General features: G+C 34.8%; 4 protein-coding genes across 4 annotated transcripts; 2 read left to right on the forward strand and 2 right to left on the reverse strand.

The window, feature by feature from the left end:
- The first annotated feature begins 3,630 nt into the window (after positions 1 to 3,630).
- On the forward strand, positions 3,631 to 5,292 carry LOC110632277 (expansin-A15-like). The gene is made up of 6 exons (XM_058137134.1): positions 3,631 to 3,684; positions 4,263 to 4,379; positions 4,491 to 4,570; positions 4,696 to 4,710; positions 4,777 to 4,864; positions 5,230 to 5,292. Exons 1-6 carry the CDS (start codon positions 3,631 to 3,633, stop codon positions 5,290 to 5,292), a joined length of 417 nt encoding a protein of 138 aa, XP_057993117.1.
- Positions 5,293 to 7,484: 2,192 nt separating this feature from the next.
- LOC110632276 (60S ribosomal protein L9) lies at positions 7,485 to 9,161 on the reverse strand. Its single transcript, XM_021780437.2, has 3 exons — positions 8,712 to 9,161; positions 7,937 to 8,059; positions 7,485 to 7,784 (listed from the first exon to the last, which is right to left on the reverse strand). Exons 1-3 carry the CDS (start codon positions 9,084 to 9,086, stop codon positions 7,698 to 7,700), a joined length of 585 nt encoding a protein of 194 aa, XP_021636129.1. The 5' UTR covers positions 9,087 to 9,161; the 3' UTR covers positions 7,485 to 7,697.
- Positions 9,162 to 9,382: 221 nt separating this feature from the next.
- Positions 9,383 to 25,394, forward strand: LOC110632275 (nuclear pore complex protein NUP214). The gene is made up of 17 exons (XM_021780434.2): positions 9,383 to 9,791; positions 9,866 to 10,074; positions 10,149 to 10,320; positions 10,659 to 10,805; positions 11,623 to 11,747; positions 12,717 to 12,829; positions 14,562 to 14,695; positions 15,277 to 15,439; positions 15,610 to 16,660; positions 16,794 to 16,946; positions 18,654 to 18,711; positions 20,912 to 21,045; positions 21,134 to 21,258; positions 21,510 to 21,855; positions 22,732 to 22,927; positions 23,016 to 24,902; positions 24,987 to 25,394. The coding sequence occupies exons 1-17, from the start codon at positions 9,578 to 9,580 to the stop codon at positions 25,151 to 25,153; spliced, it is 5,394 nt and encodes a 1,797-aa protein (XP_021636126.2). The 5' UTR covers positions 9,383 to 9,577; the 3' UTR covers positions 25,154 to 25,394.
- Positions 25,395 to 26,563: 1,169 nt separating this feature from the next.
- Positions 26,564 to 30,021, reverse strand: LOC110632247 (RGS1-HXK1-interacting protein 1). Its single transcript, XM_021780396.2, has 8 exons — positions 29,788 to 30,021; positions 29,537 to 29,603; positions 29,346 to 29,423; positions 28,564 to 28,616; positions 28,230 to 28,366; positions 28,084 to 28,148; positions 26,969 to 27,027; positions 26,564 to 26,867 (listed from the first exon to the last, which is right to left on the reverse strand). Exons 1-8 carry the CDS (start codon positions 29,929 to 29,931, stop codon positions 26,778 to 26,780), a joined length of 693 nt encoding a protein of 230 aa, XP_021636088.2. The 5' UTR covers positions 29,932 to 30,021; the 3' UTR covers positions 26,564 to 26,777.
- Positions 30,022 to 70,380: the final 40,359 nt, after the last annotated feature.

Here is a 70,380-nt window from a genome sequence, read left to right on the forward strand (position 1 = left end):
TAAGAGTTTGAAGTACATCTTCCAACAGAGGGATTTAAACTTGAGACAGAGGAGATGGATGAAGCTTCTGGAAGACTATGATTGCCCCATCAAGAACAACACAGGGAAGGCCAATGTAGTAGCAGATGCTTTAAGCGTAAAATCTTCCGCGGTTTGGCGCACATTTCACAGAGAAGAGATCTGATTCAGGAGGTACATGAGTTGATGGATCAAGGTTTAATCCTAGATCTTTCAGATGAGGGGGTATTGTTGGCTCATTTTTCAGTGAGGACAGATTTGCGGGACAGAGTTAGAGTTTCCCAGCACAGAGACCAACAATTGATGAAGATCATAGAAAGAGTACAGCAAGGTGAAGGTGGTGAGTTCGGATTTGCCAATGATGGCGCCCTAGTGCAAGGTTCTAGGATATGTGTGCCCGATGTGGACAACCTCAGGAATGAAATCATGCGAGAGGCACACTACACATGCTGTCCACCTGTGTTCCACCAAGATGTACCATGATGTGAAAGATAGCTCTTGGTGGAATGGCATGAAGAGAGACATTGCGACTTTGTGTCCAAGTGCTTGACTTGTCGAAGGTGAAGTTTGAACACCAGAGACCGTCGTGAAGCTGCAAGAGCTCCCTATCCCAATGGAAGTGGGAAATGATCACAATGGATTTTGTGGGTTGCCTCGTACCACGCGAGGATATGATTCGATATGGGTAATTGTAGACCGCTTGACCAAATCACCACTTCTTACCAGAAGACTACATACTGTGGCACAAGATGCCCGCTCTACATTCGAGAAATAGTCGATTGCATGGAGTTCCGCCCATAATATCCGACAGAGGGTCCCATTCACTTCTCGTTTTGGAGAAAGTTGCAGGAGGCACTTGGCACACCGTTGAACTTTAGTGACTTTCCACCCTCGCATGACAGACAAATTGAAGGACAATCCAAACATCGAAAGACATGCTTCGCATGAGTGTTTTGGATTTTGGAGGTCAATGGGATGATCACTAGCTTTGGTGGAGTTTGCCTACAACAACGATTATCACTCCAAAGATAGGAATGGCACCCTATGAGGCACTATATGGAAGAAAGTGTAGGTCTCCTCTGTGTTGGACAGAAATGGGGAAGCGAAGGTGCATGATGTAAACCTAGTGCAAGACACTTGAGAGATAGTTCCTTAAATCGTGAACGATCAAAACTTTCAGAGGCGTAAGAGTTATGCACCCAGACGGAGGGATGTGGAGTTTGCAAAGGCGACTATGTATTCTGAAGGTTTTTCCAATGAAGGGAGTCATGAGATTTGGAAAGAAGGGCAAGTTGGCACCTCGGTATATTGGACCTTTTGAGGTTCTTGATAGAGTTGGAGCGATTGCCTCTGGTTGGAGCTACCACCCAACCTCTCTCACGTTCATCCCGTGTTTCACATCTCCATGCTCAGAAATACATTCCCGATCCTTCTCATGTCTTTGCGGGATGTGATAGAGCTAAAAGAGAACTTGACATTTGAGGAGCAGCCTGTAGCCATAGTGGACTACCAAGTGAGACAGCCGAGATCAAAACAGATCCCTATGGTTAAGGTTTTGTGGAGGAGTCGGGAAGAGTGCACTGGAGTTAGAACGGGACATGCGTAGCAAGTACCTTTATCCTGCTCAATGTATAATCATGTGCTATATTCTGCCTTGTGTAAAATACGAGGACGAATTTTAAGAAAGTGGGGAATAATGTAACACCCATTATTATTTAAATATAATAATTGGGCTACGTGTAGGTATCCTCAATTCTCAGAAATTCTACAGTTGTCCGGATCTGTGAATTTCCTACTGCATGCACTCACACTAAAAGTCTCGAATTGGATCGAGGTTTTGGCTACCCCACCATTGTCGACGCCCCAGCGTTTCAAGTCGGAATCGGCAAAGGTAAACCCAACCTTGCTTTTTAGTAATTTTCTAGTACTTATATATGATTTAAAATCCATAAAATATTCGTGGTAGCTTAGAAAATTTCGATTCTTTTTGCAATAGCTTTGTAATATTGCTAAGGACCGTGGGGCAAAGTTTTATAATTTTTAGAGCTAGTTGGCTCATATGTTGCAAAATAGATCAATAATAAGGACTAAAGTGAAATTTTTCGTATTGTGATGGATGATTGATTTGATGGGCCCGGAGGGTGTGATATGATTGAACGTTGATATATGGATTGTGAATATAGAAGTGCGTTTTAGCCCTTTTTCAAAGTTGGGTAGGTCCTAGGTATAGGGAGACTCTGCGGATTTTCTATCGACTTAGGACGACTTGATCTTTTCTTTGTTTGTATTGAGTCGATCAGATTAAATAATTGTAATATAATTGTCGTGAGTTCTTCCTTCGCCCGCCACGGTGATTGCCACAAGTCCGTGAGTAAAATATTAATTTTAATCGTAATTTCGATATTATTATATGTTCAAGATGCCCATGCATCACTTATATGCATATATTTATGTAGTTAAACTCTAGGCACGAATTATGTTGCATTGATAATCATAATGTGCCATGAGTGTTGTTGTGGTAATTTGGAGCGCAGCGCGTGCGTTGGCGTCGTGTGATGTGGTGTGGACTATGGATAGGACGGGTAGACACGCTTGAGTTCTTCGGGACCCGGTCCTTCGGGTAGACACGCTTGAGTTCTTCGACCCCGATTTGGTATTTAAGTGGAAGTCCGAAATGAGTTCTTCACTGCACCGATTGATTTAAGAGAGTCAGATAGGATCACCCCATATACTATGAATGATGTTACAGGGTGTGTGAGTGCTCCAAATTACCTTTTTGATGCTAAGATGTGAATATGGTGTTGATGTTGCATTTCACTCTACAGGTTGCATTAGTTTCAGATAGTTATAGAGATTATAGTTAAGATTGATATTTTACTCTCTGAGTCGAACGCCACTCCTGTTCAAAAATTTTTACAGCCACAGGAGGATATTTTATTCAGGTTAACTCGCTTTTCTACTGCAGTTGTTTATCAATATTTGTGTAATTTTATTTACTCCTAGAATTTCCGCATGTGTTAGAAGTATTTATTGATTATGGTCTGTAATATTATTATCATGTTGGACCTGTAAACGTATAATGATATGCATGTTTGATGGATTGGATGAGGGAGCTGAGCTCCCATTTATTATTATGAGGATATGAGTATGTGGAGGGTGAGCTGAGCTCCCCAATTGAGTATTTATTGTGTTTACAGGTCGGGTGAGTCGAAAACTCCCCGTTGAAAAGTCTATTTTATGGTCGGACTCTGTCCGTTTGTTTTCTTGATACTGGGCCCAAATGGGCCTTAGAGTTGGGTTAATGAACAGTTAGGCTTACTACGGGCCTCGGGGGCTTTAGGCTGGCCCAGGTCCTAGTGCCGGTCCGGCCCATAGGTTGGGTCGTGACATCTGTTTTTATTGTTTTCAGTTAAAATCACTCGTAACTATATAAACTGTCGCACTTTAAACAAGAGGCTTGCAATAATACATGTATCAATTGCTTTCACTTCTGTCTTGCACTCCCTTTATTCTTCTTGTAAATATTAATTATTTTCCACAGAAAATTGTTTCTTTTTTGTCTAAATGTAATAATTCTATTTGATAGTTTTCAGCAGAGTAGACCAGTCTTTTATGGCGGAGCACTCCCAAGATACCTCTCTTGGTTCTGAAAAGGTCGAGTCAAAAGTTACTTTTGAGTTGACTGAGCACTACTAAACTTACAATTACTTATTCGGTTTCAGTTAGTTGTTAAGATTCTGCTCATAAGTTTCTATTTTCCATGATTTTGGCCATATTCCTTCTGCATTTCCATCTATATAAACAACCCACTTCCTTCACTTTCCTTGTCATATTCCCTTCTCTGCATTCCTTCAATTATTTACTTCCTAGACTATATAGCTCTCTTCCCTTAACCAACTGTAAGCCAAAACTCTTATTTTCTTTGAGCTATCTATACATTTATCAAGTTAAATATGCACCCTAAAGAGCTTCTTCCATTGGTTTAATTCATGGCTTCTCTTTTCTACTTCTTTGTAAGAAATGGAATTTCTTGGATACACCACAGTAGCCCTTCTCACAACTTTGAGGACAGTTAAGGGCTATGGAACTGGGTGGACTAATGCCCATGCCACTTTCTATATAATTTCTATATAAAATTAATAATTTTGAGGGGGTGACGCATCTGGGACAATAGGTAAGAACAAGAGAAAGTCTATATAGATCCTTTTGGTTAATTTTCTTACCATTAATTGGGTCCTTTGCAGGTGGGCCTGGTGGGTATGGAAATCTGTATAGTCGGGTATGGAATAAATACTGCTGCATTGAGTACTGCTCTTTTCAACAGTGGCTTGAGCTGTGGAGCCTGTTCTGAGATTAAATGCGTAAATGACAAGTGGTGCCTTCCAGGGTAAATCATAATCACTGCTACTAATTTTTGCCCACCAAACTATGCTTTGCCTAATAATGCTGGAGGGTGGTGTAACCTTCCACAGCAACACTTTGATCTTTCTCAGCCTGTCTTCCAACGCATTGCTCAGTACAAAGCTGGAATAGTCCCAGTTCAATATAGAAGGTCCTAATTTATTTATTTATTTATTTTTTATTGGTCTCAGTATAAACTTGAGATATTGCAGCTCTCGAAATGACTTAGCAACACTCAATCAAAATTCTTTAGTTAATTGTTTTTATATTCTTCAGTTATTACAAGGATTGGTAATTAAATTTAACATTGTTTGCTTATGTTTGGTGGTGAATTATATTATGCAAGGTTGCTTGCAGGAAGACAGGTGGAATTAGATTCACAATAAATGGGCACTCATACGTTAATCTAGTGCTCATAACCAATGTGGGTGGAGCTGGTGATGTGGTTGGTGTTTCCATAAATAGCCCCCTCTTTCAAGGTCACAACAAGTGACGGACGCACTCTTATCTCCAGCAATGTTAGCTAAACCCTCAAAAGCTAACTAAAAATCACTCTTATTCCTGATTAAGCCTAACAAATACTTTTCTTCCTAGTCCTATCATATTTATAGTTATATACAAGTGCATGTAGGGTACATGGTGCTGCGATGGTGGTGTTGTGTTTTTTTTTTTCCTCAAATGACCCCATACACATATCAGTCTGTGTGTAACTGTAGCTGCAGGTTAAGTATACAAGGCATCTGCTAAATGCTAAGTGCTAATGTTCTAGTGCTGTTTTTGTCATCCCCTTGAAGTTTTAATGTATTTCAGTGCATGAATGTGAGTAATGGATACGATTTTGGCAGTGATGCAAGGAAGCTTTGCACCTGCTAAATATAATTGGTACTTTTTAATAGACTTGCGAGGTTTCTAAGCGTGAATCCTAATTAGAGTTGAATCAATAACAAAAAGTTGGCCAATTTTGTTGTATATTTTGTAATAAAGTAAAAGAGATGTCAAAGAGCAGGTGTTTCCTTTTGCATTGGCATTGGTAGAGGTATAACATGTTATTGATTTTGTTCTATGATATATAAAGAAAATAACTACTTTGGGGTTGTGGTTAATCAGATTTTGTGTAGTCTCTTGCTATTACATCCAAAAAGATTTATGAATTTTTTGTGTTATCTATAAAGTTTTGGGCCATGAAATCAGTGTATTCGGAAATGCAACTTTGAACAAGCAAAAGCTTCACAACTCCTCCAATAGCAAGTATATATAACAATGGCAATGCAATTTGACACGTAAAATTGAGTTTCCTTCTTCCAAAGCTTGCCTTTCTAACAGTATTTTAATATTAACAAAGGTATGAATCCGTGCAATACTCTACGAACAAATAAACCTATTCTTTATTATATATTTTAGTATTTTGAAAATGTTTTAACTGAAAAAATTATAAGATTTCAATCTCTTGCACTACAAGGCACTATGATTGAACTACAAACATTTACATTGCAAGACCTAGAGGGTAACATTACAACAAAGCCAGAACAAAGGACAAAGGCATTAGGCACATAAAACCAGGCCAATATAAAGAAAGCCCAACCTATAGTACAGTAGTCATAGCAGACTGAACCAACCCGGCGCTATTGACTCCTAGAGCTGACGTGGTAACTAGAAAGGAGAAACAGGAGTTTTCACAGCGACTAGAGAGCCTGCATGCTTTGAACCTTAAAAGCCAAACAAACATAGCCATCATATACGACCACCAAAGGGATGGTGGTGGGCATAACTAGCAACCTCTCAATTTCGTATAGCATAGAGGGTCAGCAACCACCACAGGTGCTGACTCAAAGACCCAAATACCCACCACTGTGAACAAGAATTCCTCCATGAAGAACTGACCGCCACCCCATTGACGACGGCGCAACTCAACAACGCCAAAATGAAACCAGCACACAAGTCTTCCAAGATGCCCTCACTATTTTAACACTACATTTGCAATTTCTATATTGTATACTTCAAATCTTTAACGGCCCCAAAGGATTAGGTATTTTGCTCTTTGTATGTATTGTTATAGGATGAATATTTGATTTTAACTTTTGAAGGAATTGAAATACATTTATCACTTGTTTATAACACTATTATGCAAAAATTTTTGCTCCTCTGTATCCATAAATAAATTAGTAAATAGATAGATAAATAAATAAATAAATAAATAAAGGGATAATTCTTCTCTACTAATGGGAGAAAGGCCCACGGGCCAAAGCGACAATACCCCGGTGGGGGTCGGGTCGTTGGTATTACAGAGCCGACTCTCTCCCAGTCCGAGCAGTGGTGTGACGCCCCCCTGGTGGTTGGTGGGTTGTAACGGATCGTGGGGACGGCGACATACGCCGCCGCCCACACCAAAGCGGACAATTGGACGGGGGTGGGGTGTCGTTAATTGGTATGTATCGACTCCACCTCCTCTCGATCGTGGGGAGCGCGACGCCAGCCTTGGTTGGTGGGTTGTAACGGACTGTGGGGACGGCGATACGCACACCGCAGCAGCCCCGCCCACCCAAAGGCCCACGGGCCAGCGGACAATTCATCGAGGGTGGGGGGTCGGTATGGTTATTATGAGCCGACTCCTCCCTCCGAGCAGTGGGCGGTGAGGGCAGGCCCGTTGCCATATATGTGGGGTCGGACCTAAAGTCAGTCGCTTTTGGGAGCGAAACCTCCCAAGGGACACTCCCTTTGTATTTAAATTATTATATTATATTATATACAACTAATTATTCAAAAATTTGAACTTTATCATAATTTTTAAACTAACCCGAACTTTTATTTTTTTTAATTACCGAAATAAATTTTTAAACCTATATCAATTAAACACACTGTTGATAGTATTAATTTCTAATCAATTAACTGCCATGAAATGACATTGAATTTGGAAAATAAAATATTACTAATAATAATGACAAGAAAATCAAAGTGAAATTAGGATATCAACTAATTCGCTCCAACAGAGGCATGCAGATAGCAATCAAAGCGATGCTAGTTGATAGGACACATGGGGGAAAAAAAACCAACAAAGAAACGACATATAAAAGAAAAACAATGGAATAAGATGCATAGAAATTTTCAAATGCCCAACAATTTTCTTTAAAACTCTCATGACACACCGAATGAAACACAAGGTGCATCAATTCCAAGTAATCTAAGCCAAAATCATAGATATCCAAAGTTAATGATAACACAGAACAGAAAGATAACATAGCCAGGGAAAATGATCATAAATATGACGTAGAATACTAAATCTAATCTTCCTCAACAACAGTCCCTTTCTCGCTGACATAGATACCATCAAGAAATTTCCTGATATCTTTATTCTTAACATGGCATTTCTGTTCAAACAAAAAATGTATAGCAATCAGACCATGAAAAAAAAATCCTGTATGAATGGGCATGCATCATTCATGTATAAACAGTTATACACTGAACAATCAAGATGCGTTTGTGTTTATGCTTGTGACACTGAGAGCGATGAGGAGGAAACCTGGTTTATCAAGGCAGCTGACCGTGACACCAGTTCAATGTCATTGCCATCCAATACAAGCTCATCTTTAACTTTGTCAGACCGAACAACAGTTACACCTTCAAGCATATCCACTTTCCTGACCTGAAGAACCCAAGCATAATAAAAAACTCAAGTCACTTGTGCAACTAAAAGATTATCTACCAACAACTACTAAGTCATCAATTTCGTTTTATGCTTTGAACAACACTCCCAATGCATCAAAGTAATACTCAATCTTGAGTGTTAATCACATCAAAATAGGCATATTTCTATTTTCTATTATTTAGTAGGTTTCATCAATAATTGCTGACTGACTTGCATGCTAAACATTACATAATTAAAGATATAAATGAGATTTGCAATGCAATTCACTATAAACATACACAGCATATAAATAACAAGAATAGTCTATAAAATTTCTCTAAACCCTGAGCTGAAGGAAATAGCATATCTCAAATCATAAGTATATAGAAACAACTGCAAATTAATTATATAATCAATTTTAATGGCGACTCCTTGTACATAATCAACAGGAAGACACAACAAAACAAATCTATCCCAACATAAACAGACAACATTTCCGTGCAGATTTCTAAGCATATAAAATTTATTCCATCCTGAATACACACAACATTTACAGGAATATTTTTAAGCATATCAAATTTATCTCATCCTAAATACAGAATCTTTCCAGGCACATTGAGATTGTAATAGCAAGTAATAGAATAAGGGAAAGAGACAGAAAAAAAATTACCCTCTTCTCCCCAAGGAAGTTACGAATCTCAATGGCAGTATTAGAGTTGGTGATGGAGGCGTTGATAGGAAAGTGAGCATAGACAAACCGCATCTTGTAGCGGTAGCCCTTGGTGACACCGGTGATGAGATTCTCAACGTGGCTGAGGGCGGTGCGGATGGCAGCGCTTGTTTTCCTGGAACCGAACCAGGCTTCGATCTTGAGTTTGCGTTTTCCGGTAGCCTCGTCCTTGATGAGATGGAAATCGAGGTTCAAATGCTTGAAATTGCGTGTGAGCTTGCCTCGAGGACCCTCCACCTCTATGACCTTGGCGTTAATCTTGATCTTAACCCCATCGGGGATGTCCATAGTCTCAGATGAGAGTATTGTCTTCATTTTTCCGTCGTCCCCTCAACCCTTAACAGCTGTCCCTGTGTATACCGTCCGGCTGCACTTCGTAAAACCCTAGCTTCCCACTCTTATATACCCAAATTAGTTGGGCTAGCACGTGCGAGCCATGTGCTTATCAATTCTTTTTTTTTTTTTTCTGAATATTTATAAAAAAAGGAAGTAAATTTTTAATTTAATCATTAGAAAATCTTGAGAGAGTAAATTATTTTATAAAATAATATTTTGGGAACAAAATTTTATAGATTAAATTTAGAATATTAAAACGAGGATGATGCTTTAAAACGACTTCGTTAGCAGGTGCCGACCAAGAAGACCGATCATTGAGGCGCTTTTAGGGCTCTGCCATTCTGCCCGCCCAAGGACACACACTCACACACTAGCCTAGCTGCAATTTGTGTAGCTGGTAGTGCACCCCTTCTGGAACTGCTACTGCTAATCCTAATTGCTTCAATTTTTTTTTTTTGAAAAATCAAAGCATGGGAGCCGAAGGTGACGATAAAAGCATAAAAAAACTAGAAATAGAAGAAGACATTGAAGGTGGCCGTGAGGATTCGGAGGATTACTTCTTCGACAAGATCGGCAAACCCATTCCTATCGTCAAAGGCGATGCCTACCAATTGCAATCTCCTCCCTCTCGTCCTTTCGCCGTCTCCGAGCACCGCCGCCTCATCTTCGTTGCCCATTCTTCAGGTACTTCTTTGCCTTTATTTTTGGATTACTTCGTCTATGGACACTTGAATTAGATTCTGTGTTGTTTTTTTTAGGGTTTTGTGTTGCTAGGACCAAGGATGTTATGGATGCCGCCGAGGAGATTAAGGCCAAGGGTACTTCTTCTTCTATAGAAGAGCTGAGTGTTGTGCATGTGCCTTTTGAGAAAGTGAACATTCTTTCTCTCTCTACTGATTCTTCTACGCTTGCGGTTTGTGCTGCCGGTGATGTTCATTTATTTTCTGTTGATTCTCTTCTTAAAAAGGTAGTGGACGTTGCTTCCTTTGTTCTTATTAGCTTTATCATTTTTTCCAGTAAAATGATTCGAGTATCCTGCAGGACTTGAACCCATCTTTCTCTTGTTCACTGAGTGAATCAAGTGCTTTTGTCAAGGATATGATATGGAGAAGGAGATTAGAAATGTCTTTTCTCGTTCTTTCACATCATGGAAAGCTATATCATGGTGCTCTTGGTGCTCCTCCTAAAGATGTAATGGAGAACGTCGATGCTGGTATGCTCTTTGTCTCTTTTTTTGGCACCCTTGGACTTGTCGTTCACCAGAATGCAGAACTAGTTATATCTGTATCTAATTTCAAAGCATATAGCGTGTAGGCTCTATACTCAACGGTGGTGCATGTATTTTCTAATTTTGTGTTGATTATTAGTTATTTCAGTGGCATGATGTAGTTTTTTAGCCTTCCCTGATAGCTATCATATAGAGATGGCCGCCTCTCTTCTAATGACTTAATATGGGTATGGTCTTTTTCTGTTATGAAATGGGTGATAAAGATTCTAGATTTGCTAGATACATCTCTTGCTTACTTGGGTTTTTTTTTTTTTTTTTGATAGTTGACTGGAGTTTAAAGGGAAACTATATTGTTGTGGCAAGAGAGAATATTCTCCACATTTTGTCATCTAAATTCAGGGAAAGGTTACACATTTCCTTACCGTTCAAGTCGTGGATTGGTGATTCCGAAGATAGTTGTAGTGTTAAAGGTATTTGTATTGGTTTTACTTCCATTGTGGAAAAAATATTCTTCCTTATTATTTATTTTATGAATAATATATGTACACACACACACACACACATAACGCGAGAGAGAGAGAGAGAGAGAGAGAGAGAGAGAGAGAGAGAGAGATGGATGGATGGAAAGAACTTCCCTTCTTAGTTGTGAGACTTCATATCTATTTTTCTAATTGGTTTGAGTTCACTTTCTTGGTTATTAAAATCAAAATCCCGGATATGAATTTCCTGATGTTTTGTGTCTTCTTGAACCATATACATTACTTTTCCCTTATCATTCATGATTTCTTGTGCTTTGTCATGCTGGTAAAGCAATATGGTAAAACTAGTTCTTCAGAAATTAATTGCGCATCATAATCATGCAAAAACTTAGGGCCTCTTCACTTGTGGAAATCTGGAGTACTTTTCTGGGAAAAAAAATTATAAGAAAACTGTAAAATAGAGATTCATGTTCATATGGGCCAGTTTTCAATTGGAAAATTGGAAAATTTGTTTTATAGTTTTTAAAATTTAACTAAGATATGGAAAACAATTTTAACATTTAATGCCCAAAAAAGGTAGTATTAAATGACACCAAGGAGGTTCCAACTCCTGTACACTAGGGAATTATTTAGTGGTTGAAAATTTGACAAAAAGAAGCTGCTTAATTCCAGCTATGAATCAGCCTATTAGACTCTGTCTTTCTATTTACAGAAGGCAAACATGTCTATTTTCTTTCTCTAGCCCATTTGAATCATTCTTCTCTTGTTGATTTTTGAAACTAAAATATTTCTTGATTAACTGCACCAGTGGATTCTATCAGGTGGGTACGTCCTGATAGCATTGTTGTAGGATGCTTTCAGCAAACTGCAGATGGGAAGGAGAAAAATTACCTTATCCAAGTAATCAGAAGCAAAGATGGCAAGATTACTGATGTTAGTAAATAATTCCCTGCACTAGGCCTGAAGAATATGATTTTATCTTCATTATAAGCACATTTTCCATTTTACCGTTTGTGGTTACTGCTGTGGTAATTTACTCATGAAAGTGTACATACATTTGTATGTTTTGAGTTTCTAGTCAAAAAATATAGCTGTCACAACATTGGTATCAGTCCTTCCTTGCTTTTACTCACATCAATAACATGATTTGAATGGAGTAAGCTGTAAGAAATTTTTAGTGATAGATTGTATGATGCAACACCTTGTTGATAGTCTACTCAATTAAACTGGATATAAGCCATTGGGCATTGTAAATATAAAATGCATAAGGCTTTAGAATTTTGTTCAGGAGCAAAATTTTGCTAATGTTTTAAGTCAAGGTCGCACGTTCTAGGAGGCTGAATTGCATGTCTTATGAGACAGATATCTTATAGCCACGCTTCAGAATTTAAGATGTTTTAGATTGGTTCCTGGTACTCAGATTTGGCAAGTTGGCTTATATTTGGACAACAGTGAGGACTTAACTGGTTCATTGTGTTAAACTGTTAAACTATCACATAGTTTAGTGAAAACTTCCTACCATTAGTAGAAATAAAGGACTCTGAACTGTTTTGTTAAGCAGATTCACCCTTAAATTCATGTCGTAATGAACTTTTGAAAAAATTAATGCAACATTCTTTTCTATTACTCTACATGCACACAGGTATTTGATCTCAAAATGTACATGGTACACAATAGACTTAAAATTGCCGCCATATTGCTGTCTGGAACTGACAAAGTCTATTTCCTTGTTTCCTCTTTCTCCTCATCATTTTTTTTTTCTTTTAATGGGAATTTGTCTAAGACCCCATACCCTTAATGAAGTAAATGAATATGTAAGACCCCAAAATAAGTATTTATTGCCCTTTTATTTACTTGCGTGCTATTGGTTTGACTATTGATTTTGCAAAGTCTCTTTTGCAGGCTTCTTCCAAGCCATCTGTGTTATCATTCTATGATTTATTTTCTGGTCTCGTTGATGACATTGTGCCCTATGGAAATGGACCTTACTTGTTCTTGAGCTATTTAGAACAATGGTATGTGGTGATGATCTTATATCCTTGAAGATTTATACTGGATTTTTGAAACTTTTTTTTTTTTTTTTTGTGAAATTGGTCATCTCAACTTTGCCTTAGTTTTTTTCCAGCCATTGAAATTGCCATGAAATTTACCCCATCAATGCTGTTTGATATAAATAATGTTTCTAATCAACTTCATATGTTTGGAATGTATTTGAAAGGAATAGAATTCATTCTGTTGCTTGATTCTATTTAGTTTTTGATATGACCCTTCGCCCATATGATCAAGATTGTGCCCTCCTCCATCCAATAAGGTGAGAGGATACCCCTCTTGCCCTATGTGAATTGAATTGTACAAGCTAAATGGAATTTGATCACAAGAATTTTGTCAGATAGAATTCAATTGCATTGAATTTCTCATTTTGAGAGGTCTCTGATAGGTTGTACACATTCTTGGATTATTTTTACTGGTTCTCATTTGGACTTGCACTTGATCCCACACTGGGCTGAGATAAGTCAGCTGTTGCTACTGGAACTTTTATGTGGAAAAATAATAAAGTATTTATCCTTATACAGATTTACATTATGTTAACTTGATTTAGGCATTCTTCTTTTTTCTTTTTTCCTCTTGATTTGTTTTTCCTTTATTGTTAGAAGTTAGAACATTTAGCTCCATATTGTCTTATTTTCTTTCTTCTTGTTCTTTCTCTTCTTTTAATTATTATGACATGGAAGGAGATGTCCATTCATCGTTTAAAGGGTTAATACTCAAAGTTATCCAAACTTTTACTTAAATTTGCAATTATTACCACTCTTTTTAATTTTGTCAATTATATATACAACCTTTCAATTGGTGTCAATTATAGTCAAATTTGGAGGAGCACATGCCAATGACATAACTCTCAAATTGCTAACATGGTATATGTATTGTTGATGAAATTTCCATATAAGCATATGTAGAGGGAGGGAGAGAAGGGTAGAAAAAGAAAATTCAGTGAATTTTTTTTTTTTTTTAATTTTGAGGATAAACAATACTTTTTTTTTTAATATGATTATTAATTTTTATCAGGTGCTTACACTCGAGCTTACCATATCAGGTGCTAACATGAAATTTTTTGGTAAAAATATATAAGCAATTGGAGAGTTTTAGCATACATCCTTTCAAATTCAGCTACAATTGACCCTAGCTTGAAAGATCTGTATATAACCGATAAAATTTAAAGGATTGATCATAATTGCAAATTTGACCAAAGATTTGTTTTTTTTGGTCATAAACTCTTGTTTATAGCATAGGAGTGAAAATAGATTAAAATTGACCAAGCTAAAAATAGTAAAACATGCTTTTGATACTTTTGTACCAGGGGTTAGTTGATAGATTTTTATTAATAAGTTGTGTGATATTAATTAGAATTGAATTTTTATTGTGTGAACTCAAATTTGAATTTTTCATAAAACATAGCAATGCTATGTAGCCGTATGGTTAATTTTCTGAAAATTTTGAAGATTTTTCTACTGATTAGAAGTCTTAAAGCTTCATACAAGTATTTTTGTGGAATTGAAGAAACTACGACACATATGTTCCTAGTTTGTGTTTTTAGTCATCTATGTGGATTGGTAACTTGGAATTTGATAATCTGCTCATTGTCCTACGCTTCTTATGTTTTGACTATTTGTTTTTTGCCTCTCCCATTCTTTCAGTCAGCTTTAAGATTACCTTAGTTGACTTCTTTTTTAATGTATTTAATTGCAGGGCTGTTGCAATTACAGCAAACAGAAAGAATACCGATCAGCACATTCAATTACTTCGTTGGTCAGTAGAGGATGGTGAAACTTCAGTTATTGATATTGATCGAGATACTTGGGTCCCAAGGATTGAACTTCAAGGTACTTAAACTTGTATTCTATATGGACTTGGTGATTATTGCAGGTGGCTCAAGTGATTACCTTATTTTAAAGCTGTTCATGTTAATGAGACCGATAATCATAAAAAATTTTAATAAGATGTTGAGTGCAATTTTTGATTCTATACTCACAAAGATGCAACAAAGACAGCTATTTTGTCTGTGGATCTATGGTAACATCCAAACTGCCCTATAATACACTAGAAATCGTTGGTCAATCACACACCATGACAAAACAGCAGAGTTAACTTGGATATTCAATGTGCTTAAACTTGTATGCTGGACTTGGTGGTTGGCACAGGTTGATCGGGTACTTGGTTTGTTTTGTCATGGTACTATTGAAATGTGCTAGTGATCATTGAATGGGATATCATCTTTATGGTTGGCTGACTTACTAGCCAATATTATACTGTTTTAGCTACTAACAATTGAGTGTGTCGGCTTTGTTGGTCTTTGAACTACAGTTTTAGTTTCGTAACTATTATTAGCTATTTGTTGAATTTGAGTTGTTTGATGATTGTGCTTAGTTGTGGACCTGTTGTTTAAAATTGCTTCTTTTTTCAGGTGATGGTGATGATAACTTGATCATGGGGCTTTGTGTTGATAAGGTTTCCCTTTTTGGAAAAGTCAAAGCTGAAGTTGGGCTTGAACAGAAAGAACTTTCACCATATTGTGTTCTTTTCTGTGTTACTCTTGAGGGAAAGCTTGTTATGTTCTATGTTGCAAGGTAATTTTCTTTTCATCTTATTTTGGTTTTTGGTTAAACATCGTGTCATTTATATGCTGGTCAAGTGGGTATCTGAGTTAATATCTGCTGTGCTGTCATCCTGAGTATTGTTTTTATCATTTGTATGCTATATATAAATGTATTAGAGACTGAATTGATTTTTATTGTAGTGCCAAAGGACTTACCATTCCACCTGAGGATGATTTTGACCTTAATGATGAAGAAGAGGATTCTTTGTCAGATGTACCTGCAGGATGTGGTCAGGCTATACTTCCTTCTGGACTAGGGAAACAAACATTGGAACAGGTAGAAATAGGTCTTCAACTGCAGGATGGGAGCAAATGGGAGTCAAATGTTGGTAAAGTTAGTGAAATTCCTACAAAGACTGACCTTATGCCTTCTGGTAAGGGTGAGAGTTCAATGACTTTGCCTGTTACAGAACAAACAGCCTATAAAGATACTATTCCCAAAGGGCACCAAGGCGAATCTCTGGTGAACTTTAAGCCTTCTGTAGCGGATGGCCAAGAAAATGTTTCTGTCACAAAGCTGGACCAAGCTGTAGGTGGTCAACAAGCACAGGTTTTTGGTCAGCAAAGTGCTGAAGTTGGGCAGTCAACTTTGAGGAATTCACCCCTAGAGGGGCCTAGCTATTTTGACAAGCATCCTAGCAAAGCAGAAACTCAAAAAATTACTGAATTTAGATCTGGTCCTGCTTCTTTCTCAAAGAAAGTTCCTTCAGATGTCCCCAGCCAAAAAAGTGTTGACCTGCCTGTGGATTCACCAGTTGCAATTATTTCCACTGGTGCCCCATCTCAGTCATTGTCAAGTGAAAAGGTTATGTTTTCAGGGTGTTCTGAAAGCAGAGCTCCATTTTTACCTTCTCTAATTCAAGGAAATAAATCTGATAAAACTGGCATTAGTGTTGATGCTGGAAATATTCCCGTGGACCTTACTGGAAAACGTTTTAACTTTAAGGACATTATCTATGAATCTCCTTCAACAAATTTATCCATTAGACCCACCCAGATTGTGGGACAGAAGGCTTCAGTGATGACAGGGACAATTGAGCCATTGCCTTCTATTCGTAATTCACAGTTACCATCTCAAGAAAGCTTTGCTTTGGGAGGGTTTGCCAACCGTAGTCCTTTTTCTTCAAAGGATGCTCATAGAGCTCCATCCCTATCAAATTCTAAGTCATACTTATCAAGACAATTTGGCAATGTATGTGTATGCTGAGATAACCCTGTTTAACTTTGTCATACGCACTCGTTTTCTATATGCCATTTTATGGGACCATTGTTTCATAGTTTCTTGAGTACATTGCTGCGTGCTGAGCAAAATTTCTCTCCTCCAGATTAAAGAGATGGCCAAAGAATTGGATTCACTTTTGCAATCTATTGAAGAACCAGGTGGCTTCAGGGATGCCTGCACTGTTTCCCAAAGGGGTTCAATTGAAGTTTTGGAGGAGCACATGCAAACTCTTTCTGAAAAATGCAGAATGCGGACGGTAAATTTTGATATTAATGGCTTACCGGTGTCATCTCTTAGGTCCTCTTCCATTTCAAATTGTTTGACATACTCTTATTGGTTGTTTGATTTGTTGCCAAATTAACTATATTATCATCTCTGGTTAGATGGAATAAAATGAATTATAGAGGTAAGTCTACAACTATTAAACGAGATGGCTAGAAGATGCTTTTAATCTGCTTATCTTATGGGAATAGGGTCAATTGCCTAGCAGTGAATAGAGAAGTTGTTCTGCACCAGTGTTATCCTACTTTTCCAACAAATTAAGCGACTAGAGATGAACTCATAAACATGAGACTTTTGAGATTGAGAATATAATTATTGAAGGCACACTAGTCGCTAGGCCTGCCTTAGAGCAAAGTGTCAATGCTCAACTGGGGTTAGGTGAGGCAATATGATAGAGAAGCATACTTCATTACCTAATTGTGGTACTTTGTGAGGTGAAAGGCATGAGAAAATGTGCCTTACAGAACTCCACTTAAATCAAGCATTCTCACTGGTCAAGCTGTCACCAGCAGACTCACAATTTTCTGATATGTATTCAGTGTTGGTGCACTAAAAACATGCCATAGAATTGTTGCCACCTATTGGACTACCACTTCTGGATCTGTCTGCCATCCACATTACAGTTTCTGACATCCGCATGCCTTAAATTTCACATGCACAAATCCCTTTTCTCTCCATTTGATTATTTTGATCAAGGTTTGGATATCACCCATTAAATGGCATATTGCCTGTTACATAATGGGATTTTGCCTGCCAATTTGGTTCTTCCATGTCATTGATGTGATTTTGAAATCGCATTTAAATGTTGCCTGAAATGCTTGTCACTGCCATAACACTATTCAATGCTTTTGGCATCCTTTTTTTAACTCCAGCCTTTTCTCACCCAACCTGCTACCAAGACCTCATCCACACACTTTCCTTCCACTTATCTTTCTTTCGTAATTGTAAACAAATTAGTTTGGCACCAAAATTCATAATATTTAACCTCAATTTTCAATTACAATGATTGCAGGAAAAAAAAAGACTGGCAAATAAGTTTCTCTCTCTCTCTCTCTCTCTCTCTCTCTCTCTCTCTCTCTCTCTCTCGCTCTATTTTTATTTTAATGTTCTATGCTTTTCTTAGATATTGTTATCTACAAGATTGTTATGGTCTTTGATCACCAAGCTTTTCAAGCAAGTCATGTTTAATTATTCAATAAAATGTCCCTTAAGGTGTAGTGTATTGACATCCTGAATGTTTATTTAAACTATTGGTATCATTTGGTCCGAGTCATTTTGCTGGTTTTGTAAAAAAACTATGCAGTAGTGGTGGTCTATTTGGTCCATTAGTCTAATTCTATGACAGTGACTGAGTCCCATTTTGTGATATATTCTGTTATTTAAGACCTGATTGAAATGCATTTCATTTTTTTTTTCTCTTATCATTTCATTTATTTGAGCAAATAAAAGTGATAAAACTGGAAGGACAAGTGATAGATAACATTCTAGTGTTACTTGTGTATTTTCTGAGAAACATTGGCACAGTGCTTGTGTTTTGTTGTTTTACTAGTAAATAACATCTTGTTGAAGCACTAGTGTCTATGTTTCTTATCCTTTCTTGGAGACATTTCATATTGCATATGTGATTTCTGTTAGCGGATTGCATACAAGGTCCTATTGATGGTGTAATCTTGATTTGCAGAGCATGATGAATGAGCAGCTTGGAGAGATCAGACATCTTCTGGATAAAACTGTGCAAGGTATCATTCAATTTTATGGATGTTCATTGTTATATACTGTGCATTCCTTTTTGGCAATTTAAAAACTTGAAAGCACTGTAGTAAATAGATTTGTGATAACTGTCGCAGCTTAGCTTAGGTAAAGTCACACGTGAGAGAGAGAAAATTTGAGAGAAATCTTTGCTGTATTTTTATTAATAATAATCTGTTTTGAAATAAATAAAGAGCTGGGGTATTTATAGAGTTTTTAAACCCCTAAACATAATAGGAAATGAACTCTAAAAATTAGGAACCTACTTGAAGCAGAAAACCTAGATAAAATAGGATAAAAGCTAGTCCTAGAAAGATAGAAAAACATAATAAATTCCAAAATTAAGTTGAAGACTCCTAAGATAATTTAAAACATGCCCTGCAGCTGTTGGAAGAAAAAAACAAGCATTCCTATATGAGTTAGGGCTGTTGGGAGCTGAAATTAAATCAAAGAAACATGATGCTCTGTTTTCCCCTGTTTTCAGATCTGTATATTGCTGGAATGCTCTGTTTTTCCCATATTTCAGACCTGCGTTCTTCCTTAGCCTCTTTCTTGTTGTTTCTCCCACTGTTCCAAAAATTCTTCACTTGTTTCGTCCACATCAATAACTTAATAATCATTCAAATCTTTCATAATGTAAGAAGCTCAACAATTTTAATGAAACATTGTTTCAGAATTATGATGAAATCGGTGTGCATCTCATATATTCTTATAACCATGCTTCTATTAGATGCTCAAAAGTTATGTTAATTTGTTATGGAAACCTTGATACTTAGCAGGTTTTGGTGACCTCTCTGTTATGGGAAATTGACCATGACTTTAAATTATGATTGTGATGTTGCTGAAATGGTTTACTTATTGATAATTAGCAGGTTTTGGTGACCTCTCTGTTATGGGAAATTGACCATGACTTTAAATCATGATTGCGATGTTTCTGAAATGGTTTTCAGAAGCATTTTGTACTGTTCTGGTTGTCAGAGACATATATATCATTTTTTTGGGAAAGGTGAAAAAGAAAGGAAATCCCCCCCCCCCCCGGTGGTGGTGTGCAAATGCTCTTGGGAAGTGTGCCATAAAACCTGCTTTTCTGTTTATTTCTCAAGAAACCATGGGAGGAGAATGCATAATTTTTATTCAAAGATAGAGAAAAAAAATTTTAAGTCAAAAGAAATGCAAGGGCAAAATTCCTGCTTCACTGCTTGTTTCTTGAGAAACCGAACCAAAGGAGGGTGGGGAAGGGTGGGGGGGACCATTTCTCATAGAGCATTACTGCTTTCATAGAAAGTTACACACTGCCTTCTTCTAACTGGTCATTTGGTTAACAAAAAAAAGGCTAAAAACTGAATACTGAATAGGTCATTTTGATTCTTAGCTAGGCCTACCTACGATTGGGTTGGTTGGGCTAAGTGTATGCTCAAGCTCAGGCCTCAGAGAGTGCAGTGCAAACATACTTTGTAATACTAATGTCTGAGCTCAAGTGCTTAACCCGATTAAAATTTTAAACTTGAGGTAAGCTTAGCCCAAAGCTTTAATGAGTTAGCCTAACTATCTATTGAGAAACCAATTTATAAAATAACTTACAGTATGAATATTGTAAGTTATCCACATTAGCATAATTGCCAAAAACATTACATAAAAAAATTAAATCGAAATACATAGTTCTAGTAATACATATACAGTTGCAATCAAATGGTAATATGGGGTTAAATGAATACTACTATTTTCCCTTGAAGTAGAAGCTTATTTTACTTTAAGTTACTTGTTATTGACAAGAATCATATGCCTATTTATGTTTAGAATTGAGCAAACTTGCAAGATATATTTTTTATATTAATGATACTGTGAAATAGTGAGCTATCAAGAACTTACAAATGAGGCGGGCTGTTTATATTAATGATATTGACTCACAGGAACACCATACATGCATCAAAGCGTGTGAGCATTGTAGTTGATGGTGAATAGAGAAATTCTAAAAACCATGGAGGGTAAATTGATGCGTGTAATAAATTATTATGTGTGCAACATTGTATCTTGTTGGCTTGCTCTCATTCTGTGCAGTGGGGACACTTATTCTCACTGTTCATTTGAGTTCAGCATCTCACTTGTTGTATTGTAATTTAATGATTTGAAGTTTTGAACCATATAATCTAATTTTTAATTTGCCAAATTGATTGTTCGCGCGGCTGTCAGTTCTGGCAAGGAAAATATACATTGATGGTATTGTTAAGCAAGCCTCTGATAACCAATATTGGGAACTCTGGAATCGCCAAAAGTTGAGTTCTGAACTTGAGCTGAAGAGGCGCCATATATTAAAACTAAATCAGGTTGATCATTAGTTGATTTTAACCAGCAATATAAGCCCAATTTGAACTTTATGTTAATTTAATTGCTGTTTCTCAATTCTAATTTCAGGTTTTGACCAATCAGTTAATTGAATTGGAGAGGCACTTCAATACCCTTGAACTCCATAAGTTTGGTGATTCTGGAGTTCATGTGACAGGTCGGAGAGCTTTTCAAAATAGATATGGGCCTTCAAGGTATGATAAATATTAGATGTCTATTTCATATCTCTTGTCAATTTTTGGCTACAAATTGGTCTGAATTCAGCGAAAGGGGGAAGAAATTCCAATTCATAAGTTGGTAAAAGTTCTGAAAGATTACCATATTTTCTGGAATGTTAATGTAATTGTAGAGTTGCTCTGAACTTGCTATCAAATAGATGTGCAAGGTTATTTAATCTTATTGTGAATCCAAAATTTCTAACTTAAGAAAAATAATGTATTCGCAGAGAAGTTCAATCCTTGCATACTTTACATAACACAACATATTCACAATTAGCAGCTGCTGAACAACTTTCAGAACGCCTCTCAAAACAAATGGCTGTACTGAGCATAGAATCACCTGTAAAACAAAAGAATGTGAAGAAGGAACTCTTTGAAACAATTGGAATCCCCTATGACCCCGCTTTCAGCTCTCCAGATGCAACAAAAGTTGGCAATTCCTCTTCATTGAAGACACTTTTAATTTCTTCTGGTTCTGCTGCTAATAAATCTCAGTCAAGAAGGCTCCAATCAAGCGCTATGAACAGTTCTGATTCAGAAACTGTGAGGAGAAGGAGAGACTCGCTGGATCAGGTAAGTTCTTATTAAATTGCTTTCGAGTTCTGATATTAGTTCCTTTGTAGGTTTGCACGTTCTACATTTACTACTTCTTTCCTTGGTCCTTTGTTGATAATTGTTTCTGAAACTAATTTGCTTTATTGAATTGGATGGCTGATGTTTATGCTACAAGTATAGAATGATTCTGCTATGGACTAACAAAGTAATTTAATTATTTATTATTTTATTTCCACATAAGTGGTGCCTATTTGGATTACTCTACTTTGTTTATCATATTGCTAAATTCCACGTTTTCTCCTAACACTACACTGAGCAACATCTGTCTTGTACAAACACGTATTCACTGAGGTGAACCAGTCACAGGAATACAGAGAAAAGATGTGATGTACACAACAAGAAGGTCCAGAAAAAAAAAGGGGAAGAGTAAAGACCTGAGACATTTTGAATTATGGACCAGATTTAATATAGGAGTTATTTGGGTTGACATGATTTTCTACTTGCAAAATAAAAAAATTGCCTACAAGCTTAAGCTCTGAAGTTAAATAGTTATCTAATATAATACTAAAGTCTGATTGACCATGTCCAGTTGGTTTAGAGTTTGGGTTGCTGGCACCGCTATTCTTTTTGTTCAGATGTCAGGTTTAGTCCTTGTTTTATCCTAGTTGGCTTTGGTTTGATAAATCATGTTGAAGAGTAAAGCATACTGCACTGTGTCTGAATTCATGGAAGCATTATTTTTCACTTGAATTAAACCAACAGATTGCACATTACTAATTTTTCCCCCTAAATTCTAAGTTCAATTTTTTCAAGTAATTATTTAGAAGAAAATTTTCCTTAGTGTTTATAGATCTTGTGCTAATGCATGTTTTACTTCTTATGAATTTGCCGTAGAGCTGGGTGAGTTTTGAACCTGCAAAAACAACTGTAAAGAGGGTACTTTTGCAAGAAAGTCAAAAGACAAGTGTGAATAAATCATCCTTGATGGATAGGCAACAACTCGGCCCATCTTTGGTGGATAGCTCAGCAGTCAGTCACCCTAAGGACCTCACATCTCCTTCCACCTTCATGTACCCATCTGGAAACAAAGGTGAGCCATGACTAAATGCAGAAAAGTCTTGGTTTTACATTAATACAATACCTAATAAACACTTCTCTGTTTTGTTTATTTTCAACAGGTATTCAGTATATGCTTCCAAAACAGGCCTTCGATAACAAATCAACTCCATCTAAATGGGCTAATGACTCTCCTCCACCATCTCAACCCACATCTAAAGCTACAGGGTTGAGGCCTTCTATATCACACAGTAGCAATGCTGTGTTGCCAGCAATTTCACCATCCCAAGCATTGCCTGTAACAGCGCAAATCCTTGCCAGGGAAACTAGCAATATTACTGCAGATAAATTAAGTGGTATGGTTTCCTCTATTGGGAAGTCTGATTCTGTGTTGATCGATGACACCAAGTCTATTCAGCAATCTGAAGCTAACCCACATAAAAAATCATCAGTCTCAATTGAGTTTCCTGCACAGACACCACTGATGATGAAGTCAAGTGAAATGAGGGAGACTCTGCTTACAAATTCGACTATTGAAACTGTAAATCATGGACCAAGTAGTACAAAATGTTATGATTCGTCGATTCCTCTTCTCAACACTGCTGCTCCAGCAGGTCCCTCCCATCCTGGAAAAGTTCCCCAGTTCAACATTGCAGCTAGCGGAAGCCAACCTGGTGCAAAAACATCATTTTTTCAAGCATTCTCAATGCCACTTTCAGTTTCTTCATCTCCAATGGTTAGCTCATCATTAAACATTGCATCTTCTGCATCTACTCCATCTTCAACTGGACCATCCTCGTTGGCTGCAAAGCCATTTGGCACGTCTTTGATCACTTCTAAAGACAACATTGATGTTAATCAAACAGTCCCTTTAACATCCTTTTCATCTTCAGTTTCCCCTTCTTGTTCCTTCTCAGTTCAGGCTCCCAAGTCACTATCACCTTTGCACACTCAACCTTTAACGTCAGTCTCTCCTAAACCAGTTCCTCAACCCCCTGCAGGCAAAACTCCACCTTCTGATCCAACTTCTCATTTTACATCAGAGTCTATTAAAATACAGCTGCAACCTTCTGCAGACAAATTTAGCTCAAGAGCAGATGTTGATACTGCTATAACAGTTCCTCATACGCAGCTTGATCCTCCTGCATTTAATTTGAAGCCTTCCATCCTTACAAGTGAAATTTCAAGTCGGTTTGGGTCTGGAAATCAGTCCAGTTTGAGCGTGGCAAGTCCTGCATCTGGTGTAGAGCTGAATGTGCAACCTAAACAGCCAGCTGATGCACATGTTCCTTTTGGGGTACCACTAGCTTCTGATGACGCCGCTAGTGGAAAGAATGCAAATTTGGATGTTGCAATTACGGAAGAGGATGAAATGGAGGAGGAGGCTCCTGAGACTAGCCGCACAAATGAAATTAGTTTGGGCAACTTTGGAGCTTTCGGTCTTGGCTCAACCCCTAGCTCGGCTGCTCCTAGAACAAATCCATTTGGTGGCTCATTTGGAAATGTGGCAACAAATCAAGCAAGCTCTTCATTCAATATGACTCTGCCTAGTGGAGAACTCTTTCGGCCTGCTTCATCTAGCTTTCAATCGCCAGAGCCTTCCCAACCATCACTGCCAACAAATCTGGGTGCATTCTCTGTTGGTTTTGGTGCTGGAGCAGTTGGTCAAGGTCCTGCACCAGGTGGGTTTGGCCAGCCAGCACAGATTGGAGCAGGTCAAGCAGCACTGGGATCAGTTCTGGGTTCTTTTGGGCAGTCGAGACAATTTGGTGCTGGTTTACCTAGTGGCTTTGCTAGTACTAGTTCCATGGGTGGCTTTTCAAGTGCTGCAACTGGTGGTGGATTTGCAGGTGTTGGTTCTACTGGTGGTGGCTTTGCAGGTTTGGCCTCTGGTGGTGGAGGGTTTGCTGGTGTTGCTTCTGGTGCTGGTGGATTTGGTGGCATGGCTTCAGCCAGCAGTGGTTTTGCTGCTGCTGCTACTCCTGGAAGTGGTAGTTTTGCTGGAGCAGGTTTGCGTGATTTTGACTTCACTTTCTTTATTGGTTTAATTATTGTCAAGGTATTTGCTGATTTTTTTATTCAAATTTGTGAAGGTGGTGGATTTGGGGGTTTCAATAACCAGCAGGGAGTTGGTGGTTTCTCGGCTTTCAGCGGTAATGCAGGCGGCAACCAACAAGGAACCGGTGGTTTCTCAGCTTTTGGTGGCAGTGCAGGAGGAACTGGAAAACCTCCAGAACTCTTCACACAAATAAGAAAATAGGCTTGTTAGTTTTCTTTTCTTTAATAATTTAAAAAAATAAATTCAAAGTATTGAATTTTTAGCAAAAATCAAGTTGCAAGTCAAGCTCCCTACATGGGAATATTTCATTTTGTTTACTATGTTGTTCATAGCAACTATGCTGTAAAACTGCTTTTAGAACTTGCATGTTTGCAATTGTTGGAAACTGATTTGACTAACAATTAACAAGGGGTCTCATGGTATAAGGCAGCTATTTAATTGACATGAATGGGTAAACTGAGTTGTGTTAAATCGGTTTGAAAATGCAGAAAACCTACTAAGAGATATTTTTAACCTAGCCTTAATAATCAAATGTTATCCAAATGTTGTTGGGAAGCCGACACTAATGAAGATAGTTTACAGGCAAAAGATCTTAAGGCCCTTTATTTACCCCAGGCAACCTTCCATTGCTCTGGGGCAGCCTGTAAGCTTGCCTTTGTTTTAAAGCCTTTGCAATTTACATCTCTAAGGGTTTTAGCAAGATGGATGATTAGAGATTTTGTTGCGTTGATGATAAAAACTTCTTATTCCATCTTTAATTCGAAGCGGCCTCCATGACCAGATTAAGCAAATGTTAAAATCAAGGCAGTTTTCGGATGATATCATCCAAGTTTTCAAGCCTACACAGAATGATTTTTGGTTTGATTTTGATTGGCTATGGAATTAGGATCATTGCCTTCTCGGCAAGTGTTGGTTCCTAGAAGCCACCTGTCTCCTGAGTAGTTAGCCCTGGAATTATCCTTCATGAGGTTCATTCTCTTGATTTTAACGGTAGAGGATGCATGTTAATGATGAAGGAAGAATTTTTTTCTCGTAAAAGATGAATGAATGTTTAGAACCAAGACCCAACTGACCCAACTGAACTTTATAAAGAAGGATGCAAGTGCTGCTACTCTCCCAAATTTTTTTTTTTTTGGAGAAAATATGAACTGCCTTTAAGCGCTCCAAATATCAAAACTACAAGAAAATATTTTCTTGAAAAATATTTTCCATGAAACAAATATAATCTAAAAAAGAATACTTTGTTATATCAGAGGGATCAATGGACGTCCTTTGACTCCATTCTAATATTCCTGCTACTCAAGGCCTTCGAGGATTCACCTACGGGGCACAGACATCAGTAGTCATTGAGCAAAAAGTAGCCCACAATTTTGGAGATTTCCATTGCCGTGCAGTCCATGCAACTCTCGTCTTCACACTATCAGCAGAGAGACAGAGAGGCATAACTGTTTATATTGCATTGCCGCAGATTTTAGGACAGCTAGTGCTCAGGTCTCTAGTGTAAATATCTTGATCATTAACAAAAACTTTTAACCATTTATCAAAAAGAAAAGGTAATGCTTCTGCTTGCTAACTGTTCTTCAGTGCTACATTTAAAACGATAATGGAATATAAGATGACAATATTTGTTAATAAATTAGTTTAACCAATGAATTTCACAAAATGCACCATTTGAAGCTACAATCATTGTTTCCAGTGTTATTGCAACTTTGGAAAAGGAAAAATCTCATGTTCTCTCATCATGAGCATGCTTTGGTGTTGAATAATTAAAAGTAAGAAAATACAGATACCCCAAGTGGTGCCCTCAAGGATCACTTATATGCTATCAAACAGGAACCCCTAGTTCAGAAATCTTCATGATCTGTTTGTCCAGCACAGTCCTATGCTGCTTCAAAAGTGATGCCATAGAAGCAACCTAATCAATCAAGAGAGGGAAACAAAGCACCTTCAATAAGCTTATCAATTGCAAGGGCATTTAGAAATTGTCAAAAGAAGATAAAAAGATGTTTAACTTACCTCTGCTCGAAGTTTCAAAGCCTCCCTTCCAGGGATTTCTCGTAGCCCATCCATCAAATCTAACACAAGTAAGTCGAAATGGGATCATCAATTGCAGAGTTTCTTTTTAAAAATATGCTGGCATTTATTCCACATGCATAGCAACTTGATTAACAAGTGCAACACACTTAAACCCAAACCCAAGGTTATTTCCCATACCCTTATCAAGGGCTAATGCCTAATAGCTCACTAAAGAAAACATAACTCTCCCCTAACAGCTATAAAACCTTTTAGGTGGAAAATAACAGTGCCAAACTTTCCATCAATGACCATAAACAAAGCCTTTTTATAGCTTGGAACATGATATATTGTAATCCACAAAGTTCTTTAAGGCTACATTTGGATAGGGAATTTAAAATGAAGAAGATATTTCAATTTATTTTTTATATTACTTCAATCAAGTTCATGTATATGAACTTTGGCACTTTTTACTATTATATAACCAATTCTTTTCAATTTTATCAAATTCATAAAATTTAACTAGTATTACATTTTTTTCTCTTAACTTTGTGTTCAAAAATTGCTATTCACTTTTTAAGATACATAATTAGAATTATGTCTTACACTGTGCTAAGGAGTTGATGTGGCAAGAACTGCACCTTTCGAAGCATAACTTAAAAGCAGCAATCCTATTTGGCAATAGTCCATTCAATTTGGTAGCTATCAATGCTCTGGGAGGTGGATCCACGCCACATCAGCTCATTATCAGCAGTGAGACTCACAACTCATGGTTAGCCTCCGCATTGATAAATTACCAGAAAGCTAAACAAAAGACTAATGAAGTATACAATATTAATACGGATTAAAGTTTACAATTCAAATTGATAAGATTAAAAAAATTGGATATAATAGTAAAAAAATATTAAAGTTGTTTTTCTTTTTGTCATTAGACCATGTTTATATGATTTGAACTAAAAAATTCTTGGTTTTTAGATTCCCAATCCAGCCAATCTAAAGTTGAAGGTTTCACAATTGTAAAAAACCGTAAGGCAGCATGAGTTACAGCCAAAACAGAGGAATGCGCCAAGAACCCATCAGCAATAATAAGGGAAACAGTAAAAGTCTAGCATGCATACCTGCAACTTGGATTTCAACCTTGTAAACTGATTTAGCATGCCATTGAATTTGACTTCCAGCATCCCTACAGATATAAATCTGAGTAAATAAACTGAGACGGTCAATAAAGTATAGCTGAATGCAATAGAACTTAAAATCACTATACAAGAGCTCAGTATGGCCATGTTTCATATCCTTCTCAGCCAGAGATGCCCTTTCAAGTAATTTTCGGCTCTCCTTCTTCATTAAATCTACAGAAAGGTTCAACTCTTTTACATTCTTTTCAGCTTTAAGAAATTTTGACTGCAAGTGTATAAACAGACAACAACATATCAGATATGCAAGAACCATCCTTTCACAATGAACATCGAAACCCTAAAAACCAAAAATCAGAAAATTCAGTGGTAAACCAGTTAAATTGGCAGTTCATTTGTAAATGTCATCTCAGTCACATATGTGTAGGATAACGTAAGATTCTACAGAATGAAAAAAATGCTTGCCTCTTCACTTTGAAGTCGACCAAATGTATGATGAAACAGAAACCTTCGAGGGCCTGTAAACAGATGTAGTTTCCTTTTTCAGCAATTATGTAGATGTGGTTTCATTTTACTTATAAAGAGGAAAGAAAAAGAAAAAAGATATGAACCCAAATATTCTGCTAAACAAACATATGCATGGGAGATCAAATTGAAAATCAAGACCCAAAAATTAATGCATGCTCTTAATATTTGCAAGAGCATAAAGGTATAGGAAATATCTTATTTATATTGTCATCAATTACCTAATCAAGATTATGAAAGACAAAGCAAATCCAGATGGCTGATAATAGTCACCTACAACCCCATGTTTTTTGCTGGAATTGTGGCCAACTAAATTTCCCCCAAATGAAAGGTGGAAGAAGATTTCATTATTAATTGTTATGAACTTAATAATAAACCATTCAAGTGTAAGAACCTGCTTTTACGTTTCTAGTAGCCTTGTAAAAAGTCAAATGAATTAAATGAGATTTTTAAGGCCCTTTTGCAGTTGGAGCCTTAGTGAAAAAGACCAGTTCTAAACTATGCACCTAATTTGCAACCCTGCCTGAAATTTCCCCTTCCAAGATTAAGCCCAAGTTCCTGTTCAGTGTAATGCTAACTTTTCCGGACAGATCAAACTTCAATTAGTTATTGGAGATCCAATACTAGAATGCACTAACAATAAAAGTATCATGAGTTTGTCTGTAGACTATCTCCTAAAAAATCTTAGTTGTATCCTGACACATATAAGAGCTAGTTCATACCTCGCATAAGAAGGAGACCAGCTGTTACAGCAACCCCAACAGCCTCAACTGGGTGTTCCCTTGCACTCATCAACTCCTCTGAACAAATAAGTTAGCAAAATAATAATAAGTTTGGTTAGAGTTATCATTTTCAGTGAAAACAATTTCTCTGAATGAGAAAGGTAACCATACGTCATAGTATCATAAATTACCTTTAATTCTGTTGAAAAAGGTATCTTCATAAGTTTTGAACTGAGAAATTGCTTGTGGCAGATAATCCTGTGAAGTGGCGACTCTTATTTTAGAACAAAAACTATGCATAAAAAGTGATTGAATGCTTAAACAGTACAGACTTCATATCAAAATAAAAATACCCAGAAACTGAAATTGAAGAAAAAAGGCATTGGATAATCCCAGAGCCAAGATTAAGGAATTCACATAAAGAGGAAAAAGCGAAACGGACCTGTAAGGAGCGAAGATGGTAAGAAGAATTTTGTTGAAAGGAACGAGCAGAGCGAATGGCTGAGTCCTTCGATTGGACGACCGCACGCTGAAGATCCTCCACCCAATTCTCACTTCCCTTTCCATTGCCTCCTTCTTCCGCCATCCCTACTCTCCGATTCTTGAAATCCTCCCAGAAAATAATATGGTCTGCAGTCTTCTGCCACCACCGTCGACTATATTTTTTAATAAGTAAATTTTAGCCTTTACTTAGGGTAATATATTTAGCTTTTACTTAGGAGAATATATTCTAAAAAAATTAACGACATTTTTCTTTTACAAGGGGAATCGCATGATTCTCAATATCTCAAATTCAATATATAAATAATTATTATTAAATAATTTTAATTTTAATTATTTTTAAACTTTGATTTTTTTTTTTTAATTCTGTCATGAAATTACTTCCACTTCTTAAGTAATGAAACGTTCTCCTAAATTCAATACAATAATATGTTAAGAAGACTTACATTATAAAATATACAATAACATTAGTGGGCTAGTTTTGTGCTAATTCTTAATAATTTAATTAAAATTATTCATAAACAAAATCTTCATTTTATTCTTATAATTACTAAAGAGAATATTAAAGCTATTAATTGCTAATCGTAAACTACGTTCAAATATATGCAATCTTCAATTGAAAAACACAAAAAGAAATTAAAAAAGAAATTCAAAAGCTCACCCTTAGTGAATCTATTTAATTTAATTCAACATTAAAAACTATAAAATAAATAAAAATAAAAATATGTAATTATTTTATTAAATTAACTGCATCTAAGGTGTAGCAGTTGATCAACTAGTGTATGTATATATTAAGGATCATGGGCATTTGGAATTCAAATTCTTTAAATTGCTCGCTTAAACCAATATGTGCCATAAGAAGGCAGATATGAGTAAGAAACTCTCCCCATTTACTTAGTTGTTGAGCATGGTATCTCCATTCATAATGATTTGCTGCATGAAACACCATTTCTATCAATATTTCACTTATTCCATCCTATCTCTTCTTGAATTCTTTTCTCTGCAATTCCTTTGCAAGATGGCATGCAAGAATTAGTACCTTATGTTCCTCTTTCAACTTGGCTGCCAACACTTGCAAGCTTCCTTATGACTGTACAATGTCTTCTTGCATTTGTCTTCCAAAATCGTATCATTATATGCATTCTTTACAAGACGATTTCCCCTTGGCAACATTTTCGGATTCTTGATGAAGTTGTAACATGTAATCGGATAAGCTTTGGCTGATTTCATATTTTGCGTTATCAGGTGATCTTCCTGAATTGTCAAGATCACCATAATAACAAAGATCTGTAGCTATGTGCCAAATAAGGATGTTATGGAAAAATGATTCAGTTTCTTCCAACCCATAAGATTTTGGTGCTGATTTCCTTTCTTCAAGCAGACCATCTCGTTTACGAGACAGTAAAGACTCTCGTCATGCTGGAGCACTTTGTTTCTGAAAAACAGAAAATGAATGCAATAATTGAGCACATAACCCTTGTGCCTCTCCACCATCATCACTGATCACCGCTGGGACTTGTTCTTCATCATCACTTAACACTGGTATCTCTTCAACGTACTCTGGTGAACCGCCATCGACCCGATTTATAATTCGGTTGCCTTTGTTTAGAAGGTTCTTGAAGATTGATTCTTTAAGATCAGTAACATCATTCACTCGCTTCCTAGTTATGTCCATATCCTGGAATATTTTATCAATGAAGAAAAACTTCATCCATTTGGATTTGGTTTTGAAGCAACAACTTATGAGGTTGTGTTTAGCCATGGTTCCTGACCGCCTCTTGCCATTGTTGAAAGTATCATGAAGATTTAAAATAACATCACAGATGAAATTATGAGGTGGATTTCCACAATTCTTCACCAACCAAATAATTGTCCAATCAGAGAGAATGAGATGCACCAGCGCATAAACCTCCAAAACAAGACCTCCAACCAGTAATATGTATGTTATATCAATGTCAACTTCGGAGTGGTGACGGTCCTTGTGAATGATGGTTGAGAAGACAAAACACGCAGTAACCAATGATAAGAAGCTAACCAAGCGAAGAAAGGGACGCCGTCGATAATAAAAGAAGAATGCCTTGGTGTAGATCCTATCGTAGATCAACCCAAGCTCAACCTCTACCAGCTCGAAGGCTTCTTTCGGAGACTTGACAGAAGAAATGATTTTGTGGCTATCCTTCAACTCGGAAAATCCCAAAATAAGATCTGTGAAGAGATACAAGTATAGTCTGTACAAGTAATAAGCTCGATGAAGATAATGTGTAGAAGCATTAGGACAATCTTCTCTTGGAATGACGTTAGTAAGTTATATTTGCTCTCAAAATTCTAAGATCATTTATGATGTTAGTAAGTTATATTAATTCTAAGTCTATCCAAAAAAAAAAAAAATTCTAAGTCTATCTCAAAATTACAGACTAATTAAAGCATTCTCCTACATATCAACATTTAAGAAAGCACTTAAAATTAATTGTTTGTACAATATTGAATGTACAATAGATTAATTATAACTATTAATCATGATAGGTCTCATATAAATTTTATTATAATCAATACCATTATTAATTCATTATTCATTCAATAAATACGCTAAATAATTTCTTTACAAATATTTGGAAAATAATTCAGAATACATTAATATATCAAAATAATTTCTCCAGAAAGAGTGTCAAACAACCATTTGCATGAACACAAGTATGTAATTCTATTACTGAAATTTGCTTTAAAACATAATTTTTTTTTAATTGTTGTAAAAACTAATAATTTTAGTCCTAAACAACAATTAATGAAAAGCATAATTTTATTTTTTTTTTTAAAAATTATCTTATGATATACCAATATTTAAAAATTAAAGCACAAGTAAATTTGATTATAGTACTGCTCTCTAATTTAAAATGTTAACGTTTATAATTAAGGATTGAAGTGTAAAATCATTAATAAATTATAATGATTAAAATTGCTAAATTTTGAAAAAAAATAAAATTATAAATTAAGATATATTTCAATATTTTTCTTATAATTAAATTTATTTTTCATCCTTATATATTATTTAAAATTTGGCTAAACTCTGATAATTAATGTTGGAGATACGTTCAATTATAAGAGTTCCCTTTAGTAAAATAGGAAATTAATATTATTAAATCAACAAAAGCAAAACATACCTGTAAAAGTATGAAGATCACAAATCAACTTTATCTGCAGATAATATTTGCTTAATTATAAAACTGCATGAACAAGATCATTTGATTTTCAGATATACAAGAACCAAAATCAAAATTTACTTAATTTCATGAAAGGAAGATTTTCAGTAATTAACAAGCACAATATGCAGCCCTCATATAAAAGTGAAGCTAGTTAATATAATTAGGTTAAAAATTAAGAAGAATTAATTAATGAAACTTGTTCATATATATATATATATATAATTTATCTACACTTTTATGCTTTTTTTATTAAATATATTAAATTAATCAGTAATTTAATTCATGAGAAATAAATCATTAAGGACAATAAAAATTTGTGCATAAAATTTCACAATACATTATAAATGTATTTATAAAATAATTAACATGAAAAAAAATATCACATGCGAAATTCTTAACTATACATGAAAACAATTTATATTTCATCATAATCTAATTATTATTATCACTCATTTCATAATATTTAAACTTTTTATAATTAAAATAATATCTAAAATGCATAAAATTATTTTTGTCAATATTAATTATGTAAACCTGCGTAACACTCAGACATGCTACTAGTTTATAGAGTAAGCATGTCTATAATGTAATTAATTAAAATAATTAATTAATTAAAATAATATAATCTACAATGTAATTGAAAAATTTTATAACATTCTCAATATTATATGCTTAATCACTCGTAAAAATATGAGTCTTTCATAAAATAAATTTTACATAATTATAATTAATGATGTATGTATATTAAATATACTGAATAATCATTAAGGTTTTATTTGTTTCACGAAAAATATTTTTCGTATTTTCTGACGTTTGAGACACTCAAGAAAATTGATCAACAGAAAATATTTTTTTAGTTAAAGGAAAAACTAAGTTAGTTTTAAAGAAAATGACTTTCATTTTTTTAAAAAATAAGTTATTTATTTTTAACTTTGATAATCTTATTAAAATGTGAATACATTTATATATATATGAAATAAATATATATCATTAATTTAATATTATAACTAAATAACGAAAAATATTTTCATAAAAAATATTCATGAATAGTATTTTTTATATATAAATTATTTTTAGTGAAACAAACAAAAACTAAAATGTAATTATGTTCACATATAAAGAGAGTGAGAAAGATGGATAATATTAAAAGTGCTTATAATCTCACCATATGGAAGAAGCTGATATTAATTGATGCAAGCAGTACCCTTCAAATTCTTTGCGAGAAATATATATAAAGCAAAGAAGTATTTATAAAAAAATGACATATTATATTTTTTTTGAAAAGTTTGTCATATGTGATATCCCATAAATACTCTCATTTATATTAATTATTATTTAATTTTTTTATTTTTTTTAATTATCATTATTATTTACAATATTACCTTAACATTTATGATTTAAATTATTATTTTCTTTAAAATTTAATTTCTAAAAATTAAGACCTTTTATAATTAAATACAATATTTAAAAATTATTTATATTATTTTATAAATATTAATTATTATTTAATTTGTTTATTACACTTTTGATTATCATTATTATTTATAATACTATTTTAATATTTATTATTTAAATTATTATTTTCTTTAAATTTTGATTTTTAAAAAATTAAGACATTTTATGATTAAATGTAATATTTAAAAATTATTTATAATTTTTTTTATAAATTCATTTATATAAAAATATTATTTACCATATCTTACTCTTAATAATAATAATAATAATAATAAAAGGTCATTGATCGCCATTAGTTTAAAGAAAATTTACCATTAATTTGTTATCTCATAAGTAATCATAAATATTATCTTTTATACGAATTATTTGATTTTTTTATTTCTCTTTTAATTATTATTGTTATTTACAATATTAATGTCACGACCCAACCTATGGGCCGGACCGGCACTAGGACCTGGGCCAGCCTAAAGCCCCCGAGGCCAGTAGTAAGCCTAACTGTTCATTAACCCAACTCTAAGGCCCATTTGGGCCCAGTATCAAGAAAACAAACGGACAGAGTCCGGCCATAAAATGGACTTTCCAACGGGGAGTTTTTGACTCACCCGACCTGTAAACACAATAAATACTCAATTGGGGAGCTCAGCTCACCCTCCACATACTCATATCCTTATAATAATAAATGGGAGCTCAGCTCCCTCATCCAATCCATCAAACATGCATATCATTATACGTTTACAGGTCCAACATGATAATAATATTACAGACCATAATCAATAAATACTTCTAACACATGCGGAAATTCTAGGAGTAAATAAAATTACACAAATATTGATAAACAACCTGCGAAGTAGAAAAGCAGGTTAACCCAGAATAAAATATCCTCCTGTGGCCTGTAAAAATTTTTGAACAGGAGTGAGCGTTCGACTCAGAGAGTAAAATATCAATTTTAACCATAATCTCTATAACTATCTAAAACTAATGCACCCTGTAGAGTGAAATGCAACATCAACAACATTTTCACATCATAACATCAAAAAGGTAATTTGGAGCACTCACACACCCTGTAGTATCAATCATAACATATGGGAGCTGATCCCCTATACAGCTCTCTTAAATCCAACCCGTGCCGAATTACTCAAGCTCGGACTTCCACTTAATAACCAAATCGAGGGTCCCAGTAATTACTCAAGCCGTGACTACCCCTCGAAGGAACGGGTCCCAATTACTCAAGCCGTGACTACCCCGTCCTATCCATAGTCCACACCACATCACACGCACGCCAACGCACGCTGCTGCTCCAAATTACCACAACAACATCCATGGTACATCAACAGTTATGAATGCAACATAAATCGTGCCTAGAGTTTAACTACATAAATATATGCATATAAGTGATGCATGGGCATGCTGAACATATAATAATATCGAAATTATAATTAAAATTAATATTTTACTCACAGACTTGACGACAAATTACTGTGGCGGCTGGGCGGAGGAAGAAGGTCAGCTCACACGACAATCATATTACATTTATTTAATACAATCTGACTCAATACAAATAAAGAAAAAGACCAATTACGTCCTAAGTCGTGCCGAAAATCCGGCAGAGTCTCCCCTATACCTAGGACCTACCCAACCTGCAAAAGGGCTCAAAATACACTTCTATACTCACAATCCATATATCCACAACTCAATCACATCACACAGCCCCTCCTGGGCCCATCAAATCAATCATCCATCATAATATGTAAAATTTCAATTTAGTCCCTATAATTGACCATTTTTGCAAAAACTGCCCAAATAAGCTCTAAAAATTATAAAACTCTGCCCCGCGGTCCTTAGAAATATTACTAAGCTATTGCAAAAAGAATCGTAATTTTCTAAGCTACAACGAATATTTTATGGATTTTCAATCCTATTTAAGCACTAGAAAATTACGAAAAAGCAAGGTTCGGGTTTACCTTTGCCGATTCCGACTTCGGGAACGCGCTCGGGATGCCTGACAATGGTGGGGTAGCCAAAACCTCGATCCAATTCGGAGACTTTTCCGTAGGCGATGCATGCCGAAATTCACAGATCCGGACAACTGTCGAATTTCCGCGAATTGAGATACCTACACGAAGCCCAATAATAATATATAAAAAATCAGGAGTGTTACAATTAACTTAATATTTATGATTTAAATTATTATTTTCTTTAAAATTTAATTTTTAAAAATTAAGACATTTTGTAATTAAATATAATATTTAAAAATTACTTATATTATTTTATAAATACTAATTATTATTTAAATTTTTTTATTTCTCTTTTAATTATCATTATTATTTATAATACTATCTTAACATTTATGATTTAAATTATTATTTTTTAAATTTTAATTTTTAAAAAAATTAAGACCTTTTATGATTAAATGTAATATTTAAAAATTATTTATATTATTTTTATAAATTTATTTATGTAAAAATATTATTTATCACATGTTACCCTCTATAATAATAATAATAATAATAATAATAACATTTAACTCCTCCAAGTCAGTTTAGGTATACCCCTTCTTTTCTTTCTATTCACTAATATAATATGCTCTATTTGTCTAACTGAAGCCTCCGTATGTCTACGCTTCACATGACCAAACCGTCTCAATCTCCCTTCTCTCAACTTATCCTCAATTGGCACCACTCTTACCTTTTCTCTAATACTCTCATTATGGACTTTATCTAGTATAGTATGACTATTCATCAATCTTAACATTCTCATCTCTGCAACTCTTATTTAAGACACATATGACTGCTTCAGTGCCCAACACTCACTACCATATAACATGACCAGTCGTATAGTTATACGGTAAAATTTTTCTTTCAACTTATTGGAAATCTTGCGATCATATAAAACTCCCGTGACACTTCTCCACTTCATCCATCCGGCTTTAATCCGGCTTTAATCCTATTACTAACATCCTCCTCACATCACCCATCTACTTTAAGGATTGAGCCGAGATATTTAAAGCGATTATTTTGAGGCAGTACCACTCTATCCAAACTAACTCATTCTCTATCACTAATTTGGTCTTCACTGAACTTACAATGTATGTATTCTATCTTCGTTCTACTAAACTTAAAGCTCTTTGACTCTAGAGTACTTCTCAAAAGCTCTAGTTTTCTATTGACTCATTCTCGCATCTCATCTATAAGAACTATATCATCCGCAAACATCATGCACCAAGGAATACTCTCTTATATATGTTTCGTTAATTTATCTAAAACTAATATAAAATGATAAGGGTTTATGGCTGAACCTTAGTGTAATCCAACTGAGATAGGAAAATCTCTTATGTCCCCTCCCATTGTGCACACAATAGTAGTTGCTCCTTCATACATATCTTTCAACACTTGTATGTACCTAATAGATACCCTCTTTTGTTCTAACACTCTCTATAAAAGACATCTCTTGGAACATTATCATAAGCCTTCTCCGAATTGATAAAAATCATGTATAGATCTTTCTTTACATCTCTATATTTCTCCATCAAGCTTCTAATGAGAAAGATCGCTTCCATAGTTGAACAATCGAGCATGAAGCCAAATTGATTGGAAGAGATAGAATTGTTATGACATAGTCGATGTTCCACAACTCTCTCTCCACAACTTCATAGTGTGGCTCATGAGTTTAATTCTTCTATAGTTTGAGTAACTTTACATGTCTTTCTTATTTTTAAAAATAGGTACTAAAATACTCCTTCTCCTGCATTCATTGGGTATTTTTTTTTAATTTATAATCTTATTAAATAATTTAGCTAACCATGTCACTATATCTCCCAAACACTTCCACACTTCAATTGGTATTTCATCGGGTCCACAGACTTTGCCCACCTTCATTCTCTTGAGTGCTTTCTTTACTTTTAAAGATCTAATCCTTCTAGTATAATTCACATTCTTTTTTATTGCTCTGTAGTCTATATTCATGCTATTACCACTTTGACTATTATTAAAGAGATCATCAAAATAATTGCTTAATCTTTCTTTAATGTCCTCATCTTTCACTAACACTTTTCTTTTTTTATCCTTAATGTATCTAACTTGATTGAGATCTTGACATTTCTTTTCTCTCCTCCTTGCTAATCTATGAATATCTTTCTCCCCTTATTTAGTTTCAAGTTTCTCATATAACTTTTCAAAGGCCTACACTCTTGCTTGACTAACTGCCTTTTTTGCCTATTTCTTTGTTATCTTGTACTGTTCATATGCCTCATTATCATCACACTTAGGTAATTTCTTATACCATTCCCTCTTTCTCTTCACTGCCTGCTGTACTTCCTCATTCCACCACCACCTCTCTTTTGAGGGTGGTCCACGTCCTCTAGACTCTCCAAGTACTTTTCTAGCTACTTCTCTAATTTTTGATGCCATCTGTATCCACATACCATTGGCCTCCACATCCAGCTTTCATGCTTCGGACTTGAGAAGCTCATTTTTGAACTTCACTTGCTTTACTCTTCTGAGCACCCACCACTTTGTTTGAGCTATACTATTTCTTCTAACTTTACTTGAATTGTTCCTAAACTTGACATCTAAGACTACTAACCGATGTTGATTTTTTAAAGCCTCTCCTGGAATAACCTTGCAATTCTTGCATAAAGCTATATTTGTCTTCCTGGTTAAGAGGAAGTCAATTTGGCTTCTATGTTGTTCACTTTTGAAAGTCACTAAATGTGACTCTTTTTTTATAAAGTAGGTATTTGCTAGTATTAGGTCGTGTCCCATAACAAAATCCAAAATATTTTTTCTCTCCTCATTTCGACTGTCAATAATAATAATAATAATAATAATAAAAGGTCATTATAGCCATTAGTTTAAAGAAAATTAATCACTACTCTATGATCTCATAATCGACTATCATATAATTAATCAACCTTAAATTATTTTATATATTTAATATATATTTTTATTATATTGTTATATATTCTATTTTTTTATTATGAAATTTTTTATTAAAAAATTTGAAAGACAAAAAGCATAGTTTCTGTCAAAAGTTATAAAAATAATGTACAAAGATTTGACTTATTTATAATTAGTATATATTATTTTTATGCTAATAATTTAATATTCTTTTTATTTCACTTTTCTAAGATTAATTAATACTTATTATTATTGTTATTGTTATTATTATGGTCAACTTATGATGATTTAATTGAAACGACCAAGTAAATAAGAAATATTTTATAGTTACAAAAATTGAATTTAAATATTTGTTACCGTTTTTTAATTAAATAATATTTATTTATAAATTAATTTTAATTTATTTAAAAGGTTTTTATTTATTTGTCTATATATAATATGTCATATGAGACATTTAATACACATCAAGCACTCTTTTCTCACTAAGTATTTTCATTTCACCTAAAAGCTCTTAAATCTTTTTTTTATTTTCACTATTTTTTTATTATATTTTTCAAAAGTTAGTTATCATTCTCAAAATTTATTTATTTAAATATATTTAATTAATATTTATTTAATTATTAATTTTTTATAAATTTCTTAGTTAATATTTCTTAAACTTTTGAATATTTTATTTCATTATAATTATATATTGAATGTAATAATAATTAATATTTTGATTATTTATATTTTATTATAATTAATTTTCAATAGAATTATTTTTAAATTTAATTAAATATCTATATTTTTATGCATAAATTATCTCTTATCTATATATTTTATATAGAAGTAGAATTTTAAAGATAAATTGTACATATGATTACCTCAAAAATTTAATTATAAATAAAGATGATTAAAAATAATTAAAGTTACAGTGTTAAAATTATAGAATCTATTTTATGAAAAATAGTATGTATTTTTAATATTTATTATATTAATAAAAAATATGATATTTTAAAATTTTAATTTTTATGAAATGTATTTATTTTATATTATAAATTTATATAAAGTGATAATCATTTTTATCAAAGAATTATTTTATAAAAAATATATTAGATTGATAAAAAAGAATTTTCACTTAGATATAGTATTTTTAAAAAATAATATAATAGGATGTTATTTTTAATTGATAATAATATTATATATTTTTATTATTATTAAAATTAAATAATTCAATTCATTATTAGTAATTTAATTTTTTATTATATTAATAATAAAAAATATTATGTTTATATATTTTTAAAATAATAATGTTTTTTCAATTAATTTAATACATTTTCTGTAATTTATAAACAGTAAATATTGTTTTACATAAATTATAAGATAAAATATAAAAATTTTATAAAATTTAAATTTTTTTAAATAAAATATTTTTATTACATTTCAAACGAAATAATTATGAAAATTATTATTAATATATGTATAAAAAGAATTAAATAGATATTTTACCTAATTTTATCATAAATTAATTAAAAAATTATTATTATAACAAGTAAAAATTTAATCTAATTACATTAAAGAGAAGAGAAATTTTAATTTAAAATTAATTTAACAATATTAATTTATCTCATTTAAATATAATCAAAAATTAAATTATAAATTACTCAGATGGGCATTATGCTAGTTAATCAAATAAAATAAGTGTATAGTTTTTGGACAGCACAAACGGCATACTATTTATAGGATGGTTCTTCTTTGAAGGAATAACATTTAACTTGTGATGTACAATATATGACTAGCAATATGTTTGGTGGTGTATTTTGATCATTCTCTAATTAATATAAAAGTATAAAGTTATGCGAATTGAATGTGAAAGATCAACATCCCAATTGAAGTAAGGGGGCTTTTGAAAAATCTCTCGCTCTGCGAGTTTGTTTATCTTCTCGCTCTGCGAGTTTGTTTCTTTTCTTTCTTTCTTGAGTCCTGCAGTTCTTGTTTTCTTTTTGAATGATGTCAGATAATGATGATAATATCTCTGTTGAGATGGCATCTCTTTCAGTCAATGGTGATACAATCGAGGGTATTGAATTTGAGGAGAATGAGGTTGCGGCTGTGGAGGAAGATTTTTCGCTATGCCTTGTGGGGCGATTTCTTACCGACAGTCCAATACGTTTCCAGTTTATGAAACAGACCATGGCATCATTATGGAGGCCTACCGAGGGGATGAGTGCCAAGGAAATTGCTGAAGGTCTGTTTTTGTTTAAGTTTTACCATGCTGTTGATCGTGATAGAGTGCTGGATATGGGGCCCTGGACGTTTAATGGCCATTTACTCCTCATTGATAAAGTTGATGGCTATGACGATCCTAGAGATGTTCCTCTGCTTTTTATGCGTATTTGGGTACAGATTCATGGTTTGAAACCAGGGTTCAACTCAGATCATGTAGTGGAACGATTGGGCAATGCGATGGGAGAATGCTTGGAGCGTGATGAAAACAATTTCACCAAGGTCAAGAATTTCTCTAGTTCCTGGAAATCTTATGCAAGAGTGCGGGTGAAGTTGGATGTCAGAAATCCATTGTGGACAGATTACCATCTTCGCAAAAAGGGGGGAGAATGGTTTAAGGTGGAATTCCGCTATGAGAAGTTACCTAACTTCTGCTACATCTGTGGTATCCTTGGCCATGGAGAGAAATTTTGTCCTAGCTTGTTACATCTAGAAGGGAAACCGGTTCGCCGTTTTGGTCCAGAAATGCGTGCAGGACCGCGTTCACAACAATCCATCATAGGTGCACGGTGGCTCCGGGATGATGATGGAACGTTTCACGGTAGGGAAGGTGGAGGTTGGTGGAGACGAAACGAAGATGGAAACTCCTCCGGAATTGGACATCCCATGAATCAGGATGTGGATTCAGGAGATAATGGGGGCGTCAAATCAGGAGATGATGGAGGCGTGAAATTAGGGGATAATGGGGAGGATAACAAGGATGGAGACGTGGGTCAAGGAGACTTAAACTCTAATGATCTAATTCCTGGTGAAATTGGACAGGAGGGAATTACAATTAATGATACAAAAAAAAAAAAGAAGGATGAGCTTGGGCAAGCAATCAAATGTGGACCTCAATACTTCTTCAGATCCAAAAAATGGACCAGCGGTGGGCCTCCAGGAGAGGACCCGCCGAACCCAATGAGTTGTTTAAAATTTGCTGGTAATGGGCAACCCATGCGCGTTGGAGACCCTACAGGAAATAATTAGGGAAAAGAGGCCTCATTTTATTTTTCTTGTTGAAACAATTTCTTCTTCTTTAAAAATTGATGAAATAAAAAGCAATTTGGGTTACGATGGTTGTGTGGCTGTTGATAATGTGGGCCATAGAGGTGGCCTGGCTTTATTATGGAAATCTGTTCAAACTGTTTCTTTACTTAGTTCCTCGTTTTGGCATATAGATGTGTTAGTAGAAATTGCTATGTTGGGTGAATGGAGGATTACGGGCTTCTATGGCAGGCCCAATAGGAATGAAAGGAGAGCTTCTTGGGCTCTCTTGAGGGAATTAGCTAGTCAATACTCTTACCCTTGGGTTTTTTGTGGGGACTTCAATGCCATTTTGACCCAAGATGAAAAAAGGGGGGTAATTTTTATCCTACTTATTTGGTTCAAGACTTTAGAGATGCAGTACTTCAAGCTGGGCTTTCTGATGTCAACATGAATGGATACAAATATACTTGGGATAATGCAAGAGATGATGATGATTGGGTGGAAGCCAAGCTTGACCGTTTTTTGGCCAATGATGATTGGAAGCGGCGATTTGCGCTGTCTAAAGCTGCTGTCCTGGACTACAGCTCATCTGATCATTTGCCCATCTTATTACAGGTTCGTATTTTCTTGCCTCGCCATTCCCCTCGTTTATTTCGTTTTGAGAATACTTGGGGCGCGGAGAGTGGTTGTCGCGAAATTGTTGAGGAAATCTGGTCGGATCCTTCCCTGGGTTCGGTTTTGGAGAAGTTACAATTTTGCAGTGTTCGTTTGGGTGAGTGGGGAGATAATCTGCGGAAACTTTATAAGCAGGAGATTGACGATTGTAAGCGGGTAATGAGTCTCTTAAGGGGTAAGAGAGATGCTCATAGTCGAGAAAGCTTTAGGATGGCCAAAAGCAAATTTCTAGATCTTCTTCGCAGGAAAGAATCTTATTGGCGTCAGAGAGCAAAGGAATTTTGGTTGAAGGAGGGCGATCAAAATACAAAATTTTTTCATCGCAAAGCTACTATCAGACAAAGGAAAAACAGAATTGATCGCTTGAAGGACGATAATGGGAACTGGTGTGATTGGTCGACAGGGTTGGAAGCAATGATTACGGATTATTTCAAAAATATTTTCACTTCTAATGCTGGTTCGTCTAATGATATTATTGATCTTGTGCCGGCTCTAGTCACAGATGACCAGAATGTTGATTTGATGAAGCCGTACACCGTAGATGAAGTCAGGGAGGCTGTTTTCAGTATGCAAGCCGATAAGTCTCCTGGGTTGGATGGTTTCAACCCCGGTTTTTATCAGAAGTATTGGACTATCATTGGGGATCAGGTATCTAATTTTTGCATCTCTTGTATCAGAGATAGAGAATTTCCTAGCGAGCTGAATGATACGGCTATTGTCCTAATCCCTAAGAAGGAGCACGCAGAACGTATGTCGGATCTACGCCCCATAGCCCTTTGCAAAGTTCTCTATAAAATAATCTCCAAGATGATTGCTAATCGGCTTAAGGTAGTTCTTCCTTCTATCATTTCACCCTCTCAGTGTGCCTTCGTACCTGGTAGAAATATCCAGGAAAATTCTGTAGTTGCTTATGAAACTTTACACTACATGAGAGGTAAAAGGCGTGGACGAGATGGTTATGCAGCTTTAAAAATTGATGTTAGCAAGGCCTTCGACAGATTGGAATGGAAATTTCTGACGGCTATGTTGATGAAGCTTGGCTTTGACACAAATTTTGTAGAGTTCTTATATCTCTGCGTTTCTTCTGTCTCTTTTAAGGTTCTTCATCAAGGGATGCTTACGGATGCTATTTTGCCGGGAAGGGGATTGCGGCAAGGAGATCCCCTCTCACCTTATCTTTTTATCCTTTGTATGGAAGGTTTGTCTCGGTTAATTCTATGAGTTGCTATTGGTCGTCTGAATGGTGTAGCTGTTTGTGGAGGGGCCCCGGTTGTATCACACTTATTTTTTGCAGACGACAGCCTTTTCTTTTTTAAGGCAACTCAGGAACAAGCTTTAGCCTTGAGAGAGGTGCTTCATGTTTATGCCATTGCAAAGAGCGACTTATAAATTTTGACAAATCTACGATTTGTTTTAGTGCTAATGTGCATGATGAAACTCGCTGAATATTTGCAATATCTTGCAGTGCGTGAACAAGATAATGGGCTCTTATTTGGGTCTTCCCACAACAATTGGTCGAAACAAACAGGAAGTCTTCCAATTTGTGAAAGACAAATTCTGGAGGCGCATCAACTCTTGGAAGAACAAAGCCTTGTCTAGAGCTGGCAAGGAAATTCTTGTAAAGACGGTCTTACAATCTCTGCCAAACTATGTCATGAACCTTTTCCTTCTCCCAAAAGGTATATGTGATGATTTGCAACAAATTATGGCAAGATTTTGGTGGGGGACAAAGGTTGATGGAAGTAGAAGTTTACATTGGTTGGGTTGGGATCGCCTTGCTTGCCATAAACATTTTGGCGGTTTAAGTTTCAAGAAGATCAGACAATTTAATATCGCTATGCTTGGTAGGATGGGTTGGCACTTGTATATGAACTCTAATTCTTTGGCTAGAATACTTAAAGCTAAATATTATCCTAATGTTTCTTTCTTAGAGGCTCCTATTGGGAATAATCCCAGCTATGTTTGGAGAAGCATTAGAGAATCTCAAAGTTTAATTCGTGATGGTCTTCTATGGCGTGTTGGGGATGGCAATGATATTGCTATCTGGCTAGATAGTTGGCTGCCAGATGTTGCCTTCCCTATGGTTACTACAACCTTTGACTTTAATTTTGGGGTCTATATGGTTTCGGATTTGATCACTGATGGTGCTTGGAACATTGATTTGGTGAATCGTGTGTTTAATGAAAGGGATCGAAAACTTATTCTGTCAATCCCTTTAAGAAGGAGCTCTAGCATTGACTTGCAATTTTGGAAACATGATAAGAGAGGCAGTTATTCAGTTAGCAGTGCTTACAAGTTACAGACTCAGGAATCTGACACAGCTGTTGGCAATAAAAAATTCTGGAAGAAGCTTTGGTCTATCCCAGCGGCACCAAAAATCAGAAACTTTCTTTGGCGTGCTGTATCTGGTTCTCTACCGACCAGATCAAGACTTTGTTCTCGGCATGTTCCGACCACAGAGGTTTGTCCATTATGTAATGTTGATTGTGAATCAGAAGCATGTTTTAGTTGAATGCTCCTTTGCAAGGCATGTTTGGCTTGCCTCTCATCTTGGTTGGTTTTCTCCTTCAACCCATTCCTTTCAAGATCGTTAATGCGAGCTTTAGCTCTCTTCAATCAAATGACTCGCAACTTTGGCGTACCTATGTTGGTCTATATGGGAGGAACGCAAATTCGGTGGTTTGGAAATCGCTCGACTGCCGCTAACTCCTGCAGATTGAGAGGCCTTCGTCTCAAACGAGAATGGGACGATGCTCGTTAGTATACGGCCGCTATTCCACCGATCGCAGTTGCCTACACCACAGGAATGGAAAAAGCCAGGCCCTAACTGGGTGAAGCTCAATGTTGATATCGCTACCAATGTCAATTCTGGATGGACAGGAATCGGAATGGTGGTACGTAATGAAATGGGCAGTTTTGTGGCTTGTAAGATTTCGCGCATGGTAGGATTATTCTCACCTACAATTGCTGAAATTATGGGAGTACGAGAAGCTTTGAGCTGGATAAAGGACAACAATTGGCAAAACGTTATTGTGGAATCTGATAATTTGCAGGTTGTTAATGTTCTCAATTCCATGAATGTGGAAAATTTCTCTATGATGGGTGGTATTGTTTCTGATTGTAGATCTCTTATTAATGAGATTAGTTGTGAGATTCTGTTTTCTCATGTTTTCCGTTCGGCGAACGGGGTGGCTCATGCCCTTGCTCAAGCTACTCGTTCCTTTCCGAATGCTATGGAGTGGACTCTTTCTCCTCCTGAATTTGTATCTCTTCTTTTGCTTTAATGAAATCCCATTTATTATCAAAAAAAAAAAAAAAAAAAAACATTTAACTTGTGAATTGGGATTAGAATCATAATTAAACTCACAAAAAGAAAAGCAAAAAGATTTAAATTTTTACATTCCGTCTACTTTAATCGGTATGAGAAGGACAGTATAAATTAATTACTCCATTAAGAAGCAAGGCTTTACTCTTTTTTCCTACATAAGTGACTGCTCTGACACCCATCCAACAAATTCTTATATATATTTATGTTATTTATATATTAATTAATAAAATTCTTTATATATATATATTAATATAATTATAAATAAATATTTAATTAATATTGAATAATAGATAATTTAAATTGATATGATTTACGTGGTAAATTAAATTTATCTAAAAACTTTTAAATATATTAATTCTCATCCTAATAATAAAAAATTGATCAAACATATGTGCTTTAATTTTGCTTCCACTTTGGATATTGTTGAGGACTTGAAGAAGAAATTGTCATATAACGTGATTATCATTGAATATTTATCTGAATAATATTGATATTAATGAGCTATTTTTAACTTTTATTTGAGAAGTGTTTTTTTTTTTAAGTAATAAAAGATTTTTCTAAGTTTTAAAAATTTTAAACTTATATTTGAAAGGATAGAAAAATTTTTAAAGTATAACTTTTAAAATTTTTAAAAAATCTTCGTTCTCAAGATTTTGTGTAGTATAAATCTACAAAATGAAAAGAAGACATCGGATATGTTAGTTGACCATTGCTCTGATGCTTAAGTGAATTTGAGACTTGACTGCAAATAAATGAGAGTGATTAGATTGTACATGCAAACTTGATCACCTTTACACAGGTATTTGGACGTATTTGGACTTATTTCTTGTTAGCATTGTGAATTAGTATCATAATAGGACTTGAAGTCCTTAATGTATAGGAGTCCTGAGGATGCAAGGACTATGATCCTAGCAAGTATATCTAGATCCTTAATTTTTAATGATTGACTTAAGTATCTCGGGCGAGTGTTTGATTAACTTGGGTAAGTATCCTAGTAACTAGGGCGAATGTCAAATGTATACATTAATTACAAGTCAGCAGTGTGGTTTAAATAACTGAAAATCAAGACAATGTTTCGGGTGGTGACCATTTGAACTTGGTTAATACGAGTTTCCATGGTAATTTTGTTTTCTATAAAGTAAATTATTTTATTAATAATTATAATTAGATGAATTGCTTATTAAATTTTAATTAATGACAAAATATGCAAAATAAAATGAATTAAAATCAAACTATATATATATATATATATATATATATATATATATATATATATATATATATATATATATATATTCATATTCCAATACTAATAATTCTATTTTATTATCATTTAACTAGTTCATACTCTGCCAACGCTCTTTTTGAAAATCCTACAAGAATGCAATTTTCATATTCAGTTAGTCTTCAAATCATAGGTTCACCTGACGCTGAAAATTCTTGTCTCTGAATAAGCGAAAAATCTGATACTTGTCCCTGTATATTTTGACAGCAGAAGCATGGCAAAAGAGCAGGTGATGCACTGCAGCATAAGGTTCACTACTGGAAAACCCAGAGAGAGAGTACTGTTGAAGCGCCCTTCTCTTCAAGAGAGTTCCTCTGTTTCTCTTTTCCTAAGGTTCTAAGGCCTTCCGTTTCTGCAGTAACAGGCGGTTTTTCTCCGTTTCTCTGGGTGGGAGAAGCTGTCCTTGCTGTTACCTGGGGGGTGATTTCTCTCTCTACTCCAGGTGGAAGTGTAAACATTTTTTTTGCTCTGGAGTATAACCGGTAGACAATATAAGGGTTTATTTTTGGGAGTGAATTTTAGTTTTTCCTTTTCAGTGTTGTGAATCTGTTGCATGCAGGTGTTTTTGAGGTTCTGTAGGTTATGGTTGGATCTACTTCAAGGGTGCTCGATTGGCATGAGTACTTTAAAGAAGGAAGTTATCTCAAGGTCTCTATCGACACTTACTGTGCTCGCCAACTCAGGATGAGAGCTCTGCATCTTTATTTACTTTTATCACCGAATTAGATTTTGATACCAATGTCCACGGTTGTGCTCCTTTGTGCTTGATTGCTAGCTGCTGGCCCAATTCCCTTGGGTTGCTATCATCTAGGAGATCTCCTGTTCAGGCTTTTCCAATCCTTTATGGTTTCTTAGCAGGTTCCAGTTTGTCTTTTACCTTCCTCCCATAGGTATTGCTGTGTTTTCTCATTGTACTTCCTCAGTTAGTTCCCTGCGGCGAGAGTTTGGATAGAGTTTCTCCTCTATGGGGTCTTGAATCTCCCCTCTGTTAGGGTCTAATGTGATGGACTTGGCCTTATTTAGACAGTTTTTACATTTTACTGGTCTCTTTTGTGTATCGTGCCATGTGCTTGTCTTTGTATTTTGACTTTTCACTATTTTAAATCACTTAACCCTAAATTCATGTGTAAATTCATACTAAATCTGAAAACTTGTGTTTTCTTATTTGTACGAAGAACTTTTAATTCTACTCAGATTATTTATTTTTCAAAATAGATTTTATTTATATTTTTTAATTTATTTAAAATTTTAAAATATTATTTCTATTTAATTTAGATCTTTAAATATATTTTCTATCTATGTTAAAACTCTTTAATTCATTCCTGCCTAAATTATAATTTAAAAACTATATAATTACTCATTCTATTTTATTATGTATAAACCTTTAGATTTATTCAATGAAATTATTTTTTTTATAAAATTATATTTTAAAATTATAATTTAGAACTTTATAAATAAACTTCTAGTTCCGCCCTTAGTTAAACGCCTATCATTATCATCACAAAGCCAATAATTCAGGAAGACAATGGAGAGAAAGTGTTAATATTCTAGCTGAGCCATTGCTTGTGGGCGGAGACATGAAAGTAGCCAAGATAACATCATGACTGCCCAGTCGAAAACCAAATAACAGGACATTAACGTTATTATATATAACGTAAATACATGTATTTGTTAAGCTCCTGCTCGCAGCTTGCAAATAAATTATGCCTCTGGTGATTATAAATAGGGAGCTGAGCGTTGGGATAGATTATTTATTAAGAAAAAAAGGTGCATGGGATATACTTTTTAGTGTTTTATTTCTCCCGTAATTGTTTAACTCACTTGCGAGGACAACTAGTTATGAAATGAATTTCTCTCACAGAGACATGATTTTTCTCGAATTTAAATATCTCCATGGTTGAAAGTTTTCATTATTATGATCGGACAAAATTATAAAAAGAGAAAAAGTATCTCAAAAATAGAAAGGAAAGAGTTCTGTTTTAAAGGCTTGATTTCATTTCAAAATCTCAAATTCAGAGTTCTCCAAGATTGGAATAGAGCTGGAGAGAGACCAGGATGCAAGAAAAGCAGGGAGCCCAAGTTTGCTGGGTGTGAAATTTGATTTAGTAAGAAGTACAATAGAGTCCTGGGTCTACATGAGCTTAGTGGTAGGTCCTTAATAGAATTCTGGGTGGGTCTCAGAAGCTCAGTGATCATTCTTTTTAGGGGTGGCCACGGTTCGGTTTCGAACCGGAACCGAACCGGAACCGGTTCGGTCAAAACCGGACCGAAACCGGTCAAAACCGGAACCGGCTTCAAACCGGACCGAAACCGTCCTTCTACGGTTTGGTTCAGGTTCATAATTTTTAGAAACCGTGAACCGGCGGTTCCGAACCGGATTGAACCGACGATTTCGAACCGGACCAAACCGACGATTTAAATACAAAAAATTCAATAAATAATTCATTCTACTCCTAATTCATATATATATATATATATATATATATGTATCATTAATTCATTAATTCTCTACACTCTCTTTAATTCTTAATACTCTTTCAATTTCTCTCAAATTTTCTAAATAATTATTTTCTACACTCCTTTTAATTCTCAGTACTTTCACAATTCCCCTACTTTATTATTTTTATACTCACTGAAATTTTTAATACTATCTCAATTACTCTGTTATTATTTTATATCTTCAATAAAATTTTCAATACCCTCTATTTTTATTTTTTTTTCTTTTATATTTTTTTAATTATTAATTATCATATAATTTTTTTAAAAAGGGCAAATAATACTCAATTCAACTAAACTTTTATCCCAAAAATTTATTGGGGTCGGCTATATGGATTCTTTCTCCACTCTAAACGATTTTGGGTTAAATCCTCGGAAATGTGTAATGCTTCTAGGTCATGTTGTACTATTCTCCTCTAAGTCGATTTAGGTCTACCTATTATTTTCATTCTATCCTCAACCCAATATGCTCTACTTGTCTAATTGGAGCTTTCCTATGTCTATGCTTCATATGACCAAATCACCTCAATTTCCCTTCTCTCAACTTATAACTGAAAATTTTGATTCCTCTAAATCCTAAAGGGATACATAGGTAAAATTAAGTTTATGCACATTTTTCTATTTTTTTTTAAATTAGTTTTATCTCTAGTTTTTTAATAAGTTCAAGTCTTTGCTTATTAAATTTTTCTTAAAAATAAGTTATTTTTATTCTTATTTTTCTTATTTTATTTTGATTGAAAGATTTCTAAGAAAAATTAAAATATTTTTACAAATATAACTTAAATTCTAAATTAATAAAATTTTTCTATAATTTTTTCCTTTAAGTTGTTCTTAAACCGCCCCTAAACCGCTTTCAAACCGTCTTGAATTATCATTTTTCGAACCGTCCTCTAAATGGTTTTAAACCGGGACTCGAACTGGAACCGGCGGTTCAAAAACCGTCTTCCGAACCGTCCCATGACGGTTTGGTTCAGGTTCATGATTTCATTGAACCTGAACCGGCGGTTCAGGAACCGTAACCGGCGGTTCCTGAACCGTGGCCACCCCTAATTCTTTTTCTGTAACAGGATGAGTTTTGAATATAAGGGACCATGATTGCCGCATCCTAAGAAAGCCCTATTTTTTCAGGCCTATTTTATTTCAAAATTAAGAAAAAGGAGGCTAATTTGACAGGGCTCATGGACATCCGGTAATAAGTTGATGAGCCACCGCAAACCTAAAATCCAGCCCCCTTTAGAGCAACCCTCATCACATTTTTCTCACATTATTAAAAATTATTTTCAAATAAATTGAAAAATAATACCAAAAAATATATATTTTGTAATAATAATTCAAAATCCCAAAACAACCGTAGAATTATCTTTATCTTATTATAAATAGGCAGTCTAGTATGTGAAATTAAATATATTCTATTGATTTGATTTTGAATAATTAAATATTATAATTTTCATTATTTTAAGAATTATTTTAAACACATAATTATTGACTGTGTTTAATTTTTTTTTTTAATTTTTTCATATGATATTTTTTATTAAAAAAGTACTACCAATTAATGTTCATGCGAAATTAATTAATTAACAAATATTCTTTGAAGAGCATCTCTTGAGTTTGGTTAAACTATTTTTTCTTGTAGATACTTACTATTATATGGCTTTGATTGAATCTTGATTTGGATTTCCAGTCAAGTTAGTGTAATTACTTACTCTCTTGATAGAGTAGTTAACCTTTAGTCCCTCTTATTAATCTAAGCCCATTATAAAATGTTTTTGTCACGACTTAATTTATGAGCCAGACTGACATTAGGACTTGAGTTAGTATAAGGTCCTCAAATCTCATAGTAAGCCCAACTATCTTCTAACCTAATCATGAAGCCCATATTTGGGCTCAATTTTAAGAAATCAACTGGACAAAGTTCAGCCATAACATAGACTATCCAACGGAGAGCTATTAACTCACCCGACCTGTAATCTCAATAAAATATATTTGGGGAGCTCTGCTCATCCATATAATCATCCACAAATTAAAATAAAATCAAGTGGAAGTTCATCTCCCTCATCCAAACTATATGTCAATCCCATTCAACCATACATGCATCATGCATCATATGAAGTTTACAATTTCCAAAATACGTAATTTTTACAATCCCAAATCAAATTAAATATTTCCTAACACATGCAGAGTTTTAGATTTCAACTGACAATATAAATTACAAGAATAGGTATAAAAGGACCTACGAGGAAGAGAACAGGTCAATTACATGTAAAGCTCTCATATAACCTGGGAAAAATGGGTGAAGAGGAGTGAGCGTTCGACTTATAAAGTAGTATATTGATTTTAAGTACAATTTCTATAACTATCTAGTACTAATGCATCCTTATAGATGAAATGTAACATAGATCAACAAATTCATCCAATTCAAATAATATACGTGCAAATAATAATTTGGAGCACTCATATACCTATGTGTCACATCAATAAATATATATATATAGAAACTGATCCCCTATATAGCTCTTTTAATCCAACACCTGCTAGCAAGATCAACTCGAGTCGGACTTTCTCTTATAATCTAAATGTGGGGGTCAGCGAGATTAACTCAAAGTCATACTCATCCCGTCTTATCACAAAAATGATCGGGCCCCAAGTGAGACTAGCTCAAGCCGATTTGCCTGTCTTATCCATATCCATCACACCGCACACACACACACACACACACACACACTGCTCCAAATCATCCAAAGGAGACATCCACATCGATTATACAAATAAGAAAATGCAACATAGATCATGCCTAGCAATTAGCTACATACATTTATATGTGATTCATGAGCGTGCCTTGAATATATAATAATAATATTGAAATTATAAATAAAATTAATATCTATTCATTGGTTCTTTAAAAGCTACTGCAACAGCTGAGTAGAGGAGGACGGCTGACCCTGATCACCTATACAATTATATCATAATTCCTATCAGTAATAATTCAGAATAGAACTCTAAAGAGACAAAGAATGCCATAATTTATACCAAAAATTTAACAGAGTTTTTCCTATACCTAGGACCTACTCAACTTGTAAAGTGGTACTAATTACACTTCTAAGACCACAAGTCAACTCAACAACATCATTTGGCCCCTCCTGGACTCTCCAATCCAGATAAATTTCACACGATCCAACAATTCAATTATAGGGACCATAATAGATATTTTGCAAAAGTCAATTAAACTAGCTCTAAAAATTCTAAAATTTTTCACCGCAGTCCTTAACAATGTTATAAGAATATTGCAAAAGGTTTTAGCTACCAACGAAGATTTCATGAATTTTTAATCTAAACCTGATACGAGATAATTAAAGAAATTTAGGGATTGGGTTTACCTACGTCAATTCTGACACTTGGAAAGCGTCCGGGACATCTGAAAATGGTGAGATAGCTTATAACTTCGACCCGATTCTAAAGTTGTTCTGGTAGCCTGTCTATCCGGCCCGAAAATACAGATTTGAGCGACAGTCAAATTTCCTCGAAACAAAGTATCTACACGAAACCCATAACACCAGGGGTTAGAATAAAATTAGTACAAAATTAATCAAGCTCATTTGAATCTCGAAAAAATGTTGCGAAACTCATGGGACCCATCAAAATTTTAGTGTCAAAAAATTTTAAAATTTACATACTTGCGAAGCTCCCGTCTAGTAGAGCATGACGGTACTCTCGAAATTTTTATGAGATTCCCGGTTTGAGAGAAATTTAGCCCAAAAATCGAAATAGGCTAAAACTTCTCTGGCAAAAATTGGACAATCTACATGATGAAAATTTGTGATCTTGATGTTTACGGAAAGCTCTTGAAGAGTAGAAGGTGTTTGGGACAAGATCCTATTCAATTAGTGACGGGATTGGCCGAATTTTAGCTAGGAAGGTGAAGAGATGTGCCGCGCGAAGGAGGAAGTTTAGGCTCATTTTTCGGCATCCTAGGGAGGCAGCAGGCGAGGGGGAGGTGTGGGGGTGGTGCGCCAGCGATTGGGGAGGGGAGGGGAGGTCTGTCGGCCGGCCGAAAGAGGAGGGAGGAGAGAGAATCGAAGGGGAGAAGAGAAGGTGTCGGGAGAGAGAAGAGGGAGGAAGAAAAAGAAGAGAACGGGTCTGATTTGATTGGTTCGATTCTGTCCAGTTTGATTTGGTTGGTCCGATTTAGAATACCCAAAATTAAATTTTTATTCTGCCTTGGGCCCAAAAGCGAGGCTAAAAAATTCTGAAAAAAATTTAGAAAAATCAGAAAATTTTTTAGAGTTGAAATATATATATGTATATTTTTTTACCACTTAGTCTTTAAATTAATTTATAAATCAATGAAATTTATTAATTTAAGAAAATTGAACTTGATTTTTAAAATCCATAAAATCTCAAATAAATTTTCAAAATTTTAATGTAATAAAATATTAATATTTTTATATAAAATAATTATTTAAAAATTATGAATGTTACAGTTCTTTTTTCTAATGTTGTTTTGGGTTTTTTAACTTAATATTTTAGGTTCTAAGTTGGGTGTATTAGGGAGGTCTACTGGCCTGATTTAAAATGAACCTATGTTAAGTTTTTTCTGATATTTATTAATAAAATATTATATTTTTTTTTAAAAAAAATTATAATCCTATAGGTGTTAAATTACTTAAATTGATAATTCATAAATAATTATTAATTAAACTAATAATCTAACTATCGAATGCCTTTTATAATTATATTCGATGATGCTGCATGGTTCATCCAACAATCAAGTTACAATTTGTATGAGAAAATTTTTTGTAAAACTAATTGGACACGATGATATACCTGACTGTTGAGATTTAAACTCTTATATAAACATTAGATAAAATTTTGTTGGGATTCAAATGAGAAAAGTTTGATTAAAATGAGATTCAGAATTCCAAATAAGATAATATGTCTCTTTTTAACATATAAAATTAATTAAAATACTTATCATTTAATTGACTTTATGTATTTTGGATGATACTGTATCAATTGTTTTTTAAATTAATGGCGAAAATATAAATATTTAGTAAATTAATAATTAAATAGTTCTTTTAATTTTTATGTAAAATAAGTATCCATTATTTAAGTTTATTTATTTTCACTTTTATAAAATTCTCCCATAATAATTTTTATAAATCACATAAGATCATACATAATTATATATATTCAATTATAATTTACGTTAATCATAATAAATTTTTTGGAAAGCTTAATTATAATAAAATTTTATTATAATGAATAAAATTTTAAAATAATAAAAACGTTAAAGGTGGTTAACTGCTTAATAATTAATATCATAAAATCCTTTATATAAAAATATTTTTAAATATATTAACTCTGATTATAAATTTAAATAAAAATTTAATTTTTTAAACATTATTTTTTAACGGTTGGACTTGGATTACCTTGTTATATTTCAAATTTTTAATACTTTGAAACATTCTTATCACTAAGAGTTTATACATGGCAAAATCAATTTAGTTATTATACTTTTTATTTAAATTAAATTAGAAGTTTTAATTTAAGTTCAATTTAATTTAAAAATTAAAATTATGAGTCAAATTTTTTAATTTTTTGATTTTGTAACAACTCAAATTAAAAAAAAAAAAAAAAAAAACTCAAAAATTCGCAGCACAACACCCCCCCCCCCCCCCGCGCACATTTCACCTCTCTCCTCTCACTTTCTCTCACCTCTCCCTGTCTCTTTCCTTCTTTTTCCGGTGAACCACCACTGCCGGCGATGCCCACTTGCACGGCACAGCTCCGGCGACCCTCCAGGCTACCCCCAGTGGCGGCCAGAACACCCAGAAGCGGTGGCAAGGGAGAGAGAGAGAGAGAGAGAGAGAGAGAGAGAGAGAAAAATGAGTCCTAAATTTTGAATGCTCGTATCTGGCTATCCCGACGTCTGATTGGAGTGATTTCAGCGGCTATGGACTCCTAAGAGAGAGCTCTTTCAGATGAGACCAGCTTCGCCAGATTTGGTGGCCGTTTCCGACGCCCGCGAGGAGAGAGAAAATCTTTTTTTTTTTTACTTTTTAACGAGATTTTTGACAATCCGATCGTTAGATCGACGATCCAAGACTACCTATGGACTCAAGAGGAGGAGATGAACATTTTGGTGTAACCAGTTCCGGCAAATGTCGTCGACGACTGACGACCGGCCACGGTGCGCAGTGGTTCCGGCGATGGCTCTGGCGAGCTTTGGGGATGATTCAACTTCCAGAGGCTTCCTCATAAATTTTTAAAATTTTTGAGACACAAATAAACTTTGGGTAAGATTATTTTCATTATTTCTTAGTTTGCGGTGCTTAAATACAGTGTTTCTTAAATAGGAAAAATTAGAAAAAAATTCTAAGAAAAATATATGTAGGTTTTAGTTAGATTTTTAGCATCTGAGCATATAAGATCATCTGGATTTATGGTATTTAAATTTTATATGATTAGTTGAAGCTTGAGGATGGAGGTTTAAATATGTGAATATTGAATTGGGTTGAATTAAGAATATGTTAGCTGTTGGAAACTTATGGAATTGAGTAATATTCTTGAATAAAATATTCATGGGTGATTAGAAAATTACAATTCCTTTTGCGATAGCTTTATAACTTTATTAAGGACCGGGAGGCAAAATTTTAGAATTTTTAGAGCTTGTTTAAGTGGATTTTTACAAAATGTCAATTATAGGGATTAAAATGTAATTTTTCAAGTTTATGACTATTGTCTGATTTGAAGGGCTCAGGAGGAGCCATATGATGTTGATGAGATGTGATGGTGGAAATTAAAATTTAGAAGTGTTATTTAAATCTTTTTGCAAGTTGGGTAGGTCCTAGGTATAGGGGAAACTCTGTCAAATTTTCGGCATAAATTAGGATGTGTTGCTTCTTTAAATTTATTTTTATTTGAATTAGTACTAATAAATTCATAATAAAATTATTTAGGTGTTTGCTAGTTTTACAACCCCGCAAGTGCACGGATCGCTAACAAGTAATAAAGTGATGAGTAGAGTATCGTTCCTACGAGGACCGTGTTGAGTACCAAACTATAGTGATTTTAATTATCTAGACGATCGAATTGTAGAGAAATAATAGTTATATCTAAATCGAAAGAAATAAAATCTAAACAATTAACTAAAATAAAATACTAATAGACAAAGGCATTATAGAGCTAGGGGTTCACATTTTAATAAGTTATGGAATCAATCTAATTCATTCAATAATTGGGAGATTATTACTTTGATGGAAATTAATCATAAGTTATCTTAAGTCCTCTCTCAAGGCACTTAAGGTGTATTTTAATTAACAGAAACCCTACTTTCATGGTGATTACATTAATTAAAACCCTTTAAGATCTTTGATTAATTTTGGAACTCCACAAAAGTCATCAACCTATCTCTAAGTCAGATTTCCTAGGTTCAAAATTCTGATTTTCTAATATTAATCTTCACCTTTCAGTCCTTCAATTAATATCTGTAATCAATACTAAGTGGGTACCAACACATAGCATGCATTAAGATCGCAAAAGATTGAATCAAATAATAAAATACCCAATGTATTAAATAAAATAAAATCAGATCTATAATGAAATTGAGAGTCCTACACCCTAACCTTAGAATAAAGAACCTACTCACCCACGGTGAGCTTTACAATCAAGTTTATAAAAAGATAAAGAGAAGACATGAGAAGAAAATAGAGTGAAAGAACCCAAAAAGAGAGTTGCAGCCTTGGACTTTTGGAGCTTCAGCTAAAAATCCCTTCTAGCAATCTTGCAGATCTTGTTTCTCCCTTGCCTCCCTTGAAGTTGATGTGCCTCCTTGAATGTAAATCGACTCTTGAATGTTAATTCTCCTCTTTGGATGTAAATTCTCTCCTTTCCCTCAATTTCTGACTTGTTCTATTTATATATGGTGTAAAAACCCTAATTTCAGAGTCCTAGAAGCATTAGGAGTCCATCCGGGTCGAGTTGGAGCGAAGAAAAGTCACATCAAAATTGCTGTTAAGGGACTTTACACGGGTCGTGTAGTGATACATGCCCCGTGTAAATTTCTGCCACTTCATTTTTCACATTTTCTTTAGTCCAGAGAGTTACACGGGGTGGGTTACCCAGCCCGTGTAATGTTTTTGGCATTAATATGTCACGACCCAACCTATGGGCCGGACCGGCACTAGGACCTGGGCCAGCCTAAAGCCCCCGAGGCCCGTAGTAAGCCTTAACTGTTCATTTACCCAATTCTAAGGCCCATTGGGCCCAAATTCAAGAAAACAAACGGACAGAGTCCGGCCATAAAATGGACTTTCCAACGGGGAGTTTTCGACTCACCCGACCTGTAAACACAATATATAGTCAATTGGGGAGCTCAGCTCACCCTCCACATACTCATCAACATAAAATAAATGGGAGCTCAGCTCCCTCATCCAATCCATCAAACATGCATAGCACATTTAAGTTTACAGGTCCAAAAATAATAATTTAGTTTACAGACCCAAATCAAATAAACATTTCTAACACATGCGGAAATTCTAAGATTTAACAAGTTTATACAAACAGTAGTAATCGACCTGCGAGGGAGAAAGCAGGTTAACCTCAAAAAAATATCCTCCTGTGGCCTGTAAAAATTTTTGAACAGGAGTGAGCGTTCGACTCAGAGAGTAAAATATCAATCTTAACTATAATCTCTATAACTATCTGAAACTAATGCAACCTGTGGAGTGAAATGCAACATTAACATCATATTCACATCATAGCATCAAAAAGGTAATTTGGAGCACTCACGCACCCTGTAGCATCAATCATAGCATATGGGAGCTGATCCCCTATACAGCTCTCTTAAATCCAACCTGGTGCCAGCGAAGAACTCAAGCCGGACTTTCGCTTAATAAACCAAATCGAGGGTCCCAGCGAAGAACTCAAGCCGTGACTACCCCTCGAAGGATCGGGTCCCAGCGAAGAACTCAAGCCGTGACTACCCGTCCTATCCATAGTCCACACCACATCACACGCACGCCAACGCACGCACACTGCTCCAAATTACCACAACAACATCATGGCACTTTAACATTTATCAATGCATCATAAATCGTGCCTAGAGTTTAACTACATAAATATATGCATATAAGTGATGCATGGGCATGTTGAACATATAATAATATCGAAATTACAATTAAAATTAATATTTTACTCACAGACTTGACGATGGTCACTGAGGCGGCTGGGCGGAGGAAGAAGGCTGTCCCGGCTCACCTGACAATTATATTACAATTATTTAATACAAATGACCCAATACAAATCAAGAAAAGACCCAATACGTCCTAAGTCGTGCCGAAAATCCGGCAGAGTCTCCCCTATACCTAGGACCTACCCAACCTGCAAAAAGGCTCAAATAACACTTCTAGATTCTCAATTTCCACAATCACATCTCATCAATATCACATGGCCCCTCCTGGGCCCTCCAAATCAGACAATACTCAAAATCTTAAAAATTACGTTTTAGTCCCTATAATTGACATTTTGCAAAAATCCACTCAAACAAGCTCTAAAAATTCTGAAATTTCGCTCCGCGGTCCCTAATAATATTATAAGACTATTGCAAAAGGAATTATAATTTTTCGATCATCCACGAATATTTTATGAATTTTATTCTAAATCGATATTCGTCGAAAATGAGCAACTTGGAGTTCGGGTTTACCTATGCCAATTCGACACTGAACGCAGCCCGTCGAGCGTCGAAAATGCTATAATTGGATCGTAATATTGACCACGTTCGAGACGGCCGTCGGCAATGGATCTGGCTGAAAATGCAGTCCCGACGCCGGTGAGCTATCCTCGATCCGATCGCACCTAATTTAAGTCCAAATTTTGTTAATAATTATCATAAAATTATTTTTAAATTTTATAAACCGAAAAAGTTCGAAAATCTCACCAAGCGATCTGGACCGTCCGATTATCGCCTTTTTCAAACAGTGTCCGATCGGAGCGGAACCAGTCCTATCTTGAAGATCTCGTCCTCCTGAGTCCATCGGTGGCCTCGGATTTCCGATCCGACGGTCGGATTGGCCAAAAATTGCCCGAAAAGATGCTGTACCCATTTCTCTCTCTCTATTTTTATTTCTCGCCGGAAACTTCCATTAAAACCGGTGGGGAAGAGTTAAAACTTTTCCCTTGGATTGAAACACTTTAACTAGGCAAAATGACAAGGCGAATGATGACCGTGATGCCGAAAGGTGTTAACTTCACATTCTTTCCTTCCTTGTTGCTTGCCATTTCTTGGGCCGTGGCGATCGTCCGACGCTCGGGAACTTCTTGGAGGACTGGAGTTGCTTGGGACCCTCACCGCCACCGGTTCTTGCCGGACAAAACTACTGGAGCTAAAAGCTCCTCGGGGAAGAGACGAGTTAAGGACCCATTTCTTGGGTCTGTTCTTCGTGGTTCCTACTTAAACTTTTTTTTTTTTTTTTTTTTTTTTTGTTTGGTTGTTGACAGAGGAGAAGCTCTTCATTAAAGAAAATTCATGTCCTCTCTCCTATTTATATTATATATATACTATTATAACTATTATTAATTTTCCAAGTAAAACATATTTACTATTCTCTTAAAATAATATATTACTAACTTATACTTAGAGCTATATTATACTATAAATTATTTGCTTACAATTTAATCTATCCTATTTTATTGTTAATGATATATTAATGTAAATTAGAAAATCATTTAATCTAAATTAATTAAATTATCAACTAGTTAACTAAAATAAAACATTAAAATTTTTAATAGAAATTTTAGAATCTATATTATCATTTATTATTGCTTATTTAATATAAATGCATAAATTGTTATTTATAATATATATATATATATATATATATAATTAAAATTATTTATAACTAGAGGTGATCTATTTAAAACAATACATATATATAAAATATTCTCATAATATAACTATTGATTTCAGCACATACTTTAAATAACTAAATTATAATTAAAGTATTGTAAATAAAACCAAATATATGAGTATTTAAAATTCAGGTCATTACAATCTTCCCCCCTTAAAAAAAATTCGTCCCCGAATTTTCAAACAAACAGTAGGGGATAAAGAAAAATGGTTATTGGAATAGGTGCGAGCATTTACTCCTCCAGCTAAGCAAAGATGGTTAAAACATTTATTCTTCAGGCTCTTCATATATTATAGATGACATTCTACTACTCTCTGATTCTACTATAGTGTCCTAACTGTCATCATCTCTTCCTAGAGATGCTCTTATCCCTTGGCTATTCATTGGCCATTTTTCTGACATCTCAAGTATTCACTATAACTCCACTACTCTCGACTTGATATCTAATAATTTTAATCAACTTTGGCGCTTACCTCACTTTTATTACGCCCTAACGTGTCTCTTGGTGACTTCAGTCCTCATTCCTTTGTTTCAATAATCTTTGTTTCCCCAAAACATGACTTATGTTCCTTAGTCCTATCTTGATTACTAGTTCCATTACTTTAGGAATTTTAACCTTACGATTTACTCTTACTAGCACATTCTTCACCTTATGTAACACTTATAATTACCCATAGAAAATTTCTTTTTGTATCTCCTTTTCCCAACTTACCTATTAGAACATTATCATTCCCTACCAGCCTTAGTAGGAAATTGCTCATCCTGGATGAATATGAGCCCCATAAACTATAAGTTCCATCTGAACTAACACGGCTGTAGGAAATATGTGTCATGCCTTAATTCCAAACAAGATACTTCACGTGTTCATTCTCCTTAATATAATCATATATACTGCCCATAGCTTTCTAAACTTCAACCTCAAATTACCCATCAGCAACAATTTCATCTATTGAATCTCAACCATAAATAGTACTTCCTCCAACTCATAGTTTAAAAAGCTTGCAAGCCTTAGTAGCTAACTCAATTTAACTCCTGTCATTACTCTGTTCGTCCTTTCATACTTAATACTAGGTATGCACTTACTGTCATTCTCATATCAGGAAATTATGTATGAATTTGTGCCTACTAAACTCTCAATAACTAGGTCTCCTTGACTCAGTCTCTGCTACTTATATAACGCTCTGGAATCAAAAACACGAGCTAAACTTGAAAAGAAAGAGAAATATCCTCTATATTCAACTACACCCGATTGTCATATTATAACGTTTCACCTAAGTTTCTTGGTCTTTCTCTCCAAATTTCATCATCTCCTAGCACAATTATGCTCTACCTATAAGGTATCATCTGCATGAACCCTTTACCGTACCATTTTCCTTCTTGACATAATATTTTATAATTTATTAACTTTACTTATACTCGACCTATGATTCATATCTATCATCGTTTTTATTGTGCCATTAACTTTTGTTGATTCCTGAAAGATTTCTCTCACTAATAAATTATTCCAACACTAATTCCACCCTTATCTAGGGTCATTAATTTGATCCTTGAACTTTCTACTGATTTATAACCATCCAGACTTGTCACTTTTCGTTCTACCCCTACTATTGTCCTGTCGTTATTGCTTCACTACAAAGTGATTCTGTTGATCACACTAAAGACGTTTGCCTGACATTCATAACGAACCTCTAACTACCTTCTCACTATCTCAAAAGTCTAACCTAAAGCCTATGTGTCATTATCTATAATTCTTTTCACTCATCGTACCTATTTGATCCTTTAGATTAACTTTTATTCAACTTACTACTTACTAACTTCTTTTTTCTCTACCTAATTAGATAGGTTCGCAATACCATCGCTCACTTCTAGCTTTTACTCATTATTATTGTATTCCATACCTCCATCACTGTTCTCACTAATGTGGTCCCATTTTGGGTTTTCCATCCTTGTCATTCTTCTTGCCAAGAATAACACTTAGTCTACCCTATATCTTAACTTTGTTCCTTTTGTTACGCGCCCTTCAGGTTATCCTTTCATTTATTTCCTTTGTCTTACCCAAAATATAACTTGACTATTCTATCCCTGGTTCCATTCTTCTTCCTAACATGACAGCTGTACCTGCTAACTATATCTTTCAGAGTCTCTACCACGTTATCACATATCTGTGCTACTCAGATTTGGTCATTTGACCACTCTAGCTAGTACTTCCACTGGTATTTAGATTATATTGCATCTGGCACCAATCGTCCAAACCTTCATTTTGCACTTTCTCTATCCATTGGCCTTCTATAATTTATCTTCGCTAATTTATTTCTCTTAACACTATTATAATTAGATTATACTATTGTTTTGAACAATATGAAGTTAGAAAGGAACTCAGGAAATTGCAGTCATACCTTTATCGTATGATTTATATTCTTATCCTTTAGCTTACATAATACCCTTACTACCTCGAGAATTGATTCTGCAGTAATTTTATTTATTTGTTATTATTATTATTTTCCGTGTTTACTCAATTAGCCAAAACTTAAGATTCCGGGCACCCAAACCCGTCATCCAATTCAAAGGATTTACATCCATCGTGATCTGATTATATATGATTCCTATAATGAAACTTGTATCTTCTGCAGGATACCCGAGCCAACTACTCTCTACCACACTCTACAGTCCCATCTGGGGCACTATTTTGTTGGTCACCATTATTAGTAATAACTTTCGATCCCTTCTAAAAAGATAGGACTATACCCTAACTTGCTGCAACAAAGGTACTATATTTACCACGTTGCCCAAAACCATGTCAAACTAATGTCTCTCTTATCATATCATAGCTCTGTAAATCATATATTCATAGTTTCGACCTTCTCTAGGTAGTAGAGTTGTACTTTATTCCATACTGATACACACAAGGTATACTATTCTCACTCTATAAGTGTCACCTTTACTTTGCAACTAGTCCGAAACCTCTGGTCTGATGGCAACTCTTGATGTAACTCTAGCTCATGCTGGGGTAACTGAGTCACTGACTCTAGTTATCACCCAACTGTGACCTTTTGATATTCTAGCTCTAGACTCTTAACCAGGAGTTCCCAACTCCTTTGCAGATATAGAACTCTGTTCTGGTATTACTGTACCAAAATAGAGACTGCCTGCAACATCCTCATTATGGAGCACCACGGGGATGCACGCAGCTCTACACAATAATCTCATGTCGGTACTGTAATCTGCAGCTTACAAAGCAGACATCGAGAACATTGTATAGTTACTACGATACGTCCTGACAGACTAGGTCTCCTAATTTCTTATCTCTCCTGAATCTTCTATTATCACAAACTTATTCTGACTGGGTCATCTACTGATGACTGCCAGTAGTGGTATCCTCATCCTTATCTAGGGCAACTGTACTTTTAAGACTCACTTTTATGTACTCGTGTCTTACACGAAATGGGCACACCATTTAAACCCATACTGACAAAAATATAACATTTCTTGGAGTACGTATCCTCATGATAGATCTCACATGTCTACTAACTCTATTTCACATTTCTGTGTACTCCACGAAAATCAAGACACTAACTGAGGTAATCTTATTTTCCAGACGTATAACGTAGAATCTAGAAACAAAGAATTACAGAAAAGACGAAATGTAATCCTATACTCCGCATGTGACTCCTAGTAGACTCTTCCCAACACTTAGATAATTTTTCCCTATGAATCTGGAGCCTAAGCTCTGATACCACATTTGTCACGACCCAACCTATGGGCCGGACCGGCACTAGGACACAGGCCACCTAAAGCCCCGAGGCCCGTAGTAAGCCTTAACTGCTCATTTACCCAATTCTAAGGCCCATTGGGCCCAAATTCAAGAAAACAAATGGACAGAGTCCGCCATAAAATGGACTTTCCAACGGGAGTTTTCGACTCACCCGACTGTAAACACAATATATAGTCAATTGGGAGCTCGGCTCACCCTCCACATACTCATCAACATAAAATAAATGGGAGCTCGGCTCATCCAATCCATCAAACATGCATAGCACATTTAAGTTTCTGGTCCAAAAATAATAATTTAGTTTACGCACCCAAATCAAATAAAATTTCAAACACATGCGGAAATTCTAAGATTTAACAAGTTTATACAAAGCGGTAATCGACTGCGAGGGAGAAAGCGAGTTAACCTCAAAAATATCCTCCGTGGCTGTAAAAATTATTGAACAGTAGAGAGCGATCGACTCAGAGAGTAAAATATCAATCTTAACTATAATCTCTATAACTATCTGAAACTAATGCAACCTGTGGAGTGAAATGCAACATTAACATCATATTCACATCATAGCATCAAAAAGGTAATTTGGAGCACTCACGCACCCTGTAGCATCAATCATAGCATATGGGGTGATCCCTATCTGACTCTCTTAAATCCAACCTGGTGCCAGCGAAGAACTCAAGCCGGACTTTCGCTTAATAAACCAAATCGAGGGTCCCAGCGAAGAACTCAAGCCGTGACTACCCCTCGAAGGATCGGGTCCCAGCGAAGAACTCAAGCCGTGACTACCCGTCCTATCCATAGTCCACACCACATCACACGCACGCCAACGCACACACACTGCTCCAAATTACCACAACAACATCATGGCACTTTAACATTTATCAATGCATCATAAATCGTGCCTAGAGTTTAACTACATAAATATATGCATATAAGTGATGCATGGGCATGCTGAACATATAATAATATCGAAATTACAATTAAAATTAATATTTTACTCACAGACTTGACGATGGTCACTGAGGCGGCTGGGCGGAGGAAGAAGGCTGTCCCGGCTCACCTGACAATTATATTACAATTATTTAATACAAATGACTCAATACAAATCAAGAAAAGACCCAATACGTCCTAAGTCGTAGAAAATCCCAGAGTCTCCCTATACCTAGGACCTACCCAACTGCAAAAAGGCTCAAATAATACTTCTAAATTCTCAATTTCCACAATCACATCTCATCAATATCACATGGCCCCTCCTGGGCCCTCCAAATCAGACAATACTCAAAATCTTAAAAATTACGTTTTAGTCCCTATAATTGACATTTTGCAAAAATCCACTCAAACAAGCTCTAAAAATTCTGAAATTTCGCTCATGATCCTAATAATATTATAAGACTATTGCAAAAGGAATTATAATTATTCGATCATACACGAATATTTTATGAATTTTATTCTAAATCGATATTAGTCGAAAATGATCAAATTGGAGTTCGGGTTTACCTATGCCAATTCGACACACAGGCAGCGTCGAGCGTCTGAAAATGCTATAATTGACTGTAATATTGACCACGTTCTGAGACGGGCCGTCGGGCAGCCGGATCTGGCTGAAAATGCAGTCCCGACGCCGGTGAGCTATCCTCGATCCGATCGCACCTAATTTAAGTCCAAATTTTGTTAATAATTATCATAAAATTATTTTTAAATTTTATAAACCGAAAAAGTTCGAAAATCTCATCAAGCGATCCGACCGTCCGATTATCGCCTTTTTCAAACGATGTCCGATCGAGCGGAACCGATCCTATCTTGAAGATCTCGTCCTCCCGAGTCCATCGGTGGCCTCGGATTTCCGATCCGACGGTCGGATTGGCCAAAAATTGCCCAAAAGATGCTGTACCCATTTCTCTCTCTATTTTTATTTCTCGGAAACTTCCATTAAAACCGGTGGGAAGAGTTAAAACTTTTCCCTTGGATTGAAACACTTTAACTAGGCAAAATGACAAGGCGAATGATGACCGTGATCTTTGGAAAGGTGTTAACTTCACATTCTTTCCTTCCTTGTTGCTTGCCGTTTCTTGGGTCGTGTGGCGATCGTCCGACGCTCGAGGAACTTCTTTGGAGGACGCTGGAGTTGCTTGGGACCCTCACCGCCACTGGTTCTTGCCGGACAAAACTGCTGGAGCTAAAGCTCCTCGGGGAAGAGACGAGTTAAGGACCCATTTCTTGGGTCTGTTCTTCGTGGTTCCAACTTAAACTTTTCCTTTTTTTTTTTTTTTTTGATTGGTTGTTGACAGAGGAGAAGCTCTTCATTAAAGAAAATTCATGTCCTCTCTCCTATTTATATTATATATATACTATTATAACTATTATTAATTTTCCAAGTAAAACATATTTACTATTCTCTTAAAATAATATATTACTAACTTATACTTAGAGCTATATTATACTATAAATTATTTGCTTACAATTTAATCTATCCTATTTTATTGTTAATGATATATTAATGTAAATTAGAAAATCATTTAATCTAAATTAATTAAATTATCAACTAGTTAACTAAAATAAAACATTAAAATTTTTAATAGAAATTTTAGAATCTATATTATCATTTATTATTGCTTATTTAATATAAATGCATAAATTGTTATTTATAATATATATATATATATATATATAATTAAAATTATTTATAACTAGAGGTGATCTATTTAAAACAATACATATATATAAAATATTCTCATAATATAACTATTGATTTCAGCACATACTTTAAATAACTAAATTATAATTAAAGTATTGTAAATAAAACCAAATATATGAGTATTTAAAATTCAGGTCATTACAGTATTCTTCATGTTTTAACTTCCAAATCTCTTCCAAACTCGTCCTTGATTCTACAATCATATAAAAACACCTGATAAAATATAAAAATCAATGAATTGAGTTGGATTAACATATTTTCTAAAATAATAATGAAAACATATAAAAAAAAAAACATAAAATGATACTAAATGCTAACAAAATGTAATGCATGTTAACCTTAAATGTCTATATAATTTGATGCAATCAGTAATTGATCAGGGTTAATCATCTTCCTACACCCAACCTTTACAGTAATCTCTAGTGTACTGTGAGTAAAATATTAATTTTAATTATAATTTCAATATTATTATATGTTCAAGCATGCCCATGTATCACTTATAATTATGTATTTATGTAGTTAAACCCTAGGCACGTTTTATATTGCATTCTTAATTGATAAAGTGCCATGGATGTTATTTGTGGTAATTTGGAGCAGTGTGCGTGCATTGGCGTGCGTATGGTGTGTAGTATTGGATATGGATAGGATGGGTAGACTCGGCTTGAGAGACACTCATTGGGACCCGGTCCTTTATGGATAAGTCGGGGTAAGCACGGCTCGAGAGACACTCGCTGGCCCCTGCATTTGGTTCATTAAGTGAAAGTCCGACTTGAGAGACACTCACTGGCAAAGGTTGGATTAAGAGAGTTGTATAGGGGATCAGCTCCCGTATATGTACTGTTTGAACATTATATGGGTGTGCGAGAACTCCAAATTATCTTTTTACTATTATGATGTGACTTGTATGGATATGTATGATGGTGTTGCATTTCACTGTTAGGATGCATTAATTTTAGATAGCTATAGAAATTGTACTTAAAATTGGTATTTTACTCTCTGAGTCGAACGCTCACTCCTATTCACCCTATTTTTTTTCCAGGCTATAGGAGAAGACCTTTTTCAGAATAACCTGCTTCTTTTCTCACAGGTTATCGATAATTACTTAATTGTATTATTATTCTCTAAATTTATAATTTAGAACTCCGCAGTACTAGCAGTAGTATTGATCTTGTCGAGAATGTATGAATTTAAGTTTTGTATTAATGAATGTAAAATTTTTATGATTTTTAAATAATTTGTGAATGATGTAACAAGGTTGAGCTGGACTCACCTAATTTTAATTTCTGATAATTATTGGGTTAAGTTGGTCCGAAATAAAATTATAATAGTTAATTTAAATTATTTTATATGCACGTTGGGCTTAAATTGTGGCTTGGTCATGGATTTGGGAACAGTAAGGCTTACTACGGGCCTCGAGGGCTTTATGCCGGCTCAAGTCCTAGTGCTGGTCTGGTCCATAGGTTGGATCGTGACAAGTGTTGTAACGCCCTCACCATAGGTAGTCCGTACAATTTACTGTTCCGACGACTCATGTCTGCTCGAATACCAAAATGTCCGAACTACACATAAAATATAGTGTGGAGTCATAAATAAAAGAAATAAATATTAAAAATATATATATATATATATATATATATATATATATATATATATATATATAGTAAAAATTTTGAGAAATAAAATAAAATTTAGAGAATTTATTAATTGATATAAAAAAATAAAAAAATAACCCGATGAGCACCATGAAAGGCATTTTGGTCATTTTACCCCTAGAGGTGAATTTTGACTTAAATGTCAAATTAAAATTAGGAAATAAAATAATTAACATAAATTAAATTTATGAATTTGAATTTGGAAAATGAGAAGAGAAAGAAGAAGAAAAGAAAAGAAAAGAAAAGAAAGGAAATAGACTTATGGCATTAAAAAAACAAGTACAATAATTATAGAATATATATATATAAGACACAAGAGACAAAAATTCACCAACCACAAGTCTTCTTCATTTCCTCTTCTCTCTCTCCTTGCCGTCTCCATGTTCTCCCCCCTCCACCATTTTTGCTCAAGCTTTGAGCTTGAGTTTCTCTTCATTTATCCACCAAAACCCATGGTCCCCTTCATTAAAAATTTAGCCCACATCATAAGGAAGCTCTAGGTACCCATAGGGAGAAGGAAAGTTGAAGTTTTGGGAAAATTTTCAAGTTGGGTCACAAGAGGTTAGTGTTTTTCTCCCTTCCTTCTTCTTTTAATACTTGAAAGTGACTTGAGATAAGTGGAAATTTCAAGAAATTAACAAGAAATTCATGAACCCATGATGTCCCCAAATTTTGGCAACCATGAAATGTATTGGGCTTTATTTCAAATAATTTAAATGGGTTGAGAGATGATGATTGATATGATTATATGTATGAGAAGTGAAAAGGGATTGAATTGATTGAGTTTGAAACTTGGAAATTAGGGTTTGTAACACCCCTGATTTTTTATATATTATTATTGGGCTTCGTGTAGGTATCGTCAATTCTAGGAAATTCGGCGGTTGTCAGGATCTGTGAATTCCGGCGAACAGACCGACTCTAGGAAAAGTCTCGAATTGGATCAAGGTTT

This window comes from Hevea brasiliensis, chromosome 15, assembly GCF_030052815.1.
Source record: "Hevea brasiliensis isolate MT/VB/25A 57/8 chromosome 15, ASM3005281v1, whole genome shotgun sequence".
Taxonomy (NCBI): Eukaryota; Viridiplantae; Streptophyta; class Magnoliopsida; order Malpighiales; family Euphorbiaceae; genus Hevea; species Hevea brasiliensis.

Bases quoted from the DNA above. Each gene is read 5' to 3' on its own strand.
- LOC110632247 (XM_021780396.2), bottom strand. From the start codon at position 29,931: ATGGCGGAAGAAGGAGGCAATGGAAAGGGAAGTGAGAATTGGGTGGAG. The intron at 28,617-29,345 runs GTATGAACTAGC...ATCTGTTTACAG, and splicing joins TGGTCTCCTTCTTATGCGAG to GCCCTCGAAGGTTTCTGTTT. The intron at 28,149-28,229 runs GTATAGTGATTT...TTATATCTGTAG, and splicing joins CATGGCCATACTGAGCTCTT to GGATGCTGGAAGTCAAATTC.
- LOC110632276 (XM_021780437.2), bottom strand. From the start codon at position 9,086: ATGAAGACAATACTCTCATCTGAGACTATGGACATCCCCGATGGGGTT. The intron at 8,060-8,711 runs GTAATTTTTTTT...TGGGTTCTTCAG, and splicing joins ACTTCCTTGGGGAGAAGAGG to GTCAGGAAAGTGGATATGCT. The intron at 7,785-7,936 runs GTTTCCTCCTCA...TTGTTTGAACAG, and splicing joins CAGCTGCCTTGATAAACCAG to AAATGCCATGTTAAGAATAA.
- LOC110632275 (XM_021780434.2), top strand. From the start codon at position 9,578: ATGGGAGCCGAAGGTGACGATAAAAGCATAAAAAAACTAGAAATAGAA. The intron at 10,806-11,622 runs GTATTTGTATTG...TAACTGCACCAG, and splicing joins AGATAGTTGTAGTGTTAAAG to TGGATTCTATCAGGTGGGTA. The intron at 12,830-14,561 runs GTATGTGGTGAT...ATTTAATTGCAG, and splicing joins TTGAGCTATTTAGAACAATG to GGCTGTTGCAATTACAGCAA.
- LOC110632277 (XM_058137134.1), top strand. From the start codon at position 3,631: ATGGCGGAGCACTCCCAAGATACCTCTCTTGGTTCTGAAAAGGTCGAG. The intron at 3,685-4,262 runs GTTACTTTTGAG...GGTCCTTTGCAG, and splicing joins CTGAAAAGGTCGAGTCAAAA to GTGGGCCTGGTGGGTATGGA. The intron at 4,865-5,229 runs GTTGGTGTTTCC...AATGTATTTCAG, and splicing joins TGGGTGGAGCTGGTGATGTG to TGCATGAATGTGAGTAATGG.